We start from the raw sequence: 64193 nt of genomic DNA, 5'->3' as shown, positions 1-64193 counted from the left end.
CGACCCAAATGTAGTCTCATACGTCCTCGACCTCCTCCAGAGGCTCGGGAAAACCAAAGATATTGTAGAGAGCCACATGAAGGCGGCGAAGACCTTGTCAAAGGAATACTACGACAAGTCAGCAAAAAAAAAAACGCACCTTCGAAGAAGGTAGCCAAGTGATGTTGCTGCGACCGTAAAAAAAACAAGCTCTGGGTTCATTGGGAGGGGCCCGCAAAGGTTGTAACTAAGCTTTCCGATACCATCTACGAAGTTAAATTAGGGAGACGGCCCAACAAAATTTACCACAACAACTTGATGAAATACTACATTCAGCGTCACGCGATTATAAGCATGACGATAAATGCTGACGATGAGGAAGGGGCCGAAATCCTCACGACGGCTGATATGAAGGTATGCGGTTTAGAGCTAATGCTGGAACAGCTGACGTTGGAAGCGCGTCTAAGTGCCGCCCAAAAGGAGAATTTAAAGGGAATTGTTTCAGAGTTTAGGGAGGTTTTTTTTAACCGTCTCGGAAGAACAACGGTCCTAGAGCACGACATCGAGTTAACCTCTGAGCAACCGATCCGCAGTAAACCATACCGTTGTTCGCCCGTGCAGAAAAAAATCATGGCTGAGGAGATTCAACGCATGCGTGACTTGGAGGTTATAGTACCGACTTGGAGGTTATAGTACCAAGTGAGAGCGACTGAACGTCGCCCTTGATACTAGTCCAGGCTCCAGGAAAAGATCCCAGGTCATGTGTCGATTATCGGCGTCTGAACGCGATAACCCGAGATCAGACATATCTGATACCGAACCTGGAAGAAAGGGTAGAGACGGTGTCGAAGTCAAATTATGTATCTACCCTGGACCTCGTGCGAGGCTATTGGGAAGTACCCCTTACGGAACGGGCTAACCGCTATGCCGCCTTCGTTTCCCCGCTTGGAACATTCCGCCCACTCATGTTGAGCTTCGGCCTCAAAAACGCGCCGTATTCTTTCTCTAGCCTGACGGACAGAGTGCTTCATGGTTTAGGCGAGTTCGCATTGCCGTACCTCGATGATGTTGCCATATTTTCGGACACTTGGGAATCGCATCTGGAGCACTTGCGAGTCGTGTTGAGCCGGTTGAAAGAGACAGGTCTTACTGTGAAACCAGCTAAATGTCACCTAGGTTACGGTGAAGTGACTTATTTGGGCCATGTGGTGGGGCGCGGCCGGCGTAGACCTTCCGACATCAAGGTAGCCGCTATTTTGAACTATCCCCAGCCAACCACGAAGACGGATATAAGGGCCTTTTTAGGTTTAGCTGGATATTACCAACACTATGTGAGAGACTACTCTGACCTTGCTAGCCCGCTAGCCGACGCGCTTCGGAAGTCGGAGCCCGTTAATGTGACGTGGGACTCGAAGAATGAAAATTCGTTTCAAATGCTGAAGAGAGCATTGAGCCATGAGCCGGTTCTGACGGCCCCAGACTTTTCGAAAGGTTTCATCATTCAATGCGACGCGAGTGATCGCGGCATGGGAGCGGTTCTATGCCAAGAAGATGCTATATGGTCATGAAAGTGGTCATGAACGACCAATCTTGTATTTAAGTCGCAAACTAAGTTGTAGAGAAGAGGCATACAGTACCTCTGAGAAAGAGTGCGCCTACGTTGTGTGGGCCGTTCAGAAGCTGGCTTGTTATGTCTCCGGTTCTAAGTTTGTTGTGGAAATGGACCATTGCCCTCTAACTTGGTTAAGTAGCATGTCCTCTAAAAGCGGCCGTTTGCTGAGATGGAGCATGACCCTCCAGCAGCACAGCCTCGTTGTCCGTTATAAGAAGGGAAGGTTGAACGCGAACGCAGATGCTCTAAGTCGTGCATTCTAGGTCTCGCTTCTTTCAGTGGCCTACTCGTTACTTACCTTCTCTTGCTTCGCGACAACCTGTCATGTTCGCAGGGAGATCGGGGGAAAAATGAATGACCTCATTTGCTTCCTCAGTAGTATGCTTTCGGTCCAAGTGATTTAAGGAGGACCATTCTATTTGTTATTATTATTGCTGATTATTAATTGTTCCTGATATTTTGGTGTGTTGTTAATTCGAAAACTGGTTGTTTGAGCCTTGTGTACCAGATCGTACACCTGCCTGTTGTTGCAGCGGGAGCAAAAAGGGGTATAGCAATTTAGTTAAGCTGATTTAGATTATGGCCTTGTCTGGTGATTGACGGGAGACAGAGGGCACTTGTTCGTATTGGGTGTTACCTTTTGCCGGGCGGTTTTGCAAGTATGCAGAACGACCAACCGGGACCAGTGGCGAGAAGCAAGGGCTTAGCAACGACCCGAGTGGAGCTGGTCGAGGTGCCTTGGCGACAACGCGGTGAGCAGAGCTCCTGTCCTGGCGAGTGGGACCTGGGCACGTGAAGTTACCTGGCGTCTGGACACTGGACGTGAACTTGGACGACCCTGACGAACGTGCGCGCCTGGCATCCGAGCCACGTGGAGGCAGCTCGTCTTCCCGGCGCCTTATCTGATGGCGGGGATGCTGTTGTGCCCATACAACCAGCCCGGATTCCGAATCTACAAGATGCAGAATTTATCCTGCGAACGCCCTTTGGACAAACCCGGGGCTGCGCCGAAAGGCACAGCGCCCTTACTCTCCCTTGACAAGTCAAGATGCTGAGCTGCCAGGCAGCGGCGTACTGAGGAGAAGCATCGGTGAGCGACATGTCTAAACGTGCAACAAAGTGCTAGACAGCCCGACGCCGTATTTCCTTCCCCCTGGAAGTCGTACCGCGCGCGGCAAATTTGAAGCGGGTGGCCAGCGCTGTCGCTGGTTGGACCTCTCGAACCACCGTCGAGTGCTGGCTTTGTATTGGGCCGTTTGAGTGACAATCGTGTCTCGGGGCTTTATAAGCCCCGACGCCGCCGCCGGGAGAACCGGATCCACCGAACCACCGTGAGCCGAGTGCCGCTCTCGAGTGGAGTGAGATGTGTCACGCGTTGGAGTCTCGCCGGACGTCGCCGTGCGGGAACAGTCGCGTTTGCTGTTAGCTCTCGGCCCCTGTGCCGATCCGATCTTGTCCTGTATAATGACCTGTATATAGTGTATAAAGTCCCTTTCTGTTATTCTCACCGACGCCTGAGTCGGAGTCTTCGCTACCAACGCTCTGTCACGAAACGGGTGACGAGCGCTACGGGACCACCTCAATGTCGTAATACTGGGCAGAAACTTGGAGGTAAAGAGAAGCTTGAGAACAAGTTAAGCACTGTGCAAAGAGCAATGCAACGAGAAACGTTTGGCTTAACATTAAGAGAGAGGAAGAGAGTGGTGCGAATAAGAGAACACACGTGGATGATCGATATTGTTGATATTAACGAGAAAAAGAAATCGCTGAGCAGGCCATGTAATGTCTAGGATAGATAACCGGTGGACCATTAGAGTTAAAGAATCGGTGCCAATGGAAGGGAAGTGCAGTGGAGTACTGCAGAAACTTAGAAGTCGCAAACATCTAGCGCAAGACAGGGATAATAGGTGATTATTGGAAGAGGCCTTCGTCTTTGAGTGGGCAAAATTTTAGTGATCATGTGTATATGTAATTGCAGTTTTGCCTCTTACGCCCTCGTACGTTATGTGATCCGTTAAATTGACGCAAAAGGCACATTTCCAGAGCTACACGTAACTCAAGCTGGAAGGCCCTTCAGAGCGATGCGATCTATTTCTTTCCTGATGACAGAGCAACGAGACCAAGCTTTTACACAGCTCAGCTATCGAACAGCAGTGTAATACATCGGGTCTCCGAACTTAGATTTTAGACATAAAATCTACGTTTTCTAATCTTGTACAAGCTTTCTTTAATTAGTTTTCTGCAAACATTTGAAAAATATAAGTGCCTCAGACTTTCTTAGGATATAGATGGCCTCTGTATAGTCCAAATAATGCCGTAAGGCCAACCCTTATACTATGCCTACTATCGCAGAAGAGTTGCAAAAAATTCGAAGTTAAGCACCAGACGAACACGATCTCGGGTTTGTACTACAAAATCTCAAGAATCTTGTTCTAGGGTAGACGGGAAAGTAAGGCTGGTCTTACGGCATGCCATGAATCATACAGAAGGCGTTGACACCTTGTTTAATGAAATCTGATAAACTCACATTTGGAAATGTTTGCAGAAACTTAATTAAAGGAAGCTGGAACAAAATTACAATCAAAGGACACAAAATGGACCTTATATTCGTTTTAAGCATTTACTATCACATATATGTACAAGTTTTCCACAGTCCATACCAAGGAATAAAAAACTAACAAAAAATGGTGGAATGTCTATGTCACTCCTTAAAGGGGAAGTGTAATACTTATGTTTTCCTGCGGATAGGAGGCATATATAATCTATATAACCACTATCGACTGCGCAGCTGGACACTGATGTCAAAACGTGCAAGACTGCAGCTGGAAGTCCGCTGCGCTGAAAAACCGAAGACAAGGGAAAAAGAAAGTAGGGAGGGAAGGCTTGATCGTTACGAAAATGTGAGGCATACGGTTCGACGGCTGCTGCTAAGCGGCCGCCCATACTCCAGGGTTGCTGGAGGAAAACCCTCCGCCGCTGCTCACTGATCGAGGGTTTAACAGGAACGAGCAGTCAGTACAGCTAAGATGCGCGTCGGCTGCTGGTAGATCGCTGCCCGCAAGCATGGGGGTGCACAATTTATTGAAATTTTGATCGGCAGGAAAAAAAAAACATTTTTTCCGTGTTCTTCTTAGAGTCAATTTCTCAGATTTCGGAAAAAATTGAGACTTCAATAAAAGATGGTTTACATTTATCATTCCAACAAGGAAGCTTATTACCCTTATACACGCGATAATTGCGCAAAGAGCGCGAAGACATTGGAATGGACGCTTTGTTATGCTCTATGAATCATTGCAAATCTGGTAACTGAGAAAAAGGCCTTTCACTGTTTAAATAACTCTCTCTGGACGCACTTGCATTAGAATCGGTCACGGTGGCGTCCACATTCAACTTTGATTGTACGTAGGTGAATTTTCGAACACGTTTACTTGTGAGTGAGAAACTTAATTGTTATGAACATTTCAACACAAAGACCAGTTTCGATCACAAGTGGCAAATGACGAAGGTACCTGAACCAGTCTACAAGCTACAGCTGCCAGCGGCTGATTAGTGCATGGACTTGCCACCAGTTTTACGGTTCCACGTTCTGCGCGAAGTCACAGACGCCGGTCCTCGACCAGAGAGCTTTTTGTATTACGCTACGTTCGAAAGCTTGAGCTTGAAGCCATGTCTTCTACAACCGATGACGCTCGTTCCACTTGGAACAGTCCCTCCTCGTCATACGTCCGTCATCAGTTCCGTAAGCCACAATCTCGGTGTCCTTGATCCCTCTCACCCCAGCCTGGTCCACCACCGTCCCCGATGCAACCCCGATGCCCGTTTCCAGAACACCAAATGACGCAGCTTCCGATTGTGACCCTGCATTGATGACCTTTTGGTCACTTTTGTTCACCAAACAGAAGTTGATGGCCGTTGCATTCGATGGTGTCAGTGTGCCGCCACTCATTGGGCCTCTACGATTATCCGTCTCTGACAGTCCCGGACTGTCCTAGAGGCTGCACATGCAACGCTCGTTCTCTGAAAGCACTGCCACGGGCAACCCGGGACTGTCAGGGACGGATGATCGAAGAGACCGATTGACACTGACGCACATGTCCATGATGTGGGCCCAATTGCGCCGACACCTGAGTAAAGTCCTCACATCCGCTGAATTCCTCACCCTACGCGTCGCCGATGGAGGAATGCCTACCGTGGTTGCTATGTGCACTGCTCGCACCGGCATCGCGGGGCATCGTAGGGCCTCAGGCCTCGTCAAGCTGCTCAATGAGCAGCTTTTTGTCTGGGGTCCATTTTTCCTTTCCTTGAGGAAAATAAAACTGATTCTGATTCTGATTCTGATCTTACTACTGTTTTTCTTCCTATGTTGGAACAATGCCCTGGCAACGTTATACCTAGCTTAGAAGCTCAGACTCTTTATCGCCCCGTTCAGCCTTCTCTGACTGCGCGTCTAGTGCTATTCAGCTTCAGCACCCCACGGCTGCTATAGTTAACCATTGTCATTTATAGGGCGTGTTTGTAAACTCAATTGGAAAGCGTATTTAGCGCCAGCGATCAACGGCAGGACGGATACGACACCACAATGCGCTAATTTCAACATCTTCATTTTCAGGAAACACCCCCCTATTCAACCCATGCACAGTGGTACCACCTCATCAAAATCTTAACCATCCAAAAAAGCCGTCTCCTTATCTAACAAGCCGACCGAAGGGGCACTAACACACGTATCACTATTCCGACAGATAGCCTGAGCCTCAATAATCTCTCGTACATCTCTTTATCTTTGTGCTTCGCAAAAACCCGGCAGGATCCACACACCGGCGCACAGCCGCATTTCTGACCATGAGTTGACATATGACCGTATTGCCTATTTTTCACGTTTAGGCTATGTTCTCGTAACCGGTCATTAAGACACCTTCCTGCCTGCCCGATGTATTTTTTCCCACAGGTTTTCCCACAGCCGTATCGTCTGCTATAGGCTGTTCCGTGAAAAAATGTTACATGTAAATAATGATTGAAAAAAGTAACTCAATTACAGCGAACGTTACCGACTAAACAAAGTAGCCGTTAAATTACATAATTACCAAAATACGCAAATGAATATAAATGATTATGTGTAATTCGTTACGTGCAAGTCTTGTCACTGCCCAGCACACGCAGCGAGCGAAACTCACTGCTACCCTCTGCCAGCAGGGCTTCCCTGCCTTTACTATTGCTGCCATGATCTTCCCCACCCGCAGCCAAAGCCATGTCTTCAAGGCGGTCCTCGACTTCCTGGAGGATACCTCGCTGTCCAGCAGATTGTAGGGGTGTGCTGCCCACTACAAGTCCCACCTTTATGACGACACCTTCTCTCTCTAACCCTTGCCTCTTTCTTCTATCCTTCCCACTTCCCTGTCCCCACAGACACTGAGTCATGCTGCCATTAGGGCTGCAGAAGTATGAGTGTTTTCTTCGCCTCAACCGCAACGTTTCTCGGCGGCGCTCCCCCTCCCCCCGGGCCCTTTGGCTTCTGTATGGGAGCATGCTGGGAAGGAATGTCGTTTGCAGACGGACACTATTCAAAGAAAATGGAGGGAATGTCTTTGTTGGCTGTGCAGATCACTTCTTGGCTACATGGCGACGCGACATTTGCATTCCTCATATCTCTAACAATCAATAAATATTTTTGCGACCGTTGTGTGCGAACGTTCCCTAGACGCCGCATTACAAGTTCGAGTGTTTTAGAGAGCAGCTCTTAGGCACCCGTTCCTGCGTTGAGCGTTCGCGTTGCAATACCTCGTAACCGAATTAACGAAGAGCGCAGTGGTAGATGAAGAAAAGGGTGCGAGAGGAGGAAAGTGGAGGAGGAGGCTAGAATGAGAGCATGAGGCGGGAACCGAGGAGGGGTGGAGGCATGGAGGGGAGACGACCTGTGCATGTGCTGAGTTGCCGGCGGCCACGGCATATTCAGCCACGTGGGCGATGTCATCTGAGCTTCCGAAGGGGGGAGGAGGCAGGCTGGCGTGAGGTGGAGAGGACTACGCTTGTCCGCGGCGTCAGCTACTGAGGTCAGTCCATGGTACCAGCGTGCGTGACCGGGATCACTGCACCTGCAAGCGACTATGGCGAGCGGTTAGCAGTAAGGCTCGATGTGACGCTCTCTTGGGTGTTGTCGCCACTGACACTGGTGGAACGATTTCCCCACGACGAACGGCCGCTCTCGTCATTGGTGGAACGAAAACGTGCGAAGAAAAGCGTTGCGGCGCGCGATACGGACTGCGTGGCGGCGATAGCTGCGATATGGTGCCAGAGTAGCGCACGCCATCTGTATGAAAACAAAGCAACGCATGGGCTGTATGGCGGGTACTGTGAATCACACCCACGCGGCACTCACGCGCTGCCTCTACCGATTAGCCAGGCGGTCACGCCACACTTCGCTCCATTTGCAATGTGCCGCACGAAACCGATTGTCCACGCCATGGCTACGCTACTCACAGCGTTCTCTTCCTAATAAAAACCGTGTATCTATTTAATCATGATGCAAAATATTGACGCGCGAAATGAAAACACGTATAGAGCTTCGCCAGAATTTCGCAATAGGGAGTATCGTAACCGTCGGTGAATTTTTTTCATCAGGTTCTCATGAGGCCCTACCAAAATTTGTTGGGGCCTGATGAGAGGCCCATTAAGAGGGCGCTGGGGTTAGGTTAAGCCAGTCTCCCACAAAATTTACTCGTGTGCTTATTCTCGCACATAGTTGGTATTTGTATCGATGAAAAAAAAAATCTGAGACAATGTGCCCCTGCAGTCGCACAGTAAGTATTCTTTTCGTTGCAAGAAATTTATTAAATTTGGCTTGGCCGACGACGATGCAACGAGCACACACGTCTCGGTGTGTGCTTTATTTGAACGCGTGCTTTCTGACGGTGACGGCACACGCCTGGCTCAGTCGCATCGGTAGCGGTGGCAGCGTCACCCAACGGTCGGTCACTGGGTTGTAGCGGTAGGCATTTTTCGTGGCTGCTCCGGCATCGTCCGCTAACTGACCGCCGAGGATGTAGATGTCATCGCCTGCATACCAATAACGTTGCTAAGTTGCATGTTATACTGTTCTATTATAATAATAATATTTGGGGTTTTACGTGCCAAAACCACTTTCTGATCATGAGACACGCCGTAGTGGAGGACTCCGGAAATTTCGACCACCTGGGGTTCTTTAACGTGCACCTAAATCTAAGCACACGGGTGCTTTCGCATTTCGCCCCCATCGAAATGCGGCCGCCGTGGCCGGGATTCGATCCCGCGACCTCGTGCTCAGCAGCCCAACACCATAGCCACTGAGCAACCACGGCGGGTTGTTCTATTATAGGCGTCCTTTTCTCTCCTTACGACGCTACGGCGAGTGCTACGCGGCCACCACATGGAGATAGCTACCCAGTAACTAGCACGTTTGTTGCGTAAAAAGGAAAATGATAAATCATGCTGATCATTTTGAATTGGATGAAACATGCTTCGATTCCCCGACAAGCTCTGCTCGAAGTCAGACGCTAAGTACAGATGGCATCTGAACTGCTATAAAGTATGACATAACTGAGCATAGGCTAAGATACGCCAAACAGTGTGAGTGTGTGCTATATGTTAAGCATGAAAGGAGATATGAGAACAGAAGCGTGATATGGCGGGACAAGATAAGGGAAGGTCCCAATTACATTTATCAGCTATCGCACACATTGAAATAAGTGGGTAGCCGGAACGGTCGTTGCGCCGCTTGCTCAGGCTTAAGCAATTAAGTTGCTTCTGCGCAGCAGTCCGCGAGCTTATTCAGCAAGCTCCGCTGGCTCGCTCTGTAAAGCGCACCAGTAGGCTCATGCCCTGGACACTTGGTGCTCACAATACATAATATAAGTTTGCTCCTGTGAAACGCATGACCACATGTGACCACGCACATATTGCGTGGCTTACGTGTACATGGGACTTCACCGTTAAACTTAATTAAGTTATGGGGTTTTACGTGCCAAAACAACCATCTGATTACGAGGCACGCAGTAGTGAGGGACTCCGGAAAGGTATAACGCCTGGGGTTCCTTAACGTGCACCTATATACACGGGTGTTTTCGCATTTCGAGGCAAAGGGCGTCGCAGGGTTCTGTCCCCCCCCCCCCCGCCCCCCTCGTGTATAGGAGTGGAAACCAGGTGAGCCGCCCAGTGAACTTGCTCAGATGGGACCGCCCGGAGTGATGAAGGAATCGAGGCCAGGTTGAGTGGAGGGATCGCGGGCGCAAGAGCGGCGACATAGGCAGGTTGGAGTGGGTCAGCAGTCACGACGTCTTTGCGACCGTTAATGTATAGAGTGAACGTCTTAGGCGTACGATAGAGTACCCGGAATGGTCCATCGTAGGTCGGGGTGAGGGGTGGACGCACGTGGTTACGACGAACGAAGACATGGCTGCAGGAGTCCATATCCTGGCTGTCAAATACACACCAGTGGCGTCGGTCAGCAGTAATTACAGGAGCAAGGTTACGAAACGTGCTGAGCAGCTCCCGAATCTAGGTGGAAGCATCATGAGTGCACGGTGGCAATGACGGCGCGAAGGATTCTCCGGGATGGTGCCGGGGAACGCCGTAGACAAGTTCAGTCGAAGAGCAACCTAGGTCAGCCTTCAGTGCTGATTGGATGTCCAGAAGGACGAAGGGAAGGTGGACGAGCCAACTTTCCCTTGGTTGATAAGTGGTGAGGGCAGCCTTCACTTGTCAATGAAATCATTCCACCATGTCATTCGCGGAAGGATGGTAGGCGGTCGTATGGATGTGTCGAACGCCCTGGATGTTGGCAAGCGCGGTGAATAGGGCCGACTGAAACTGGTGGCCTCTGTCGATGGTGACGACAGAAGGACACCACCCAGCCGCTCATGAGAGCCGTAGAAACTGTCTCTGTCGTAGTGTCTCGAATGAGAAACGCCTCTGGCCATAGGGTGTAGCGATCCACACATGTGAGCAGGTAGGGGAAACCACTTGGTGTTGGGAGAGAGCCGACAATGTCGAGGTGGACGTGGGAAAACCTCGCGTCTGGAGGCTGAAATGGAGAAATAGACGTGACGATATGGCGGTGAAATTTAACATGGTGGCATTTAAGGCAGCTTCACGCCCAGCGACGGACGTCTGCATTGATGCTAGGCGAAAAGAAGCGAGTTGTGACTAGCTTCTGGGTCGCACGAATTCCAGGGTGGCTCATGTTGTGCAGTTGATAAAAAATTGCGCGACGAAAAGCCAAAGCCACGAAGGGTCGAGCAACACAAGCGGATGTCTTGCACGTTATGCAGTCTTGCTGTGAAGGACAGGAATGTGGATGAGGAACGAAGGCGGTGCAGCTCAGTGTTGTTGCGCTGGGCGGCTGCTAGCTCCTCCATCTGTACTGGCGGTTGGGACGCCAGGGCATCGATGAGGAAGATTGCATCAGCGGCAGCATTTTCCAGTCTATACTCGTGATGTAGACCCGCTATGAACTCGGAGATAAGGCACAGTTGGCGGATCTCCCGTGAAATGTAGTTGCCGTGATTCCGAGTCAGGGGCTTATGGTCTGTGACGAGGTGAAAGTCCTGGCCCTCCAGGAAGTGGCGAAAATGCTTAATGGCGAGGTACACCGCGAGGAATTTCCGACCGAATGTACTGTATTTAACTTCAGGTGGCTTCAGTTTTTGCGAGAAAAAACCAAGAAGCGGCCAACCAGATACGTGTTGCTCGAGAACTGAGCCGACTGCCAAGCTCGATGCATCGCTGATGAGACTAATTGGGGCATCAGGAACGGGATGCATCAGCATGGTGACGTCTGCCAGCACTTTCTTGGCAGTAGCGAAGGCAGATGCAGCTTTCTCGGTCCACTCAAGTGGCGCAGCCGGATCTTTTTTGATAGCCAGTAGGTCGGTCAAAAGCTTCAGGAAATTGGCGCACTTCGGAAGAAAGCGGCGATGAAAGTTCAGTAAGCCTAGGAATTCTCCGAGTCTTCTTAGTGAAGTCGAGGAGGAAAGTCCTGAATTACCTTCACTTTGCTTGCGACAGGCCGGATACCTTGTGAGGTGCCAAGCTAGGTGGCCTAAGAACTGAAGGCCACGATAGTCGGAGCTAATGCGATGAAGACCCAGCTTCGGCAGCGTTGGGTTTTGAACTGTTTTATTTTTTTATGTCGCACTGCGAAAGTGCGCGGCCAGCAACTAACTTCCTCCTTCTTGACGGGCGCTGCACGCGGCGCGAGTTGTGGCCTGCGGCCCGGGCCCGAGGCAACGGGCGCTACAACTCCGAAGGCCCCGTGTGTACTGAAACGCGGAAGCGATTTGCCGTAACTTCGGATACCACAGTAAGAGCACAAGTCGGCTTACGCTAAACAGTCTTTAAAGGAATATTTACGTTATAATATATCATTGCTGTGTGCTTAGCTGATTTTATTAGTGTTTGCACAACCTGGCATCATACATGTTTTCCAAATGTCTAAGTATGCAGCATTTCACTTACGGTAGCAAGTTTTACATTGCTTGTTCGTCAACGTGCACTTAAAGCAACGATTGATGAGCAAGAGCCCGTACGTTACCGGCACCGCGCGGTAGAGAGACACGTATTATTGAAAAATCTTAAATCCATGATTCCCTCCCGACGTACGCCCCACTCAGTGCTCTGAAAAGTAGTGTCACCGTACCTTCATCGCCATCTGTTCTGCTACTTGGATCTACGTCGGAGTCCATATAGCACTCACCGAGCGACGCGAGTCCCACGCTGTGTGCTCGCACTGGCATAATGCTCAGGCGTGACCACGAGTCGTTGGCGGGCGAGTACTCGAGCACATCGCCGATGGGTGCCATGGGTTGCTGATGCGGCGACGCCTCTGCCGGCGCGCGCACTAAGCCACCCACAGCCAGGAGGCGGCCGCGGTGAGCCACCAGTGAGCAGTTGCACATGGGCAGGGGGAGGGACGCCTTGTGGTGCCACCTAAGACGAACATGGCGCGCAATGAAACCGCGCGACATGTTCGCTCATGTTTTCGCACACGTTGAAACCTTAGTGTTTTCGTCTACGTCAACTCAGCACTCGGATGTCGCATAGAGGGAAGCCACACGATATGTTATTGTAGAAGAGCAAGGTGATTGAACGTACAAAAAGACGTAATAAGCGAGGTTTGGTTTCGTTCCCTGCATGAAGGCAATGAAGAGCTGTTGATGGCATAAAATAAACGTAGGTCGCTTCACGATTGATACAACAGTATTCTATGTAGAGCTCACGTCTCCGCCTTGGAAGCGCAACTAGGCGAAAGCTGTGGTCAACGTCTTCAAGACATAAATGAACACGTATAGGGAAACTGTGAAATGACAGAAAAGAATCTCACTACAAAGTCAAAGCTTCAGTAGACGGAAAGATGGGACCGCTTTAATAAGCCTAAACAACAGGGCCCATATTCCCTAAAAGTTGTCTAGGATTGTTCGCAACAGCGAATTTCAGTCAATCCTGAAGATGGCCATATTATTAGCGAAGGCAGTGAGCCAATGGCAAAGCGCGCTTTTGAATGAAATCTGTGAATTCGGCACCAGAACTGCGACAGTAAAAACACGTTCGATAGCGACCGTTTCCACGAAAGCACGTAACTATATAGCCCTTATCACAATTCTCGTTCGGGTTTAGCGTCCGCAGCCCTTTGGAGGAACCGGGCGCGCGTTTGTCACCGGTATTCGAGCACGGTAAAAAAAAATAATGAGTCTGGAGGCTTTCAAGTTGCGGATGTGCAAGCCTCCTTTCTCGGTCCTGCGATTCAATCCAAAGCTGGCACAAAACGTCCCGGAGAGCTCTACAGCGGGCGTGCGCCAACAAAAATATATAAAATACTTGAAGTAAAAATGCGTCACAAGTCATATAAATGAGCCGACGTGCCATTACTGCTTGCGCAGAGCACGTACGTGTCGTCCATCGGGTTGAAGCACATGGTGTCGGGCACGATGCAAACTTTTCTCTTGTGGCCGGGAACCATCATGAGGCCGCCGACGACGTACATCTGTCCGCGGAACTCGACCGCATTGGCTGCCATGCGGGCGCAGCATAGAGGAGTCACCTCCGACCATCGGTCCAGGTCCGGGTCGTACACTTCCACTGAATCCATGAACCTGGGAGAGGTACGTGGTCACGTGGCGTGTGCGCAGTAGAGAAATCATGCTCACGTGCACTGGCAAGAGCTTCAAAACTAGAAATGAGGAGTATTTTCCCGTAGTGGAGACCGCGAAGAAGACAGCAGCGAAACTATGAATGAGGAAACAGTTTTTATAAGGCGAACCTGTGCCCACAAAAACAGGCTACACTCAAAGCACAACCATAACAGCGAACAAAGTCGGCGATTGTCGAAACGTGATCAACAGGTCAAGAGCAGGAGTCATCGAAAGTTCCAGCGAAAATTCCAGAAAGTTCCAGAATTGTGGACCATGTGCACAATTCGCGCTTACAGTCAGAACACAATGTTCGTTGACAAGGTACAGCGTCTAGAACAACAGATAACATTAATGAAACTTCTTATATACACGCGGACGCGTCCTGCGTTGAGTGACAACGTTTAACATTTGTTATCTGGTGAAAAGCAGTCACCCGAGAAAGCTAAAATGTACACGTATCAATTTACCCCTCTTCGCTGTCGTCCCAATGCTGCAAAGAAACACGCATGCCAAAACAAAGCCACGCACATTAAAGAAAGAGCCGCAAAGAAACTAAGTCCCGAAAGTCGTCAGCGGGCGTAGAAAGGCTTAAGACGCACCACGTGCACGACTTAGGTCGTGCGCGGTGCCGCTGTGATTGCGAAATGCTGTCTGGCGTGACCTCATTGTCCAGTGCGCTAATACGTCGGATGATTTCATAAGGTCCGTAATAGTATCGTAACAGTTTCTCCCTAAGTACTCGTGGGCGTGTCGGAGTCCAGACCCAAACACGGTCACCGGGCTGGTATTCCACGTCGCGTCGTCGAAGGTTGTACTGCCGGCTATCGATCCTCTGCTGGCTCTAGATGCGCAGACGGGCGAGCTGTCGGGCCTCTTCGGCGTGCTGCAGACAGGCAGCGACGTCGAGATTCCCTTCGTCCGTGATGTGTGGCAGTGGCTTCGAAATTCGTCGTCAGGTTGTCGGGCCCTTGGGGTCCTCTCTGCAGCGTGCACGGGGGAAGCCTTTGAAATGCGCACCACAACGGCACCCGTCGCATGGAGCATGCGCACCGATCGCGTTATCGTAAGAATTCGCGCGGGCACTACCGGGAAGGCGGCTGCCCGATAAGAAGGCAGCGGAGACGGCACTCGGGGCTTTTCGGGGGCGCGGGCCTGGGGAGGCGCTGGTGGGGCGTGGCCCGTCTAGGTTTCTCTCTGAGCGTGCCGCAGAGCGGGGGGAAAAGCGTTTTTGCATTGTGTCCGCGGAAAGAGTACTCTTGTTGTTCGCTTTTGGGACTGTCTCTGCGCACCTAGTTCGTTGCTTGCTTGCTTTCTGCGCTTTATGCATTCTGTTATCGACCGAAAGATTGTGTTGATTGATGGTTTGTAACGGCCGTTCTTTCGTCGCTCTCTTTGGCTTGTATATTTTGTTGCCTCGCTGTTCTGCTGCTTGCTTCTTTTCCTTGTTCTTTTCTGCTATTGGCCGCGAGGCTGCGGCAATTGTTTGAGTGTTTCATTATATCGTAAATTAAAGCGGTCTATGTTCTTTGCGCCACTGGTCCTTTGTCGTGCTGGTCGCGGCTCGCGGTCCCCCTGAGCGAAGGCGAGGCGCCTTCAGGTTCCTTCCGTCAACAAGCTTGAACAGCGCGATTTCCGCTGTTTTCTGCGCTGTCCTGTTATAAGCGAAGGTTACGTACGGCAGGGCGTCATCCCATGCCTTGTGCTCGACGTCGACGTCCATTGCTGGCATGTCGGCAAAGGTGGTAGGCAGTTGTGCTCCTGTGGCTTGTTTGGCTGTATTTCAGCAGGGCTTCGGTGAGCTCTGCTGTAAAGGCCGTTCCTCTGTCGGTGATGAGAATTTCTGGGGCGCCATGTCGCCGCAGGATGTTCTCGACGAAGAATTTCGCCACTTCGGCTGCGCTACCTTCCGGCAGAGCGTTCGTTTCAGCGAAGCGGATGAAATAGCCCGTCGCCACGAGGATCCCCTTATTTCCGGACGTTGACGTCGGAAGGGATCCGAACAAATACATCCCGATCTGCTGAAACGATTATCAAGGAGGCTCGATCGGCTGTAGAAATCACACCGGCCTTGTCGGGGGTTTCTTACGCCGTTGGCAATCACGGCATGTCTTGACGTAACGGACGACGTCGGCGGTGAGGCGCGGCCAATAATACTTCTCTTGTATTACTGCGAGTGAACGGTAAAACCCGAAGTGTCCGGCTGTCTGATCGTCGTGCAGGGCGTGCATGACTTCCGGCCGGAGTGCCGCAGGCACAACGAGGAGGAGTTAGCGCGGGCTGGGGAAAAGTTCTTTCCCAGGACGTCGTTTCGCAAGAAGAACAACGGCAGTCTGCGTCTACACACCCTCGGGACAAAGTCAGTCTTGCCTTCCAAGTTGTCAGCAAGGCTTCTTAGCTCCGGGTCCGCTGGCTGCTGCTCGGCAAAGTCGTCTGGGCATATTGTTTCTAGGAAGGCGCCGTCATCCAGGGGCGCGCTACATGCAGTCGGCATCAGAATTCTTCCGTCCGGACTTCTAGATAATGATGATGTAGAATTCCTGGAGTCTGAAGCCCCATCGGGCCACCAGAAGGTCTTTAAGTTTGCCAGGCAACACAAGGCGTGGTAGTCGCTTACCGCTTTGAATTGCATGCCGTATAGGTAAGGGCGGAATTCCACCATAGTCCGAATGACGGCAAGAAACCCCTTTTTCGAGGGTGACCGGCTAGCGTAAGCTATTACGCTTTGAACTCCATCCTTCCTTTGAGCAAGCATGAACCAAGGCCTACGCTACTTGCATCAGTGTGGATTTCCGTCTTGGCGTATTCGTCGAACTGTGAAAGCACCGGTGGTGACTGCAGCGATTGTCTCAACGCCGGAAATGCGTTTTTCTGGAGTGCTTCACATTGAAAGTCTACGTCAATTTTCGTGAGACGGGTTAATGGCGCCAAAGTTCTTGACACGCCTCGTACAAAACGCCTGCGATAGGCAGAATAAATCTCCGCACTGCCTATTTGTCGAGGGACCGCGGGAACTTAGCGATGTCAGCTGTCTTCTGTCGGTCGAGACGGACTCCAGACTTGCTGATGACATGGTCTAGAAGCAGAAGTTCTTCGTAAGCGAAACGGCACTTTTCCGGCTTCAGGGTGAGTCCGGATGACTTGATCGCCTCTAATACTGCCTCAAGCCGCCTAAGGTGATCGTCTAAATTGCCGGTGCACGTCATTCAAGTAGACAAGTCGGTGAATTAAACCCTGCTAGCACCGTGTCTACCAGGCGCAGGGCCACTGCAGCCGCCGAGCACAGCCCGAATAGCATTACCTTAAACTCACAGAGGCCGTCTCGCGTGATGAAGGTGGTATTCTCGCGATCCCTTTCGTCGACTTCTGTTTGCCAGCAGCCATTCTTGAGATCCATCGACGGGAAGTATTTAGCGTTGCAGAGCCGATCCAGTGCGTGGCTTGTCCGTGGGAGGGGATAAACCATCCCTGAAGTTTGTCACCATTACTTTCGCTTTTCCCCCATGCAGTAGAGCGATCCCTCTTGCGACGCAAATTTCACGGTCGATCAATAGACATTGTTCGCACTAGATGACGCCTTCTACGTATGCGTGTGTATCTGTGCCGATGAAAGTGGCAATGCTGGATCGAAGCGGCATGCTGACTTGATCTTCGAGCACACTAGGACGTCGAGATTTACACTTTCACCCGCTGTGGTTGCTCAGTGGCTATGGTGTTGGGCTGCTGAGCACGAGGTCGCGGGATCGAATCCCGGCCACGGCGGCCGCATTTCGATGGGGGCGAAATGCGAAAACACCCGTGTGCTTAGATTTAGGTGCACGTTAAAGAACCCCAGGTGGTCAAAATTTCCGGAGTCCTCCACTACGGCGTGCCTCATAATCAGAAAGTGGTTTTGGCACGTAAAACCCCAAATATTATTATTTACACTTCGGTATCGCTTGATCTTCAGGCAGCGTTATCGATTTCGACTTCAGGTAGATGATTGCGCCGTGCTCGTTCAGGAAGTCCATACCGAGAATGTTGAGCACTGTTGGAGTATAACAAAGGTGGCCGGGTAGGTGCGGTCATGAACGGTAATTCTTGCCGTGCAGATACATGTCGTCGTTATCAGGTTTCCTCCAGCGGTCCCAATTTGAGGGCCTTCCCATGCAGTCTTACTTTTTAATGTGGGCTGCGATGGGTCCACTCATGATCGAGTAATAGGCTCCTGTTTCCACTAAAGCAGCGACTTTGTGGCCGTCGAAGAGCACGCCGAGGACGGTGATTCTTTGTCTTGCGTTGCAGTTTGCCCTTGGGGTTGGGTCACGCCTGCATCGTGCTGACCTGTGGCTGGAACATCGCGTCGTCACGTCTTCTTTTGTCGGCGTATTCCTTGCTTCCAGCCTTCACCTGGATGGCGGCGCCTCATTGATTTGTCGTCGAGATTGTCTCCCCCCCCCCCCTTCCATCCCCTTTCTGATTGCGGTCTCACAAGGCAGGAGTAGCCGCTCCTGCTGTGCATGCATTTCGGCTGCTTCTGGACGTCATCTCCGAGGTACAGCATGAGTCTGGTCCCATTGTCGGCCTGATCTGCATGCGGCGAGGCCGAGACACCGGAGAACGTATTTTGCTCCTGCACTGCGTACTCTCCTCTCTTCATATTGTTTCGGCACGTAGGCCTTCCGGCTGTTTCAGCAGCGCAACCTCTGTTCCCCGGCCGGCCCCACAGCTCCGCTTTTAAGCGCATCCTTAGGTTCCTGGAGGGCACGGGGCTGGCGCCTAGCTTGTAAATGCGCCACTTACCCTCTGCCGGCACCCATGGGCTCTGTGACCACCCCGACTTCCTCTCTCTTCTTTCCTCTACGTGTCCCCTTCCCCAAGGCGCTGAGCCATGCGACCTAAATGATTGCGAGAAATAGCACATCTTACTTTATCTCTCTCTCTCTATTGAAGATGTTGCGAGAGGTGCCACTTTGCCGCATACATGAGTTGACAGTAAAACTGAGGAGTCATACTGCCCTCGACCTCTACGATGGCGTTAATTTGGAACAAAGAGCGCCAAAGCTTCGGCTGTGCCCACAGAATCGAAGTACTTTTTTTCATCACTAGAATCCCGCACTCCGTGTAAAACCATACCCGCTGTCGACAACAAAAAACAAATTTCCGATTGCGTAAGTCTTTTGTGGAAGTCGAGAACATTAACCTCGATCTTCAGTGCTACTCTATAAACCTCTCGCAAAATCATTAACATACAACAAAAATTATACAGACCGAGTTTTCACGTCGTACACATATTCTTCGGTGAATAATAGAAGAAGCGCGATTTCTGTACACAGAGCGAGACAAAATGACATTCAGCACCTCTGGCGGGACAACTTCATCTCGGGGTCACCTTTTGCCTGTGTTATTGCTTTAGCGGACGGCCTCTGTGTGTAAGCAACTTCTCTGATGTAAGCAAAGTCAGCGACCGGCCATCGCCGCGGAATTCGTCTGGTTAATCCGCTAATTTCAATGATGAGTGGCGGACGTGAAACATCGGCCAGTCCTAAAGCAATATTATGTTATAGATGCTTTGTGAACGCTTCTGTTCTGCTTCGAGAAAGAAAAGACTGCGATATCAATTAGGTACCAGGCGATTTTTAAGGACAAATGACGGATATTCTCGCTATAGTTTTACGAAACGAAGCTGTCACCTGGCTTAGATAATCATCTCCCGATGATTTCTGTCCATTTTTACAGCGAAGCTGTTAGTGTGATTAGAGGCGTTTGAAAACGTTATATACCAGTTTTCGCTGTTTTCTGAAATAACTAGATCGTTTACCGAGTTTATGTTTACACAGAACCGGGGCATCCTATAAGGGTGCTGTGCGGGCAAATGTTGAAAGCGTGTGGGTCGATGAAGGGATAAAAGAAAGTTACTCAATCAGGATTTTCTGCCTGTTTGGAGGCGTTATACAAAACGCTTCAATCAAGCGTGGCATCAGTTCTGTATGTTAAAGAGAATGGGGGCAATATTATGGGTCACGTGTGGTGACAGTTTGAAGAGTGTACGCCCTTTGTGGAAAATTACCTATGTTTTCGCTCCGAAATTTTGTAAGCGTATAGGATGAACCACCCAAGAAGTTTGCCCAATGTCCTGAACGAACTCAACGTGCCACAAAGTTGAAGTTTTGAAAGAATATGGATCATCTTATGCGTGAGTGCGCAAAGTGTCAAACGTGTCAGGTAATTTCTTAACTAAGCAAGTGTTCGAAAGCGTCGCACGGTCGTTATCGGCTATTTCCCAGTGACCCTTAAAGACATTACATCAACCTTGCTTGTGGTGGATGTGGAGTGGGGCAACCTATATGTAATGTTAAGAGCCTAATTAAGAGCGTTGCGAAAAATAGCGGGTGCTTCTTTCTTCGCTGTTTTCTGGCTTTACAAGATGTTTTTCAGCAGACATCGCCGGTATCCTGAGTGTATTAAAGCGGGCACCTTGTTAATGCATCGTGATAATTAGGGAACGTTATAAGCAGTGTATAGGGTAAATTCGAAGCGTGTGAATTACGGTCTTATCAGTACATAACATATACAAACGCTGTGGAGCGTTAGGAGTGTGCTTTACGAAAGGCGCGGTATTTAGCCCAGCGCCTTCGTAAAACTATAAATGCTACCAAGGTAAAGTTTAGTGAAAATGAGGGAAACACACTAACCGACGTGCTCGCGAAGTAAAGTGTCCGTGGATGAATTAGAGCTATCTTAAGAACTTCCATTAAAAGAAGTGCTCGAAAGCGTTACTTTCGGACAAGGTGTGAAATGGACGAATCATATTCTGGCAACGCTTTAAAGGATGGCGTTTAATTTGAGGGAATTGAATTACTTAATGCAACTGTTCGAATGAATGCTCTAAAGAACACAGCATCTCTGGAAATGGCCTGTGAATGCACAGGGATCAATAAAGGCAACCTTGTCATGAAGGTTGATTGCAAAAAAAAAAGATCAGTGGTAAGTGCTCAATTATCTGCAAGTCATTATGTAACAATGCAGACAATTCAGGTCACCACACGGAGCCTTCTACAGCTGTGCTAGCCTCACTGCTGTATGCCACCGCAATTAAATGGTGTTATAGCTCCTTTGTAATAGTGGCCATCGGAGGGACATTACAACCATAAAAAATGATTTCCGAGAGCTTGAAAATGGATGAAGTTTCGAGAGAGAGAAACGTAGACAGGTCAATCAGAAAGACGTCTGATTGACTGCTCTACGCATGGGATGGGGAAAGCAATCGAGAAACGAGAGGGGTTTCCTAAGGCATATGGGCATAAGGATCTGCGGAATGTCAATCACACACGCACGCTTAATGTTGCAAAAAGGAAAAAAAAAGTACTAATAAAAGGCCGGTGGCACAGTAGTACTAATGTGTGGGAGTGATAATCGCTGTGCGACAAGCTGAGGTGATCGATAACTTCAGCGCAACCGCTGAAAGCGCACAGAGCATTGTCAGTCTTTCAGATGAGATAGTCGCAGACTTTCGGAATTGGAAGTCCGAGCCACAGCCCTCGAACATAAGACATTGCAAACCAGTGCGCCACATGAACACCAGTGAGAGCGGGCTGCGTAAAGGAGCACTGTCTCGCGAGAGAGGTTGTTAGCGTGCGCTAAGAGGGCGAAGGTCACAACATTAGGCTAACCCAAGCGTGCCACCAGATGTGCAAGGCAGAATAGAGGGAGAATGTTTCTATAGGTCAGTGCATGCTTTCTACGAATTGTACAGGTCGGAAATACGCGAGCCTATATATTATGAAGCGTTGTAAGTGGTGATGCACTATAGCGGTCGCTGCTTTGCGCACGAACGTGAGCTACGAAATACACTACGGTGCTTATTTTCTTTAGTGCGACGCCGCAGTATCCTTTTGCGAACACAGATGCGTATACCCCTCGTCCACGGACTGTCCACCGACGGCGTACACCCTCCCGAGAACCACAGCGACGCCGTGGTGGCAGCGTGCGCGTCGCAAGCTGCCCATGGTCTCCCAGCAGCTCCGGGCCAGGCTGAACCGGTAGCATGCTGCGGTGGCCAGCTGGCTGGCGTCGTTGCGCACTTCGAAGCCGCCTGCACGGATGCGGAAAATAAATGGGGTCAAGGCTGTACGGAGCGGCAGTCCCTGGACTCCTCCGAGTAATGCAAGACGTACGATGCAAAGTTTCGAGGTGTTGAGAAACAAATATCGGTACGGATCTCTAAAGAAGCGTGGTTTTCGGACCATAGCGAAACAAAGGAGGAAGAGATATGCAGTCAGTTTACCTTTCGTACGCGCTATAAGTGTGATTTCCCATCGTGGACTCGATAGCGAACTGGCATTACTGATATTACGTATAGTTAAAATGGACAGGAATAAGAATGGTTACGCTGGTCATGTAATGCATATAGCACGTAAGCAGTGCCCCGTTGGAGTATTACCGTGAGTGATCAATAATTGCGAGCGTAGTGGAGAACAGCGCAAGTTAAGGTTATGTGATTACATTAAAAATGTTGAAGGCGTATAATTGTCAATTAGTCTGACACTAGGCTATAATTCGTAGATTGAAATGTGTGGCGTAAAGCAATTAATTAAAACTCTAATTATCGTAATTACATTACTTCTTGAATTGAACATTTTGATTTCTCGTACAAGTAATGGCCGCCTCATCGAGTAATTTAGATCAAGGGTTAGAATTGTGCTATCTGCCACAGGCAAACTTTAAAAAGATTGGTGCAGCAAAAAAAAAAAAACACTGTTTCGACATGCGCATAAAAAGAAGAAAATCAAGACCAGTTGAAACGTACTCATAGTGCGACAACAGCGCGTTAACTGTAGACAGAAAACAAACCTCTCATTTCCATCTCTCTTGTGTACTCTCGTGCCGCTGCTGGTGGACTAGGTAGAAAAAAAATTGCCTAAGTACTTTCTTGTTCTCTTCTTTAATGTCGCCCTCTAAGACGCCGAACAGCTGAGGACGTTTACAGGCAATGACATAATGCGCGTGAGCGCAATGAAAAACGCAACCTCTAGTCATGTTTCCTCTTTCACCATCACCGACACTGCAAAGTCCTCAGCATTCCGGATATCGCTCTCCCCCCAGCATGTTAGGACGAGGAGAGGTCATGTTCAGCACGCCATCGCAAGTGTGCTTGGCTGCAACTGATACGCGTAGCCACGGAATAAGCGCGGATGGGCACTTATGCTACATTCAACTGGCAGATTTCTAGCCCTCTGGAGCGCTCTTGTGGCGCGGTTTAAATTCGGCTGGTTGAAGTCGAATACTCAGCACACATATTAGCCTCGCCGATTCAAAGCGCCTTGATTCAGCTTTGAACGCGCTCAAGCGCTATCCCCTGCGAAATGTCAGAGCAATCCGCAATTCGACAGATTATCGAAGATGTGGCTACTCCGATTGCCCTGGGCATACTGAGCGTTCGGCTGGGCCAGCCTTTCTCCTGCTCCAATGTCGAGAGGGCTCCTCATAGCTGCAAGAAGAGTTGTAGTGCGGTAGCAACAAGTTGCATGTACCGTTAGATGCCCAACGCCTTGCCAACATATGATCATGAATGAAGATTTCAGTGGCGGCCACATCGCCGCATGCAAAGCTCGATCCCCGTGCATACCCTCATGATGTTGTATGTGCTAGCTGTCTTCATTTCGACTCACCGACAACATAAATGTAATCCTCATGTATGACGGCCCGGTGACCGTAGCGGGGCTTTGGCATCCTGCCTACACACTTCCACTTGCTCTCACGGGGCCCAAATGAGTAAATGGCGGCACCTGAGTGAAAATGGGAAAGAAAAAGAAAGCAGGCACGCCAGAATCACACAGAGCACGAGAAGAATCACGTCATAACCGGTAGCCCTTTATGTACAAAGGTTTATTTATTTTTCCTTTTTCGAATTTATTAGGTTTGCTTGCCCACGCCTTTTCGGCAAACCGATTACGCACCGAGCCCACCTAAACGAAGTGATGAACATACATGTCAGCACATGACGGCAAAACGTGATCAAGCGACTCACGGCAGATGTCTTCTGCGTGGAACAAAAGTAAGCTTGATATCTTGTGGTTTGCGTTTTAGCTTACGTGACTCATCACCATGTTGGCAGGCCGTTAGGAAGAAAACGTCGCTGCTAAATTAGTCAATTACCTAACATCACTATCACGTCGAATCTGGCGACTTACTCCAAGATAAAAATGGTACTTATGTACCATGTGGGACATTGAAATGCCATTTTTATCGTTATGGAAATTTTGTGCATCTGCTTCGCAGATTACAAATATAGCTAGCGTCTGCGACCACGAAATGATTAAAGTGGAGTTTATAGAAGATTCTACCCATTGTTTTCATCCACTTTCATTTCCATTAATTTATCGTTTCCTTATTTCATTAATTTCCCCTATGTTGTCCTCGGTGTCAGTGTTTGTTGTCTTCTTATATGACTAATAAAAATCGGGCCCCTCGGTTAACCCCCCTTCTCGTCTATCCAGAGAGGTATAATATAGTTCAGTCATGTTGGCCCATGTACATGGAGCATGTACGCATCTGACAGTGGACTCTTGTTCGCTCAGAAAGGCTCATGTCTGGCCTAGGATGTACAGTTGTCACTACTTAAGCATATTCCGTTTTTCGCATAGAATGGCACGAACCGGAACCACGACTCAACGCTCTACGTACTCTCAAGATTAGCGCCTTTGGAGTCGGCTGCCAGACCTCCTAGCAGAGCAACCACCAGCTGCTGGTCGCCGATGGCGGCGTATTCAAGTGCCTTGGAGGTCAGGTCGGACGTGTGCGGCGTCTCGGAACGCGCCCGGTGAGGCACCTTAGACAGGCGCCGGCGACGTTTCTGGCGGTCGGTGCGGGACGTAGTCTTGCCGACGACAAGCGACAGGTCCGAGCCGCCGCCACCCGAAGAGAGCCTATTAGCGCTACGCGCCTTGCGTCGGACGGAGTGGCCGCCCCCGGAGCTGGACTTCTTGCCCGCCACACCTAGGTCCGACCTGCCCCTGTCCTTGTCGGGCTTGCGCTTGGGAACAGTCGACGAGCTCAAGCTCTTGCCGGATGATTTGGCATGGCTGCTCGACCCCGAAGGCGATTTGTGGGACGAGCGCTCGTGCGATTTCGACTTGTCATGTTTCGAGACGCTTGTCTGCCCGCCCCCTCCAGGCCCTTCCGCTGAAGACTTCCTCGACCTTGACGCGTTCACAGGGGCGTCACGCTTATGGCTTCCCCCTCCTCCTCCTCCACCAACCGATTCGGACTTGGACTCTCCGGGCTTTTTATCCTTGCTGTGCTTCTTCTTCTTGATCTTTTCCTTGCTGCCACCCTTCTTGCCTTCCTTGCTGGTCGACTTGTCCTTGCTCAGCTTCTCCTTGCTCCGCTTGTCCTTGCTGTGCTTTTCTTTGCTTCCGTGCTTGTCCTTATTGTGGTGCTTCTCCTTGCTTTGTTGCTTTTCCTTACTTTGCTTATCCTTGCTGTGTTTCTCCTTGCTGCTCTTTTCCTTGCTATGCTTCTCCTTCGAGGCCCGCTCCTTGCTCGACTTCTCCTTACTGCCTTTGTCCGCCTTCTCCTTGCTTCCTTTGCCCACCTTCTCCTTACTAGACTTAGTCTTGCTGGCCTTCTCTTTGCTTCTGGACCTCGAGCTGCCTTCCTTAGAGGAGCCTTTCTTGGCCTTCTTAGACTTGTGCTTGCCGGCCTCCGTCGTCTTGGCTTCGCTGCGGCTGATCGCCTCCTTTGCAGTAGATTCCTTGCTCTTGCCTACCCCTTTCTCTTTGGTGCTCTTGCTGCTCTTGCTGCTTTTGCTGCTTAGCCAGGGACAGAAACCCTTCTTTTTCTTCTTCTCTTTACTACTCTTGCCTTTGCTTTTCTTGTCTTTGCTTTTGCTCTTCTTGTCTTTGGACTTCTTCTCCTTACCCTCTCTCTTTTTTTCTTTGCTGTCAGCCGTCGAAGGCGGAAAGGTCGTGGCCGATGTCGGGTCACTCACGGTCGGAGGCATGGTGGTCGACGGTGTCGCAGCGACGTTGGACGTCGCCGTCTTTGAGGCGAAGTCCGCTTCGTGCTTGCCTACATGCTTGCCACTGTGTTTGCCCGGGTGCTTCTCTTTACCTTTCTTGTCGCCCTTGGCGTCTGGTCTTTCGAGCGAATCGGTCTTCTTCTTATCGGGGGACCCGTATCCCTTGCCATCCTTGGTCTTCGGCAGTTGCTTGGGGACAAGTGAAGGCTCAGAGACGGGGGCTGCCTTGCGGAGCTCCTTGGAAGGGGAGTCCTTCTTTCCTTCCGTCGCCTTGGCCTCGCCCTTTGGTTGTTTCTCGGGCTTCTTCTCAGCGGCCTCGGCCTTTTCCTTTGACTGTTCCTGCTTGCGGGGCGCGGCCTCACCTATTTTGGACTCCGACTTGGATTGAGGCTTTCCCTCGGACTCGGCCGTCAGCACTGCCGCCTGTTGTTCGAGGGTGAGAACTAGCGGCGCTGTCACAGGTACTGGTTGTTGCTGCTGCTGCTGCTGCTGCTGCGGTGGCGGCTGTGAAGGCGGCTCATGTGGTGGCGGCGCCGAGTGCACAGCCGTCGCACTTAGCTGTTGCGCAATGGGAGCTTCCGCGGGAGGCACAGGACGCGGGGCGCCAGCGTCGTAGCTCGGCATTGGCGGGACCGGAGGCTTGGGTAGCGCGGCTGCTGCCGCGGTGCTTTGGCTTGGCGGTGCGGGCAACCGCTCGGCGCCTTCGCCTGCTTCCACCTGCGCGACCGCGTTTGCATGCTCAGAGTTGAAGCAAATTATGTCGATAAAAGGTATCTTTTCGCGTTATTTTTTCGGCAATTTGTAGTGCTTATTAGGCGATGTAGTTCAAGGATTTCGAGGCCTACGATGAACGATTGACTTCAAGAAGCTAGGGCCACGGCAGCCGCTACAGCTCAAGGCACTACATAAACTGTTTTGACTGAATCTTGCTGATTTACGCACTACACCATATTTGACATAATTTGAATTTTATTGTACTTTTTCCAAGTTACGTCAGGATGTGCATCCTCCCGTGCATTCAATTGCTTTATTGCCTTGTCATGTGTGAGTGTCGATGCCTTTATTCGTTTTTATGTGAGACCCGTCATTAGCCTTACCGAATAAATCAAGCAGCATTTTTTTCTTTTGTATGATTGCATGTTGAAATGTGTGATCAAACATAATCATGAAACTTCAACTTCACTACATCGGGCTCTCTAACGTGGGACGAAATTGATATAGGTGGGTGTTTCAACATCCCCCTCGCAACATTATTCAGCTTCAGTGGCCGGATAACGCGTACAATGAGCGGCGAACATCAGTTATATCAGATATTATGTGTGTGACTACCTAAATATATGATACAACGATAAGCGGACTTTGGTTCATTACTACGGAACAAATATTGTGCTTATGGAACTGAAACTGGTCACTCGTCATGACATATCCGCTTAAAACACCCCTATTCAACGCATATTGCAATATAGATCGCGAGCAGTTTCTTTGAGTTCATGAAATTACGTTGAAACCTACTCTTACGCACGTGTTTATGCGTATGCATATGCGCACTTTAAAATAAGACAGCAGTCATCTTTCTCCCTCTCAGAACTAATGGCTTCAAGCGACTGAGCCACCATATAGGGTAAAGGTGAAGGGCCTAGAGTTTTAATTGGCAGCTCAACGATAATCTTACCTGACAAGACCATCTCGAAGAATTAGACGTATTCATAGATTGGTCGGGGCCTTTGAATATAGCTTTAGTAATTTACCAGCTAAATTGTAGTATTCGCTAAAATGTCATCCGTGAGCAGCAGCAGATGTTTTCGTGACAAAGCCGGTTGGCTTCGTCGGTCATATCTTAGCGCACGTGGTTGTGCTATTTTCGTCAATGCAAAAATTGTTTCCTTTGTTGAAGCAATCTTATTTATTTATGTGCGTAGAGGTGCATTTCAAGAGCACACATTTGCCTTGTCAGAGTAAGTACCAAGCACCAGTTATGGACCCTACATTTACCTTTAACCAGCTCGCCAACAATATTTTTTTGATCTATTGTATCTCGCTTAGTTTTTAGAGAAACCATTTAATATTTCTCTTGGTGTGCAGCTAAGCCATACAAAAAAAAAGAAATAAAGCAATGAAACCATTTCGAGGAAAAGATTTTGGGGTTCATTGTGTTAAGGTGTCTTGTAGCACTGTTTAGAGAAGATGAAGCTATTTGAGTCGGCGATGTAGCAGTAGAAGCGAATGACAAGCGCATGTACTCGTCGTCTGTCGCTGTCTCTGTCCCGGGTAGGAAGCCGATTTATGGCTTTTATGATGTAATAACACGAGAAACAATGCGAAGCAAAAAATTGCTAGGAAAGAGTAGAAAAGTGCTCTTTTCTGTTCCGTTCTTGCATCCCACTATTTCGTTTCCTGTTACACCACACTTATGAAGGAAGTAAAAAGAGAAATAAGCTGTGAGGTTTTGCATGCCCAAACCATCCTCTAATTATGAGGTACGCCGCCTTGCGGGACTACCACTTAATTTGGCCTGACCGGTGTTATTTAACGTGCACCTATACCTAAGTGCACGCGCGTTTTTCTTTTTGGCCGCAATGTAATGCGTCCGCCGCGGACGCAATCGAACCCGCGACCTTGAGCGTAGCAGCGCAGCGCCATAGCAACTAAACTAACGCTGCGGGTAGACGACGTGCCAACTAGCGTGGCTAGCAAGTTGTAAGGTGGTCCAAGGTGCTCGCCGAGGGAACAATGTTCATGTGCGGCGAACGCAAGGAGAAATACGGTACATATGTAAATCTAATGCTTCTGTACCAGTTGTGCCACAGTGACACGTGCTCATACTGGGGGATCGGCCAGGAATCGACCCATACGAACGCCATCTAGATAGCATAAGGCCTTTTCACTCCATGACATCATGTTACCTGACCCGACTGCCATAGAATTTAGTGGGAATGCTCCTGAGTAGGCAACAGGGATTTTGACGCCACCGCTTTCATCACGCCTGATCTGTCAATGGAAATTTCGGGCCAGGTAGCGTGACGTCACGGATAGGAGTAAACAGGCCTTGCTCTATCTAGGTGGTGTTGCCCATAGCCAGCTGCACGCACTCGGGGGTATCGCTTAGATCTTTGCCGCCGCATCCTCGCCTGCGCCGCTGTACTCCTCTCTTTCCTTCTCGCTGTTGCCACGCCTGCACTTCCCGCACGCTGATTGGCTGCAGCGTGCACGAGAGACCTATCAGCTCACCCTCATGTCAAGAAGACGATATGAAACTCATTCGAGCTATCTTTGTTTATCTTTTTTTCCGGCCGCCATTTACGGGCCATGCGTTGATCACGGCGCACGTGCGTCTTGCAAGTTAGGTGAGCTTCCTTTGCCGGATGAATGCATGGCTGCTCCGTTTCTCAAGGGAGCAGCAGACGGGAAAAGGACTAGCGTTGTTTGCAATCCCCGGAAGAAAACGGGAGGTCGTGCGGTCTGTTTTTAACGCGATAGCGTTAAGGAGCTCGTGTCGCAGAAAAGCCGGTGTCGTCGGCGTCGGTGTCGGGTGTCGGCGTCGGCGTCCGCGGCGTTGGCCGTGAGCGATAAATCATGGCAGGCACTTCATAAATAAAAAGCAACTTCCAAGATGGGCTGGGTGGGAATCGAACCAGGGTCTCCGGAGTGTGAGACGGAGACGCTACCACTCAGCCACGAGTTAGATGCTTGAAAGCGGTACAAAAGCGCGTCTAGTGAATGCGGTGTTGCCTTAGAAACTAGCCGTAGAAAGTTATACTGCGGTGTATATCGGTAATTATGAGCATGTAACTTACAGAAGTCGCATTTACACGAATAGCGAAGTACGTTTCCGCTACATTTCTTCTGCGCTTACCACACACGCAGAGCCATCTTGCGGCAAACAATAGACCCCCTCCTCTCAATGTACGGCGCTGCCCCGACAGGTGGCGCGCCGCGCGCGCATTGGGGCTGTGCGCGGACCGGTGCCAGGCGCCTCGCGTACACGACTCCCTCTCCCCTGACGACGCTTCGCCGTGCTCCCACACGGGTTGCAGAATCAAGCGCCGTTCCTTTCTTTAGATTACTATCTATCTATCTCTCTGCCCGTGCCGATCACGACGTTTGGCTGGCGTAGATCGTTTCCCCCTCCGAGACACCGAGTTCTTTGCTTCGTTCCGTTTGTTCAGGCGCGCGTTTCGTTGCCGCGCCGAACGCTGCGTTGCTCGACGCTCACCGCGTGATAGGTGGGCGCAGAGTCCGATGCGGGGCGCCTCGTATGTGATCACTGTCTGAGCGCATTGTCTTACACCCTTTGGCGGGTCGACGGCAACGCTGTCGCGTTCCACTCTTGAAGGCGAAGCTTAAGCGTCCTCCAATTTTTTCTCCAGCGGGTAATTTGGGTTCTTGCCTGAATTCGAGCGAAAAAAGAAATGATTTTCGCAAAAATTTGTTGGCGGGCTCTATTAACCGGCGCAGTGAGCTTTCATGCATGGTGTTAGTTTATCGACCACAGTACATTGCGCACATAATTAGTGCAAGTTAAATTTCGTGTTCAGTACGATCTAACTGGCGTGCCGTTTGGAGCTGCATTTATCTACAAATTATGCTCACCAATAAGAAAAATAAACCACCGGATCGCAACAACTACTGCGAGGGTAATGTCCGAGGCCATTTTTTTCCTTTTCCGAATCACGTACCAGTCGCGGACGCTTAATTCCGCCTACATATATCTAAACAATTATTTTTCATTCAATAATTAGTACTCGCAAGCCTAGAAGCTCATCAGCTCCGTAGAGTTAAGTGTCGGTAATTTTGGAACACCGGCTGCGAATTTCTTGAAGAAAAAAATTGCGCATAAGAAATGATTTCCAGTCAAAGCAAAAAAATTTAGGTTCTCATACATGAATTGGAGAATGTGGCCTGATTTTTTAAAAACATGCTGAGGCGCCCACCCTTTAGTTTCTGACATCTCGAATGAAAACAATATATCACTTTACCGCTGCTAAAAGTTATGTCGGCATCCGCTGTGCAGTATATATAAGCAGCCAGCAACACGAAAGAAAATCGCGTAACTTGCGGGCTTTGTTCGCGGCTTCTATAGAATACGAACTATGCGCGTAGCATGTGGCCCCTTAGTTCTGGTAAAACGTACATGCTGCATGCTGATGGTTTATTATGGAGGGACGCTAGCGAAGTACAAGTGCGTGCACTGTTTCGTTTACAGACTCTTCACGCAAGCCCAGAATGCGTCTCGCGTAGTGGCATTGGCTCAAGTGCTTTCGGTGCCCTCGATAGTGGTGGATTTACTGTAAAACAACCACCATATACATGGGAGCTTACGTTACCAAGCTTTTTTTTTTTAAATATCACGCCTATGAAATGAACGCATGAATTGCCTGTGCTGCGTAAATTTTTCGCGTACCCTACTCCGCCGCGATATGGATGGCCAAAGCCGCGCGGCCATTCATGCCACTGAATGATAACCATTGTTTAGAGTGTTTCCGCTAGTTTATCTCGGAGTCGATTTACGAAAATATTCGTCAGGATGACCCATCAAAAGTTTACCATAGTCATATCGCTGTCATTAGGCGATGAATTCAAGAATAACGCTTCAAACGACTGAAACAACAAGCGGGCGCATTCGTTCTTCCGCGGCGACCGGCGGTCGCTGGCCCGAAAAGCGTGCCGTGCGCAAGTCGCCGTCCCGTGGGAGAGTGAAATCTCAGGAGAATCGAGGAGCGCGAGGAGGAGAGTGTCGCTATTTTGAATAGAGGGGCTGCAAGTTCAAGGATAGCTGCCCGCCACGGTGATGTTCAGTAAAGGGAGCATTGCGGGCTCGCCGTAGCCTTCGCAGTGCAAGAGATTGAAGAAGCGGGAGCACTGCGAAGGGGATCAAAGGCGATTGTTGATTGCCAATGCCTCCGCTTCTGCTGAACGCATTGAAGCGCTTTTTGCTGCGCAGTAGTTCTGAAATATTCTCTGATGCATTTCTGGAGTTCGATAAAAAGTCTTCTAGGGTCTCTTAATTATGCGCACGCGATTGGCTGTGCCTCGTAAAACCGTTCCGAGGTTACTGCGCGATACAAAGGTGCAACTGTTAGCTCTTCGTTCTCGTCAAGTAAGTTTTTGCGGGGCTGTAAAACATATAAAAGGCGTATCCAAAACTACGTTCGAAATGCCGCTACACTAAAGAAGATAAAAGATCTTCTAACGTTAAATACAAACGGTTCTGCGAACATCAGCCCGCGGCCCAAATTCACATAGCTGTTCGCTCGCAGAAGATGAATGCCATTAGCCCAGCAGCCTCTGTTAAAAATAATAACACTTTAAATGGCTTTTCTTTCTGTGCCTTGCGCTGCGCGCTGAAAGCGCAAGTTGACGATACATCATCAAGCTCAAGCGCGTTATTATGGCCTCCTACATATTAAAGAAATACGCAGTACCGTTTTAAATACCTTGCGGTATATAACTGCGGCGATCACAGGCGCACGACGTTCACTGAATAGCAAGCAACAGAAATTTCTATCAAACAAGGTGCATCCAACTTAAGTGTCACAGTGAATCCTACAGGAAAGCGCTGCGCTAATGGGATTACTACAACATTTCGACGGATAAAGCGTAAAACTGCTAAACATGTACTGATTTCTGCGCGCTAGAAGCCCGTTGAACAGCTGAAAGACGTATAAGAACCAGGGTTCTTCTGACAAAGGACGTATTTGCTTGAGAGACTGCGTGGACACGGAAGCTTTATCACGTGATTGCCGCGGAGGAGAAAACGCCGGCCAGCGCGGTCGTGCTGACAGCGGCGTGTGTTACCAGTGCCGGTACGCGACACGTGTTTCCCCTTCGGTGTGCATGGGCCTCTCGGGTATACATTGGAGGTTCTCCCCATACCGATACTGTCCAATATTACCAGGCAAAATACATGGGCTTGCGTGTTTGACAAGCGCGCAGCTCTTCTCAATAAATGTATGACGTTCTTCAAATGGATGAAATTCTCGAAGCTCGTAGTAGGCTTTGGAGAGGGTTATGTCGATCTCATTCTTGTATTGATTTTTTTGTGCCTTTACCTGAGCGGCACCTGCGGATGAATTCACAAAGCTTTTCTTTCTAAATGCTCTTTGTTACTGGCTGGCCGCATTTAGCAATAGTATGCCCACCATCACAATTGCCTGCCATTCGCTAGCACGGATAATTATAGAATAAGAAGTTTTTGTGAATGCTGGCCCTGATTTTTTTAAATAGTTATTGGTGCCCAAGATCCACTATTACTGCAATATGCAGATTTTCTAACGGCGATCTCCAGTTACGAAACTTTTATGTGCAGGCTTGTGCGGCTATGCTATGAATATATTTTGTTTTTATTGCGTAGTTTGCTACCATAACCATCGTTTTAGATAAATGCTCGTAGTGGTGTCAAAGACGCCCTAACGGTACTAATTACAGTTTCGCATGACCTAGTCGAAAACATCAGTTGTAGTGTCTTGTGCATCTTATGAGCCCCCGACGCCTTTAAATAAGCCCCCGACGCCTTTAAATGTCGTCTGTAGGTCGCAGAGAAACAACAGGTCCTACCTCTGTCTATCTCATTGTGGTATATCTTAAATGAAAGCATAATTCTACTCGTATTTTGCCAACATGCTTACTTGTAATCTTGTTGCTTAAATGTATACTTTTTATGCACTCTTCTGCCTTATCGTATCTGCAGTCACCTTTCGGTACATTTCGCTCTGCAGCGAAGCATTTTAGTGCACGAGCCGGATAATTATAATCATATTACATTTCGCCGAAGTAGACTCGAAAACGGTAGCCTTACACCTACAACTTTGCTTTATCATCCCTCGGCCTGTGCGCTTTGTGTACAGTGCCGTCCACTGCTGTGTAGAGCGCGCGAGCGGCCGGCTTTGCTCTGCGCAACGACAGCTGGCGGTTGTCGCTGGGTCCGAAACAGCGTGCCAAGGACCATGCGGGGCCTAATAAAAAGGCAAACTTGTGCGTGTTGCATTTACACCAAAGGAGATGCTAGTAAGCGCCTTTGTTATCTCGAACAGTCCGCGAGAGCGCTTCATTTGTTACGACAGGACTGACGCGCGTTATCAGCCCATACGCTTCATTCTATGACATTTGCCGTGCTGCAAGCGCCCTCAGAACGAGTGCAGATTAGAGTAAACAAATGCGCTTTTCAACGTCGCCACTCGTCAAAAGAAGTTCTGCACGTCTGTTAGGTCGTGCATGCTCCTGGGCACATTATCTCGACCCAGCAACTGCCGCCAGGCGTCGCCCTGCAGAGCAAAGCCGGCGGCTTTCGCGCTCTACACAGCAGTGGACGGCATTGTACGTGGCCAGTTGTCATATGCTCCACACGCGTCATTTTCATTTATTGTTTTCGCACTCACAGATATTCATCAGCCGTTCTCGGAGTATCTAAGCAGTGCTTACCTTGTGCGCTTGAGCGTATTCTCTCCCTTTGTCAGGCTTCTTCTGTCCCCTGGAAAAGGCGCGCGACACAGTCTATAACCTGTATAGAAAGAAGATCGACGTCTACCCGGAAGTGTCCGTTGAAGTGTTACCCTACTACTGCCATACTACTACTTACCACTTACCATACTTACCATGTTACTGGCATCCTTTAAATCTGATAGTGCGTTATCAACCAGCAAAGCGAACTAGGACACTGATTCAGAAGGAAAGGCACATACATACCGGCAAGTATGTATGTGCTTTAAGAGTGGACACGGGGACAGTATCTTTTACAGAGCACTGAACTGCTTTCCGTTTGCTATGCAGGCCCTGCTTGCCTTCTTCATGCCCTGGTTGTCGGCCCCGTCATGCGACCTGATATGCCAGCTTCCGTCGCCCGTAACCCTGGACCGTCGCTACGCCTGCGCGATGGACGAGGTGCCTTCATCGAATCTTGCTTTCGCACCGTTCGTCGACTCTTTCTGCCCAGTACAACTCGACCTTAAAACACCCCTCGGATCGACAGCAACATCATCTTCGGCCCAGTACTTAAGAAGCCGGCCCTGCGACAGCTGCTTCAGTGGACACGGGGACAGTATCTTTGACAGAGCACTGAACTGCTTTCTGTTTGCTATGCTGGTGCGCACAAACCTTTCCTTGTATGCTAGGAAGAACAATAACGTCTGCTTATTGCTGTTCCCGTGTTCACAAGTGTTGTGCGAAATTTGTTGTTAATGTTTCTCTATGACCCTTGTAGTGCGCTGCGCGCGGGTGATATTGAGAGCAACCCTGGGCCCATAACCACCCGCTCGGAAGCCTTTTTAGACATTGAATCTTTACCTTCGGATCCCGCTGAACAGATGAAAGTTGTTTTTCACTTGCTAAAGGACGTACACACCCGTTCGCTGCATAGTTCTAAAACACAAACGGAATTGGCAGCTGACGTTAAAGCTATGAAAACTGGACGGAAATCCATTGAAACCAAAATCACAGCGATTAAAAACCGGCTAGGTGAGCTAGAGGAGAGCTGTAAAAGGTTAAAAGAACTCAGCCAAGATATTGCCACCATTCACAGTCAAACAGACGAAATTTCTGCACTGGTCACCACTTTGCAATTACGGCAGGATGATCTTGACGACCCACCACGGCGTTACAATTTAATTTTCTATGGCATCCCAGATTCCGATGAAACCTGGCAGGCGACTGAGGAAAAATTTGCTTCTATCCTTAGTGATTACCTAACTGACCCCCTTTTCCCTCACAAAATCGAACGCGTGCGCCGCTTAGGAAGATTCGCACCTCACAAATGCCGCCCTATCATTGCAACATTTTTGAACTTCAAAACGAAAGACCTAATACTCGCCAAACGAAATAGCCTGAAGGAAAGTAAGGTCACCATTAGTGAAGATTACTCGGTCGCAACACGTCTGGCAGGAAAATAGTTGCTCGAATTTCCGAAAACCCAACCTGGATCCCCAACCCATAAGTTGCGCCACAACAAGTTACTTATGAACAAGAAATCTTAAATGTATGACCCTATCACTGCCACTGTCATTTCCACTGATACGAGACGCGCGCATATCAGCTCGCCCTCTGCCACTATCTCTGCCAGCACTTCCTAGGGACGAGTGAGGGGTAGTGACCTGACATCCTCGGCTTCAGTATCGCTTCTTTTTACTAATATCAGAAGCGTCCTTAACAAGTACAACACACTCACATCAGCAATCGATACATGTTCTGGTAAAGTAATCGCGCTAACGGAAACATGGCTCACTGGGCATGTCTGCGACGCTGATATCTTCGTCAATGCTCACCGCTTCCCATTCTATCGCTGCGATCGTAGCACGCAGGGAGGCGGCGGCGTGCTTCTCACAATTTCCAGTGATATACCACCATCGTGTATACATGTGCAGAACTAGAATTAGTATGGTCAGCAATAACACTTACTAATCAGAAAGTTTTAATAGGGGTATGCTACTGTCCACCTTCGTCGTCACCAAACATTAGTAACGAACTTTATGATGCTGTTAACATCATTGCAACACAACACGATTTCCTTCATTACCGCTGTTCCTACTTGGTGATTTTAATTTACCAAACATCACATGGAATACCGACCACCCTTTAATATCCCCACTCTCACCTCAAGCTCGTGACTTTTTAGATGTGTGTTCATTATTCTCACTCGTGCAGATCTGCGCTCAGGCAACTAGAATAACAGCTACCACGGCGAATACACTAGGTTTAGTGTTCACTAATCAACCCGATATAGTATCGCCTGTAACGTACTGCCAAGAATTAGCGACCACTTCCTTCTACAGTTTGATATTAAACTAGGCCGTCCGAAAACTAAGAAGAAAAAATAATACGAGACTACTACAGAGCAAATTATCAGGCCATAAATAATGCACTATCCTCTCTTATCGGCGTTTTCCTTGATGGCGTTGAACACCGTAGTGTAGAAACTAATTGGAACATGTTCACAGCTATAGTCAGCAATCTAACTGAACAGTACATTCCTCAACGCACCATTACAACTGACACAAGCTCTCCCTGGTACAATAATTACATTAAGCGTTTATCAAATAAAAAGAACCGTCGCTACCACATTGCAAAGCTTTCACCCACAATTGAGCGCTGGGCATCGCATACTGCGGCGTCAAACGCATGCGTGCAAGCGCTCAAAGAAGCCAAAAAGCACTTCGAATCGCATATTCTCCCTTCAATGCTTACCACTAATGTAAAAAAAAATTGGCGTGCAATTATTCCTTCGACTGACAACAGCCTTGTCTTAACCGACTCTTCCGGTGTTCCAATTCCTTCCGACATTTATGCCACCATACTGAACCATACATTTCCAGAAAATTTCACAGCCACATCTAGCACACATATGTCGAGTGCACAGCACCTTAACTATGTTACCATGCCCTCCATAATTGTTGCTCCATCCAGTGTCGGTAAGCTTATTGATGGACTATGCATTCATTCTGCTCCCGAAAACGATTGTATTAACTCGAAATTCTTAAAAAACACTTCAGATTATTCTTCTATCATACTATCCAAACTTTTCCAGCAATCCCTTGACCATTGTACGCTACCTAATGAGTGGAAAATAGGCAAAGTGATTCCAGTGTATAAATCTGGCAGCAAAGCATCCCCTAATAATTGTCCTCCCATCTCTCTCACCAGTACATGCTGTAAAATGCTCGAACATATTATTTTTACCAACTTGGTTAATTTCCTTGAATTGAACTCATTTTTTACGTCAGCACAACACGCTTTTCGGAAATCTTACTCCTGTGAAACCCAAATAATATCATTTACACATGCACTACACCATATTCTTGAGAAATCATCACTAGGTGATTGTATATTCTTAGATTTTTCAACAGCATTCGAGAAGGTGTGTCACAAACTATTACTTCATAAACTAAAACAACTTAACATATACGGTAACCTTTTGAAATGGATGGAGTGTTTTCTTCTCAACCGCTCGCAATTTGTTTGTGCTAAAGGCATTAACTCCGGTTTTACAGAGGTCCGTTCAGGTGTTCCACAGGATTCCGTCGTTGGACGCCTACTGTTCCTAATTTACATTAATGATCTTCCCTCGCTTATCAACTCCCATATCCATCTGTTCGCTGATGATTGCGTTGTTTTGAGAGAAGTTGCCAATGCTAACGATATTGAATTACTTCAGTCGGACCTTACCACTATAGGGAACTGGTGCAATGAATGGTTAATGGAGCTCAATATTAACAAATGCAAAGTCATGCATGTTTCTAGGAAAACATCTACAATACCGTCGTACTACATTAACAACCTGTCGTTGGAATCAGTTTCTTCAAATAAATATCTTGGTGTTTACATCACTTCTAACCTAAGCTGGTCTCTTCATACTGGGAACGTAATTAAAAACGCTAATCGCATGCTTGGCTATCTACGTCGCGACCTTTTCAACGCACCTACTAATTTGAAACTTTTGTTATATAAAACTTTAATACGACCCAAACTCGAATACCCGACTCCGGTATGGGACCCTGCTCATGCCCTACTCATGAAAACCTTTTCACTGACCTAGAGATGGTTCAAAATAACATTTTATTCTTGCTAACTACAACCGCACAACGAGTATAAGTAACATGAAATCTAATCTTTGCCTCCCATCGCTGGCATCTCGCAGAAAGTGTCTCGTATTGCCCTCTTCCACAAGTTGTACCATCATTATACTCTACGAGATCACCTCATCCCCCATCCAATTTATGTATCTCGGCGTATTGATCATTAATACAAAGTCGGCATTTTGTCATGCGACACTAAAAGGTTTTCACAATCATTCCTGCCACGAACCTCACGTGACTGGAACCATCTTCCCACCGAAGTTGTAGGCCTTATTAAGTATGAACAGTCCCGTGAATCTTTTGCTAATGTTTTATATACAGGTGCCATTTAAACACTTACGTAACCAACTGCACTTGTCTTCTTCATTCCTTTGTATTTACCACTCCCCCTCTGTAATGCCCTTGGCCCTGAGGGGTATAATAAATGAAATGAAGTGGCTGACGCCGCACGACCAAAGTGGTCGCATATATTCGCTTTCGCAGAAAAACAATTGGTTCAGGTGAACCGCTCGCTGCCAGGAGCTCCATGCATAGAGCCGCAAAAGCTTCAGGAACAATCAGCGACGCGCAAGACAAGCTGTCGGAATAAGGCTGGCGTTTAATTTACGTGGTAATATATTAGAGGCGCGACCGGAGGCACATGCCGTTCCTAGAGTGGTGACAAAGTACCGGCTAGAACAGGCCAGTACTTCTATCGCTCTCTATCACTGTCACTTTATTTTCTTCTATATTCCAACTACAGTTCAAGCTGCCACTGTATATTTCAGAACACTCGTAGCGAACTTGTCATCAGCGTAGGTGACAGCAGCCCTAGAATAACACGCGCGAAAAGCAGGAAGAGGCCAGAATGCGCGCGACAGAAGTTGACACGGGGAGGCCCGATTGTGCGGTATTAGTGTTTGCCAGCTTGAGGTGAACGAGGCGCAAGCAGGTACTAATCATGTGTTTTGCGCTGAGTGTAGTCACGAAAATCACAACTCATTCGGTGCGAAAAGGAGTTGCGAATTAACAAGGGAGTGGCACACGTGCTGAAAGGTTTGCTGCTGGAGAGGTGGCGACTCGTAGGTCGCACTCAGCGGCGCAAATATCGGTCGCCTCGAGTCGCTCCTTTGCCACGGCTGACCGCAGGAGCCCTGTCAAGCGCCGGTGTCAGTGCACTCTAAGGGAGACGGACGGTGGGCACCGGGGCAAATGTTTAGCATAACGTGCTACACTGACTGATATTTCGTGGGATCGGATGCATAGCGAAACGATAGTAGTGCCACGAGGGTCGATGTAGTGAGCAACGCCAGAATAATTTTGACCATTTGCGGTTCATTAACGTCTACCTAAATCGAAGTATTGTATTTCACCCACACAGAAATGCGCCGCCGTTCTCAGCAGCCATATTTACCATTGAGTCACTGCGGCGGCTACGCCACAGTGATAATTGAATGGCTGAGAAAAATGCGGGTTTAGTTGCCTTTTTGGCAGCGTGCGCTTGCGATACCGCATGCATGGTACCGCGATGCAACACACTCTTCACAGTGTACAGAAAAGTTCGTCTCGCCCGAAGGAGCGTTTTGTAGACTGGCTATTTGGTATGCTACACAGACTATGTGGAGGATGCCATTGTTTGCAAGTCGTGCACGACAGCTGCCGATATACTGTCACGTCTTCAACGCGAAATGGCGTGATTAGAGAGAGGCAAGGAGAAAATAGAGGTTCAGACGTGATCGGAACATTGGCGCCGCCTTTCTTCGCCAGTGTGTCATGTTCCGTCAGTCGAGGTTAGGGCATATATTACATTTAACCATATGCAACTTCATGTAGTTCATTCAGTGGCTATATGTAATTTTGGATGACTGCAATGACGGACAACGTGGGGAAAAGCCAATAATAGATGGAGTAAAGCTTTCTTTGGAGTTCGTTGCATAAAGAGGCCATATAAATGCTTTGAAGGGGACAAAAGGGAAAAAAAAGTCTGTAATAAGGCACACAACATCACTGTCGCTTATGATGCCATAACTTCCTTTCTCAGCCTTAAATGTTTCTCGTAAAAATAAGATGAAGTTATTCTGAAAACAACGGACTCAACAATGTGAGAGTGCTTCGAAAATTGTTACCACCACCCAACTTTCATTTCGTTAGCACCCCATCCCCTGAGCTGGCAAAATCACAGAATTACGCTGCGGGGAATAAATGTACGACACGACACTTACGCCTGAGGTATGCGCTGGCTGACGTCGAAGTACTTCTGAACTTCGGGGCACACCTTGACTGCTCTGAAAGCCTCGACCTGGGCGGCTGACATGTCCTGGAAGCGGATGGCCTCAACTAGACTGCTGGCGTACTTGCTGCGCGCCTTGCAGTCGTAGTGAATCCAGTTCATGAGAGACTTGTATAGCGCCAGCTCACTGCAAGGAGTCAGGGCAACGAAGTACATGGCGAGGTGATTCAAGAGCACCTGACATCCGTTGCACTGTCTATTCAGCACAAGCCCCGGCAGACTAGCGTCGGTGTTCACAAAGAGTGGATACGTTCATGGCACTTTTGGTCGCTGCGTCCCCTTTCACCCGAATTGCGACTACCGTAGGGTTAGTATGACTAACTTATACTATGAACTGTAAACGATGCGGAAGCCTCCCGAGATCGCAGCCCGAGAAAGCCTGCTATGGGGTCGACGTTCGGCCACTCGCCAGAATAAACGCAGGCTCAAAGCAAAAGTAGGTCAACACTGCTTATGTTGTAATAAACAAGGTGGACACATACGGCCTGCACAGGCATGTGTGTTGACGCGGCTGAGCCTCGTGATTCTGTCGGATCTTTTTTGCGCATCCAGGACTAAAAGCGCCCCCGAGCGCTCTGACATGGAGCGACGTGTCGTAAGTGAATCAGGCGAATGTTCCGAAAACTCGATTTCGTCAGGCTAATGTCATTCTGCGAGAGTGATCCCGAGCCCCTGGAAGAGAGCAGTCGAATACGTCATTGTTTTCGGCAGTTCAGACCACGGAGAGCGTTCATGTGCCTCTTCGTGTGAATAAACAGTTCTTCGAAGCAGCCATGGGCCAGAAGCGATGGCCAGCGAGAACACATTCAGGTAACTTCCCTTTACTAGTCTGTGAAATGTCAGAGACGCTTTTTTGTGAAATTTTCAGACTGCCTAAGAACCAATATAAGTGCACAACCTGCGCCATATGTGACTGTAAACGCAGAAATTAATTTTCAGCAATGTTTGTTCGCGATTGATTAGTTTAAAATGAACGTGGGAAAATGTACCAACCTATGAAACTGGTTTTTTGCCGTATAGTTTGTCTCACGGAAAACTTCCTTGTGTATCAAGTTTTGGTGCTCGCTTTCGTAGTATTCATCCCTGTAAGCTACAAATTTTTGATGAATGCTCAGTCTTAGCTGTAAATATATGCCCTTGTTTATACTTCGGTAGACTCATATGTATAAATACGGAGGATGGCTGCAAGATTTATTTGTAATAGGTACAGGAGAACTGACAGTGTTATAGAAATGATTAGTTTTCTCGGCCGCGAGTCGCTGCTGTCTAGGCGGGCGGAATCAAAGTTGAAGCTCTTGTATCTCATGTATCATGAAATTTTGGGGTTTTACGTGCCAAAAATGTCATGTATCATAATTTTTACCAATTGATTTGTCTCTCTACGTAACTCCCGTGTCTCGCGCCAGCACTCGTTGCAGTAATGGCAAACAGCTCGAACAGTATCGTACAAATATTGATACATTCAACTCTTGATTTTTCCTCTGCACTATAGCAGCCTGGAATCTGTTACGGAGGGACGTTGTTGACAGCTCCAATGTTGAAGTGTCCCTCGCAAAATTGAGAGCTATGTCTGAATGATGCATGGAGGTCTGGTCCTGCACAAAGAAAAATTACAACGAAGTGAACTTTTTTCCCCTCATGTGCCGAAGATGCGGTGTGCGAGGCATAAATGTACGACACGACACTTACGCCTGAGGTGTGCGCTGGCTGACGTCGAAGTACTTATATATATATATATATATATATATATATCTGCATTCTTTATTCCCGCCTCATACAAGATTGCGTTGGGAAATCAGAAGAAGGTGTAAAACATGCCTGCATTTGCCTTGCCACCTCAACAGCAGCAGCAGCAGCCCAGTGACAGCAACATGATTGTTGAAAGCGTGATGTTGGCAGAGTAGGCCTTCTGCTGAGGTGACGACGCAGTGCCCACACATGGTTTGTCTTTCGTGCCCGATTAGCCACAGAGTGCAGCTTCAACATGCATCAGCAGTGCTTACACGCCACCTAGTGCTTCACTTGAAAAGGCACCAAGAAAACTGTTGCACTAAGCGATCCAGAAAGCTAACGACGCCGAAGGGTGAATCTCGCTTCGGTCCGGCGAGAGACACGCTAGCCCATAGCAGAACACTTTCGCGCGTTCGTTCGCAGCGCACGCTGCGAACCCTGTCACTTGCATTCTTGAAGCAGAGCGCGTCGCAGCTTAACTGGATGGCCAAGACAGTACGAAACCGGATAAAAGAGACCGTGAGTTCACGATGGAAAGATGCAACATTTTCTGCAAAGACGCGCATCACGTTCGTGTTCTACCGAATCCTATTGCTACATGCATATCGCGTGTTTCTTTTGGACGATGCGCGCGGGCGCGCCCCCTATGAAGACGAACTGCTCCTGGGTATCGAGCTGTCCGCCGAACTGGCTAGCGCTGCAGTTGTTTTTGTAAAAATACATTGTAAATAGACTTCAGCGTTTCAGTCCTCTTTCGCATAAAGTTTTGATGGATGTTGTCGCTTTCCGTCCTGGCCACGCGGCTCCGCAGCGTCCGCACCGTCCAGCTTTCCATCATGAATCCCGGTGACGACACCTCGTCTGCATCCACATCTGCGACTTCATCAGCAACGTACGCCACGGTTACCAATCCAGACAATCCTGTTATATGCTCCGACGAAAATAATGTTGTCTTTTAGGCTCAGCATGTATGAGCGTGTTAGCCAGAACAGCATACTTGGGCGGAACACCGCGTGGCCGATTCCAAACAAACGTGTACGAGCTGTGTAGCTGGGATGCCTTCAAGAGGAAGCTCCACGGCCTCTTCGGAAACGCTGCCGGTCACCAGCTGGCTGAAAGAGCTTGCTGAGTGCAGTCTTCAACTGAATCGTACGTCTCGTACATACAAGACGTGCTTGCTTTTTGTCGGAAAGCCAAGGAGAAAATGGCTGAGTTTGACAAAGCAGGCCGTGTCATCAAATGCATCGCAGATGACGCGTTCAATTTGTTGATCTACAACAATGTTTCCACCATCGACGTCATTGTCAAGGAATCGGCCCTCTTCGAGCTGGCCAAAAGCCGCTGCGTCATTCCACAGTTCTCTTGCCTCCTTAAGAAGGCTGCGACGTCAAACTGCGTTCGCCTTACTACTCTAGACCCTATTCAATGAGAACGAGATGCAGATCGTTCGCTGCGAGCTCGAGGTTACAAGTCCAGCCCCCTTCCGTCCACGCCCACATAACCAATCAGCATCAGCGATCTACCTCGATCACTGAGGCAGTTGTGCGGAAGGATCTGCCAACCTCGGTTTTCCTGCTGCCTGCTCTGTCTCACGACCTTATGTCAGACCGGTGGCGACAGCTGTGCCTCGCAAAGACCTGTATTGTCCTTCCTGATTCCGCAACCATACTGAGTGGGGAATTCTGGACGACAAGCCAATCTGCTTTCGTTGCCGCCAAATTGACCATATAGCTCGCCACTGCCGCACCTTGTGGACGTCCCCGTATTGGAGGTGATTTCCCCCCTCTCCTCGTCGATATGCAGATCCTCGCTGCTACTCGCCTCGCTGTAGGTCTCCTACGTCTGACATTCCTTTAGTTGACAGTCGTCCCACTCGCTCGCCGTCACCTCAGCGCCGTCGGTGCCCTTCGCCCCAACCACTTCGCTATTTGTGGCCGACCAATTATGGACTCTCTTGAACGGAAAACTAGACCATTCAAGCTCCTGGGGGTAGTGCTGCATTATTGTCGTCGTGCCGAAATCCTCCATTGACTCTCCCATCCAACCTGAACCCACTTGATGTTCATGTCGACGGTATACCTTTGACCACGTTTATTGATACTGGAGCTCAGGTGTTCATAATCGGTGGTAACCTCCATCGTCTACTGAGGCAAGTTGTCATGCCTGCTATTACACGAGTCGTACGCGTCGCCGATGGCAACACCGCTGCTGTCACTGGAATGTGGACTGCCGATATAAGCATCGCTGGCCACCACGTTCCAGTTCTTTTTACAGCGCTGACCAGTTATCCCCATGGCGTCATCCTCCATCCACATCATTCACTTGCAGTAGACGCCTGCTCTGATTTTTCAGCATGTCCACAGGATACAAGTTGCCTCGACGCCAAATTTAGTCTGATGATTGCTGCGGACCTATTGGTTGAACAAGCAGCAGCTATATGCCGCCTTTTGGCTTCCTATTACGACATCTTCGGCCTCAACAATCGTCAATTGGGTCACGCTTCACTTGTTGAAGCTAGTTCCATTCATCACCCGCCATACAAAATGTTTGCTTAAGAGCGTAAGGTTATTCACGATGAACTGAACAAGATGCTTCCCAAAGGCATCGTTGAACTCTTGTCTAGCTCTTGGGCGTCGCCAGTTGTGCTCGTTAAAAGGGAAGGTGGCACGTGGTGTTTGTGCGTAGATTATCGTCATCTAAACCCCATTACCAAAGAGGACGTCTGCTCCTTGCCTCGCATTGACGAGAGTATCTTTTGCCTCTACGGTGCCAACTACTTCTCATCAATAGACCTTCAGTTTGGCTATTGGCAGATCTCTGCGGATGAAAGGGCCCGAGAGAAGACTGCGTTAGTCACCCCTGACGGCCTATATGAATTCAAAGTTATGCCGTTCCGTCGATGCAACGCCCTAGCAACGTTCGAACGTATGATGGACTCTTTTCTTCAACAGCTCAAATGGTCAGCATGCATTTGCTACCTAGACGACGTTCTCCTATATTTACCTACATTTGGGACCCCCCCCCCCCTCGAGAGCTTATCAGGTATTCTTCAAGTCTTCCGCAAGGCTGAGCTCCAACTAAATTCATCTTAGCGTCACTTTGGTCGCCGGTAGATTACAGTGTTGAGCCACCACGTCGACGCCTCTGGTATTCAATCAGACCCGAAGAAAAATTCATGCTGTCACGTCTTTTCCTGTACCTCTGTCTGTCAAAGACCTTCGAAGTTATGTAGGACTGTGCTCCTACTCCAATGATTGGGGAAAGATTTCGCAGCGATTTCCCGACCGCTTACTTACTGATCTTCTAAAGAAGAATGAGCTGTTTGCGTGGGGTCCCAATCAAGTTGCCGCTGTTGCCCACCTCACTACTATTCTCACCATTCCATATTTACTGGCACACTTTGGCCCGTCCTCTTTTGTAGAATTCCGTACCGATGTCAGTGGTTACGGGATCAGAGCAGTCTTAGCCCAACGCCAACGGGGACAAGATCGTGCTACCGCCTCCTTAAAGCAGCGGAGCGCAACTATACTATTACAGAGCGTGGATGCCTAGTTATCGTCTGAGCAGTTTCCAAGGTCAACTCGTATTTGCATGGCACGCACTTCTCTGTAATCACGGACCACCACGCGCTCTGCAGACTTTCTTCACTCAAGGGTCCTACCAGCCGGCTTGGTCGCTGGGCTTTGCGGCTACAAGTATATTCCTATATATTAGTGTGCAAATCAGGCCGCCTACATCAAGACGCCGACTGTTTGTCACGCTATCCACTGGATGAACCACCCGCCGTCCCTAACAAAGATGACGACGCTTGCGTTTTCTCCTTTTATGAACTGCTCCAAGCGCCGACGAGCAACGTCATGATGCCACCTTGTGCGCCATGATTCATTGGTTCGCCTTCAGATTAGTCCCGTGAAATGTTTGCTCTCCGGGTTGGTGTATTATACCGCCACAACGTTCGCCCCAACGGTCCTGACCTACTCCTCGTCATTCCTAAGCATCTCTGCTCAGCTGTTTTCCTTGAACTTCATGGCTTACCAGCTGTAGGTCACCTCGGCGTATCCCGCACCTACGACCGGATTTGCCGATGCTTCTTTTGGCCAGGCCTTGCCCGCTCCGTCCGGGAATATGTTGAGGCGTGTGACAAATTTCAGCGCCGAAAAACACCATGAGCGCTCCCTTCCCCGCTGTACCTACTAGCAATTGGAAATACGCTTCCGGGTGCCTTTTGCCGCTCGACGTCCCGGCCGAGCTGTTCTTTCGCGTTGGCTTGGGCATACTTAGCCTTTTGCCTCTATCAACATTTCGCAAGAAGTGGGTCGCTGTGGGGACATATTACGCAATGCGCTACGCAATCACCAGAGCGCTTCCAGCAAGCTGTGCTACAGATGTCGCCGATTTTCTTTTGCCTTACGTCATTTTACAATGTGGAGCTCCACGTGAACTACTCGGTGACCATGGGCTACCATTCCTTTCAGAAGTCATCACCGACATAGTGCAGTCCTGCTCAACCAGGCAGAAGCTGGTTACAGCTGGCCATCCATAAACTAATGGTTTCACGGAGCGCCTAAATCGCACCCTGCAAAGTATGTCTCGTCCGACCATACTGATTTGGACCTCGCTGTACTCTATCACATTTGCATATAATTCTTCGCGCCGCGACACCACCGGTTATTCCCCGTTCTACGTCTTGTTTGGTCGAGAAACAACATTGCCACTGGAAATATGCCTTCCATCTGTCGGAGCACATGACAGCGAATATGCATATGACGCCATCACCAGGGCAGCCCAAGCACGCGAAATTGCCCGTGCTCGCCTGCTCTCCTCCCAAGAGAACCAACGGTGTTTGTACTATTGGCGACACAGAGACATGCACTTTTCTCCTGGATCTCTGGCACCAGTCACGTTGGGCTGTACGATAAAAGCCTGTCTCGGTACGCAGGCCCATACCGAGTGTTGCGTGCCGTGACTTCAGTTGTGTATGAAATTGCCCCAGTCAGAGCCAGTGCCGCATCTGCCCCACATTCCTCTGATGATGTGCATGTTGCACGCCTCAAGCCTCATTACTATCCCGGTGACGCCGATAACTAGGCGCACTAGGACGGTGCTTCTGCCACCTGGGGTAATGCTATACGTGCATATTGCTTGTGTTTTTTTTTCGGGCAATGCTCGCGGGAGCCCCGACAAAGAAGACGAACTTCTCCTGGGTCTCGAGCTGTCGGCTGTACAGGCTAGCGCTGCAATTGTTTTTGTAAGTATACATCGTAAATAGTCTTCAGTGTTCCATCCTTCGTTCGCGTAACACTATGAAAGAGGGATCAGCCATATTTAAAAAGAAGCTATCCGAGCCACGAGCAGGCGCTTCCTAAAATTTTTAGCGTCAGTGGATTTGTACGGAAATTTCAGTGGGACGGCGCCATCCTTTCTTTTTGTTTTCGTTACTTCGCTGATGTTTTCGCTTACGAAACTCCTAGCCTGTTCGTGATTCAAGGCGCTCAATCTACCAAGGCAGCTGAATATACCGTTCGTCATTACACCTATTAAACTTGATGAAATCGAAAATTTTCTATAGCTGCTGTCCAAATGCGCGCCCTAGCTGCGATTACTTCCGAGTCAGAAACACGAGTGTCGAAGGCTATGATTTTGAGAATAGGCGGTGCCCAAATCCCTGCTTCATAGGGTGGCGACCTCTGGATTTTAATAACGGATGTTAAGAGGGTATGCCTGTGCTGGTTGAATGCGGCGGAAGCAGTTTTGGCAGGCGGAAACACGTCATAGACGTTGCGTTCTCGACACCACTTGTTGTATACAAATGCGGAGCCAGAAATGCATCTTGGCCATCAACTTTAGACACTGCTTATCGAAAGGGAAAAATGCAAGCGCCGCTCTATACTACGCACTCGTCGGCCTTGATGACGTCGGCACGTAGAATCTCCTTGACTTGCGTGGCGTCCAGCTCATAGAAGCTTTCCGTCTTCGAGATTTCGTCGAAGTTGTGCGTGATGTAGCGGAACAGCTGCTTCTCTTCGCTCGGCATGTTCAGCCGCTTGGCGGCGATCCAGGCCGGAAGGCTCCGTTCCATGGGTTCCTTCTCGAACACTTTCTGCACAGCACAACAACCCACCAGCAGAGGGTGCTGAAGTTCGGTCCTTAACGTTTCCCTGTATGAGCTAGAAAAATAGTACACGGTGTAAAATTGGACGATAAGTATAAAGCACGTGCAAATAAAGTGGCCTTCACTCAGCATGATACCCATTCTCTGTTCTTGCATTCACTTGGCGCAGTTGTATTTGTAGTTCTACTTGAGAAAACACATCTGTTCTACTATGTTTTAAGGCAAATCCGCAGTGAGCCCTTTCGTGGTTGATCAAGAATGCTCAAACTGAAAAAAACTTGACCAATCACGGAGGACTATTGGCTGGATTCGGAATAACAGGAGTGGAATAGTTTTACGTTATCGCTACCCCATTCAATTACGACCTAGCTCTTACGTGCTTCATGCTGCCGTATACTTTCACAGTTGCACGACAACTCTGCCGCGTTCATGTGCATATGTTTTGCAAGAAAACACCGTCTCTTATGTGCGCAAATATCCTTAATTGCCTTCAAGCAGCTCAACAGCGGCTCACAATAGTCAGTTGCTTTTGAAGTTTGGGCATGGGCTGATACCATCGGATGCGGGCCTCAATGGTTTTGGTTTGGTGGCTTGCTGCCAACAATCGCCGGAAAACTGTACATGTTGTAAAGGCAGACATGCCGTCTCTCTTGCTTCATTTATTTATTACACCTTAAGGTTATGCGTGACTTTACACAATGGCGGCACAAACAGTTCATGAAGAATGGTATGTTTCTACGGCAGTTTTGAATTGGAACTGGTCAGTCACCAAGGCAATGTAGGTGAGTAGATCGTCCCAGACTTGGGCTATGCTTACTGAAACTGGGTGCTGAATGATCTGTGCGTGTTTTTAAATTAAATATATAAACCATTTCAGTGGCTGTGAAAGGAGAGGGGATGAGCTGGCTGGATAAAATAGCCGACTGCTGGGAGCGTGTGAAAGATAAAGGCAAAATCGTCCTGGCAACCATGAGACGCTGCGGTAGGAAGACTTACTTGCGCTTTAAGTGAACATAAGCTTACATTATTTATTATTTTTGTTTACGAATACTGCCAGCTCTGTGCAGGGTTTCTACCAGGAATGTATAACAATACATGTGTACTACAATGAAAAAACCAATAATCATCTCAATTGGAAGTTGCAAGTCTTATTCGGACAGATAAGTTCATGCATCATAAAAACAAAAACAACATTATACAAAGAAAAAAAGATACCCCCGAAGCAGATGGTTAACGAGCGAAGCCGCGGTGTTAATAACTGTTATACTTCCCTAGGTATGGGAACACTGAATGATTACTTGAGCTAAGTGCCCTAGACGAACTCATGGAGACCCACAAAACCGACCTAGCGGGAACAATTCTCCCTCACCGCAACTGGCAAGGTCATTCTGAGTTAAGTCGGACAGAATCCCATTATGGAATTCAGCAGGACGAACCACACTACTCGGTGCGCTCAAACGCCGCAGTTGGTTATCAAACCTTTACCCAGGCACATGCTTTCCGGCAAGCCCGACAACAGGCAGTCTGCCAGAGTCAAGGCCCTTCAAGAAAGGTACCAAAACAACCAGAGTCAAGGCCCTTCAAGAAAGGTACCAAAACAACCAGCACACCGTGTATGTCAATGTAAGCAAAGCAAGATCAGCAAAGTTACGTAGTGAGTGTCATGACCGGAGAGAGAAGTAGCCTTAACGCCGCGATCATGAAAACACCGTCCACCGTGGAAGTGGAAGAGACTTGCATTGCTTTGGCCATCGCGGATCCCTCCGTGCAAACCGTCATAAGCGACTCCGAAAGCGCAATCGTCAACTTTTCGAGAAGCAGCATAGGCGTCTGCGGGGCGCGTGTTCTACGGGACTTCAGAAATAAAAAGGTTCTTGAACTAGTATGGGTCCCTGCCCATTTGGGGAATCGACGAGAATGAGGAGGTGCAGTGGTTAACGCGACGTCTGATCAACCGGGAAGTGTACCCCTAAGACTCGGATCCCATGGATGAGGCATCGGCGACATACCTCGAAATAAACTACGACAAGCACAAAAGGCCAATATATACGCCTCCAAACGCAAGCTTCAAGCGAGCACAAGCCTGGATTCTTCGTCGAAAGCAAACCAATTTGTTCGCAAGCCCACATTGACTGGCCATAATAACCAATGGACAATGGAACCCAATATGTCAAAACTGCACAAATCAAACATTGACTACCCAAAATCACATTCTTTGGGGGCGCGAGTGTAGTCGCTCCTGTCAACTCCCACACAACAGATGTGGGAGGAGCTGCTGAGAACACCAGATCAAAGAGGACAGCAAGCCCTCGTTGCCTGGGCCGAAAGAGTCGCTCCTCGTGCGGGGCCATTCTAGGACTCGGGCCTGCCAGGTCTTACCTCAGCAGAATTTTAATAAAGTTGTTACCACCACCACCTTACGCGCCTGACTTTATCAGCAAGCAGGGATGCAAAAACGAGCGGGTTTTAGCGTAGTTTTCACTTATTTAAAGCTCAAGGGCAGAGCAATAAATCGCTCAGTTTCTTGTCACTACTGTGTTGCGTCACTTTAAAGAGCTTCGACAAAAAGCAATGAAAGCAGAAGCACCAAAGAAGGCAAAATTTGTCCAAATGGCATGTCATCGAAAGTAATAGCAGTCATTGTATTGAGCAACAACTCGATGTAAGGTTCGCAGTTTTATCGTGCGTAAAAACCGCAGTAATCATTCACTTACTTATTAAACAAGCAAGCATGGTGTCAGGCGTGCACAGGCAAACATGAAAATGTCTCATTGGATGACCGTGAACCCTCACTGTCATAACAGTCGCTTGATGAGGAGACCTGGCAGCGGGAAACGAACGTTTCGTGCTTACTCTCGCTTAAGCGTGTACACGAATGTTTAAACTACCCGATTTCGAAATCTAGGCGCGCGGAACGGCAGCGCACACAATGTCACCAAACTTTCTCGGCCAGCCCAGTCGTTAAATACTCCGCAGGTTGCCTCTAAGGTAGGACACGCAAGTCCCTTTTGTGTTCAACCTCGCGGACATTCGTGCGCAGCCATGGTCGATCTGGAGGAGGAGATGCGCACTGCCCTGAGCCTCTCCCCTCCCCGTCCCCACAACGCACTTGACTATGATACCACTCGCTCACGTTCTTGCCCTGCCACCTCGCCTTGAGCATCTTTCATAAATGATATCCAACATTGAGCGCAGGAGAGTAGCGCGCATCCAGCCACTATGTTTCTCGGCTCACCCTGGCACATCTTCACTCTCGCGCAAGATACGATGCGCGTGGCGTGATATTATTGCGCTTGTACTTAGTACGAAGCATCACGGCAACAGTGGCAGTGACAATTTGCCTGAATTGTCCATATAATTACTATCGTAATAAAAAAGTCGCCGCTTCGTCCGAAAGGAAAATTATCGATTGCGCTAGCAAATTAGTGGGATAGCTATACTAAGTAAGGATAGCAGTTTTTTCAAGCGTATAACTGTGTAAACATAGGCATACTAACTAGATTAGCAAGCATTGTCTCGCGCGCGCACATGAACACATCTCACTATATGGACATGGAAACTCGCTGCCAAAATGCTGGAGTAAGGCAACGTTCACAATTGGGAAGCGGCAAGCGGGCGGAAAGGCCAAGACGGGCGGAAAACCTTTTCCGCGCATGTCCAAGGTGTTCACAAGAGTTTGCAGTGGAAACCACAGCGGCTTTCGCCCACATCGATCCAGCCTGCGTATGTTTGTCTGAGTGGTTGCGCTTTTCATAGCACCATTTCAAGCGGTATCTTTATTCATTGGCCCATCAGTTATTAAAGGCTATCATTTCGTGGAGAAGCCCGAATGGCGAGACTAGAAATGAAATAGACCTCATACTCTGCGCTAACCCTGACATTATACAAGATGTGGACGTGTTCGGCAAGGTGCGCTGCAGTGACCATAGGATGGTAAGATCTCGAATTAGCCTAGACTTGGGGAGGGAACGGAAGAAACTGGTACCCTAGAAACCGATCAATGAGTTCGCGCTAAGAGGGAAAATACAGGAATTACGAATCAAGCTACAGAACAGGCATTCGGATTTACCTCAGGAAGAGGAGTTAGTGTTGAAGCAACGAACGACAGTCTTATGGGCATCAGTACGGAGTGTGCAATAGAATTCGGTGGTAACTACGTTAGAGTCGGTACTGGTAAGCTATCGCAGGAGACGAAAGATCTGATTAAGAAACGCCAATGTATGAAAGCCTCTAACCCTACAGCTAGAATAGAACTGGCAGAACTTTCCAAGTTAATCAACAAGCGTAAGATAGCTGACATAAGGAAGTATAATATGGATAGAATTGAGAATGCTCTCAGGAACGGAGGAAGCCTAAAAGCAGTGAAGAAGAAACTAGTAATAGGCAAGAATCAGATGTATGCGTTAAGAGACAAAGCCAGCAATATCATTACTAACATGGATAAGATAGTTCAAGTGGCTGAGTAGCTCTATGGAGATTTATTCAGTACCAGTGGCACACACGAAGATAATGGAAGACGGAATTGTCTAGAGGAATTTGACATCCCAGAAGTAACGCCGGAAGAAGTAAAGAAAGCCTCGGGAGATATGCAAAGGAGAAGGCAGCTGGGGAGGATCAGGTAACAGCAGATTTGTTGAGGGATGGTGGAAAGATTGTTCTAGAAAAACTATCCATCTTGTATACGCAATGCCTCAAGAACTCTAGCGTACCGGAATCTTGGAAGAGCGCCAACATAATCTTAATCCATAAGGAAGGGGGCGCCAAAGACTCGAAAAATAATAGACCGATCAGCTTACTGCCCGTTGCCTACAAAGTATTTACAAAGGTAATCGCCAATAGAATGAGGAACACCTTAGACTTCTTTCAACCAAAAGACCAGGCAGGATTTCGTAAAGCCTACTCAACAATACAACATATTCACACTATTAAGGCGATAGAGAAAGGTGCGGAATATAACCAACCCTTATATATAGCTTTCATTGATTACAAGAAAGCGTTTGATTCAATCAAAACGTCAGCAGTGATGCAGGCATTACGGAATCAGGGTATAGATGAGCCGTATGAAAAATACTGAAAGATATCTATAGGGGCTCCACAGCCACCATAGTCCTCCATAAAAAAGCAACAAAATCCCAATAAAGAAGGGCGTCAGGCAGGGAGATACGATCTCCCCAATGCTATTCACAGCATATTTACAGGAGGTATTCAAAGACTTGAATAGGGAAGAATTGGGGATAAGAGTTAATGGAGAATACCTTACGAACTTGCGATCCACTGATGATATTGCCTTGCTTATTAACTCAAGGGACCAATTGCAATGCATGCTCACTGACCTGGACAGGCAATGCAGAAGGGTGGGTCTAAAAATTAATCGGCAGAAAACTGAAGTAATGTTTAAGCCTCGGAAGAGAACAGCAGTTCATGATAGGTTGCGAGACACTGGAAGTGGTAAGGGAATACATCTACTTAGGGCAGGTAGTGACCACGGATCCGAATCATGAGACTGAAATAATCAGGATAAGAATGGGCTGGGGTGCGTTTGGCAGGCATTCTCAGATCATGAACAGTAGGTTAATTGCCATTATCCCTCAAGTGCTTAACAGCTGTGTCTTACCATTACTCACCTACGGGGCAGAAACCTGGAGGCTTACGAAAAGGGTTGTGCCTAAATTGAGGACGACGCAACGAGCTATGGAAAGAAGAATGATGGGTGTAAGTGAAGGGGTGGGGAATAAGAAGAGATCAGATTGGGTGAGAGAACAACGCGAGTTAATTACATCTTAGTTGTAATCAAGAAATAAAATGGGCATGGGCAGGGCATGTAATCAGGAGGGAAGATAACCGGTGGTCATTAAGGGTTACGGACTGGATTCCAAGAGAATGGAAGCGTAGCAGGAGGCGGCAGAAAGTCAGGTGGACGGACGAGATTAAGAAGTTTGCAGGGACAACATGGCTACAATTAGCACATGACCGAGGTAGTTGGAGAAGTATGGGAGAGGCCTTTGCCCTGCAGTGGGCAAAGTCAGGCTGATGATGATGATCACCATTATTTCGTGCAACTGCGCGTGTCGTCTTTAATTTTGGTCTACCATGAAAGAGGAAGAAGACATAGCTGGGATACGTTTAGCTAGTTTTTCTTACATGTGGACAATCAACAACCGAATATGTTAAATTTAACGACTGCATGTTTAAATGGTAGTGGAGCTTCCAGCGAAGCAGAACGGCTTTCCGCATCGCCGGGACGAAAAAATCCATCCGAGAGCGATTGGGTTCGCCACCTAGGCGGGCGGATTTTGTCAACTTCTTGCCTTCCGCCTGCTCCGAGACCAAGTGTGAATGTGTAGCCTAAGCGCGGCAGCAGCAGCGCGCGAATTGACCTTGGTGCTGCCGCTCGCATCAACGCGAACTAAGCCGCGAAAACTAAGTGCGCTGTGGATTGTGCGCGCGCAAGCGCCGGGTCCGCTGGGAAAAAAGCTCGCCCCCCCTCCCTCCCTACCCTTCCCCCGGAGCCTTGTGTGTGACGGAAGACGGCGCGCTTCCTCGCCGCTTTCCTCCCTTTTGTGTGCGAGATTGAGCCGTAATCGCCGGATCGCCCTCGGACACTTTCACTCACTCATACAACATACGGCGCGCGGCGACGATTTTAACGCGATAACGTTAAGCGCCCCGTGTAGCAGAAAATCCAGCGCCGGCGTTCCCCGTCCGGCGCCTAGCGTCAGACGTCGTTTCAGCAAAAATAATTTCGAACCACGCACACCCAGGTCCTCCATGTGGAGCAAGGAAGTTACTGAACTAATTGAATTTCTCAAGCTGCTGCAGCTAATCTACGTAGAAAAATCGTAAAGTACGAATACAGAAAACCTACACATATGATAGGGTCGGATTGTAATTTGAATATACGAGAAAACATAACGAGAAAAAAACCACAAACCGTTGTTACAGCGTCTCTGTCAATCATAGAGCGGACATGCCCTCGCATATTTGCGTGCGCAAATCTCAAAGGCCATAAAGCGGTGCGCTCGGTTCTTTGCAACACCTCCAGATGGCGCTGGGCGCCGCCACATTGCGGCCTACGCAAGAGGCCGTGTTTCTACCGGAAGGCTCGCCTTCGTGCACAGCGTTCACCGCCAGCGTTTCCCGGTAAACACTACGGTTACATAAGCTGCAGTTGCTGGGATCGTTGAATGCTAGCGCGTTCCACTCCTAAATGTGAAACTTAAGCATCCTCCAAATGTTTATCGCCCTTGGATTTCATAAAGAACCTCACGGCGACGCCAACGGCAGAAATGCGCTTAGAGTGCCCCTATATTTGCTGTCGCAATAAAACCACGAAAAACAATAACAGGCACGCCAGGAAATCGCTAGTGATTGCATTTTCAAATCTAATTGGTGCATACAAGAACACCATTCACCTTCATCAGCCTACCTTTATGTCCATGGCAGGACCAACGCTTTTCCCATCGATGCCTACAAAGCCCTATCTAACGCTAGCGGATTCCAACTGTTGCGCTCACTTATTACAGGAGTAATTCTGAAGATATGAGCCTACTCATGTGGTTTTGCAAGGATTCACTTAGGCTTGTTAGGACTGCTTGACTCGGATCCAAAGTAGCGCTAACGCGCGCTAGTTTCGAACGCTGCATGTCTTTTTGACCTTGACCTTGACCGAGCAGTAGGAGGCCGTGCTGACTAGTTTGCACCCTTGCAACCAGCAGCAACTGGTGCGGCGGGTCCTGGAGACAGCAAGAGCCACAGGAGCCCTGGACTAAGTGCGCCTCCCGCACAAGCAGAAAGATACCTGCTTGTCCTTTCTTTTATTTAAATAAATGCTTCTCCTCCTCCTCCACCTGTTGACGTTGTGATGTGCTGCAATTCCGAACGCTGGTTGCATCGTATATAAAATACATCCATAATAGGAATTCCCATTCTATCGCCCTGACAAATTGTTTTGGGGCATTTACCAAACAAAACAGCTTGTATTATTCGCCAATGAAAATTAAGTTAGGTTGTTGGATTTTACGCGCCAGAACCACGATATGATTATGAGGCACGCCATAGTAAGGGACTATGGATTAATTTTGAGAACCTGGCTTTCTTCGATGTGCACTCAATACACAATACACGGGCGTTCATGCATTTCGCCCCTCTCGAAACGCGGTCGCCGCGGCCAGGATTTGATCCCGCGACCTCGTGTTTGTAAGTTTTTTGGGGTGATCACGCTGCTGTTGCCCTCATTTAGATTTATGTGTAATTGTGGTCTGTCATAGTTTTCCACGCCGTCGTAATTCTACCTTCGCTATGCAGTCGTCTTGTCGATCTCGTCAGAATAGACGAGCTTACGTCATACACAAACACGTAATTGCTTGCCTCACTCGGAGGACGGTTCAGTTCCATGTGTTCATATTTTGTATAAGGCGGGATAGCCAGCCAACCACAACATGCTTCCCATAACCCAAATTTTCACTGTACAGGGTTTGAATCTATGGCTGGAAGTGTTAAAAAGAGTTTGCGCTCACCGCTGCACTGTTCTTGCTCAAATTTTGCAGAACGGTCGCATTTTGGCGTCGACTTCGTTTAGTATAACACCTGGCACGATTAGTCACCTGTTTTTAAGACAAAATCGAGAAACTGTTTTCGTCTATGGGAAAAACGGCGTCTGAAAAGCTGGCCCAGGCACAGACTTCTGTCGCTACCTGCCGTCATCTGCAGAAAGCAGCGATTCAGGGAGGGCTGCCGCATGTTGTCCGCTACTGGAACAGGCGACTGCCTTCCATGAAACGCTGCTTTCTGCAGACGACAGTTGGCGACACAACTTTATGCTTGCGCCGTCGCAGCAGCAGCTCGCATCCCCATAAGAGCAGGCAAATTTCCGCATTTGTCTTAGAAAGCAGGCAATTAACTGCGCCAAATGTTATAATAAACGATGTCGGCGCCAAAATGCGACCGTTCTGCAAAATTTGAGCACGAACAGTGCAGCGGTGAGAGCAAAATCTTTCTTTGAACACGTGCAGCCAAATATTCAGGACCCTGTACTTGTGGTCGCCATATATTGAGGTGAAATGGTCAGAACGGGTCGTTTTCTGAAACCGCACACGGCGAAAACTTGTTACACTATTATTCGCTTATATCTTCGCAACCATACCGCGCATATGCCTTACATTGGTATCATTGTGTAGGAAAAAAGCCGTTACTCGATCATTCATATTTCGCATGCACAGATGGCGCTGTTTTGCGCCAGGCATGGCGTTCTCACTCTGCTTTCAGAGAGGCACAGATTTGCAGTACTTTTGCCAATCCGCGACATGGGCATGGGCAGGACATGTAATGAGGAGGGAAGATAACCGATGGTCATTAAGGGTTACGGACTGGATCCCAAGGGAAGAGAAGCGTAGCAGGGGGCGGCAGAAAGTTAGGCGGGCGGATGAGATTAAGAAGTTTGCAGAGACGGCATGGCCACAATTAGTACATGACCGGGGTTGTTGGAGAAGTATGGGAGAGGCGCTTGCCGTGCAGTGGGCGTAACCAGGCTGATGATGATGATGCCAATCCGAGCTAAAGTGGTCGCGTTTGAGAAAGCTCTCACAGCCGTAGTAGTTATAATCCATTGAACTCAAACCTGCGCTCATCAGGGGTTACAAGGCTTACAGGTGTACAAAATGTTGCAGACATATTTCATGCTTGCTCGGTCGTGGCCCCAAGCGTTCCGAACGTAGCGTACAGAAACGGCGAGAGAAGAGTCTGGCAGCGAGACAGATACTCATCGAGACATTTGACCACGGAGGGACATCCGTCCCCACAGGGAGCGCAAGCCCATGCAGGAGCCCTAACCATCTACGAGTGCGGTGGGCTCTAGCGGCCAAGGACAGCGTCGCGCTCACCAACGAGGTGCCATTTCTTTATCTTAGTGCACAAACATCCTTTGCAAAACAAACAGGTATACTAGCGATATGGAGTTAGAACGATTGTAAAATGAGACTGGGATACTCCCACTAGCTTTTATACAAGCTAGACGTGTAAGCTTTCTAAAAGGCTAACAAATCTAGCTTTTGTATTTGGTTACTTCATTTCTGCACCCTATATTGCCCATACACCACCTGCAGCACGCACAAGACGTTCAACGCTGCCCACTGCGGCAGCGTCCCTGCATTGGCTTATTTGTATTTTTTTGTTATTGTTTATTAGAGGACTTCCTGGCACGCCAAAATTCAGAAAGCGTAATCACAGTACAGAGATATGGCGTTTTCACAACAACGCACAAGGAGTTCAACTACCTTCGTCGCGCATTCCTTCGCACGCGTGCGCAATGTTACATATTTTTCCGCAAGTAGAAGGAGCGAGAAGCTACTAGGTGCTTTGGTCGTACATTATCCCGTTCTGATAGGATCCGGTGATCAAAGAAAGGCTGAACCACGAGCTTAAGCCGAGAAATGTCTCGCTTTTGAGAACACGCATCCAGTGATTTTGAGGTCGGCATTACTACTTGCTAAGTGGATCTTTCCCAAAAAACAGTCATAGTAACATCGCTCTTCGAAGGCGCCCGGAACACGGCAAGGTGGCTCACCCGCTGTAGCATTCTGCTGCTGACAATGAGGATGCGGGTTCAATTCGCCATCTTTACTGCCGCATTGCGATAGGGACGATGTGCGAGAATGCCCATGTAGCGTACTTTGGGTGAAGAAGCGCTCCAGGTGGCTGATATTAAATTAAACTGGAAAACATACAACGCCGTCCCTCACAGCCTGTGTAGGTTTGAGATGTTAAACCTCTGAATTTTTAAAATCTTAGTACAGCGTTCCCTTGCAATTTGCTCTCAGTCGTGACCAACGTCATGGGAAATTGAAGCACCGACGGCAACCTGGTGGATGTCACGTGTGTGCGAAAGAGAAAAGACGTTCTCACGTTCCAGCAGATGGTCTCGAGCGGCGTGATCTGCAGGCTGTTGGCGGCGTGGTAGACGTCGATGACGTTCTGCACATTGATCTCAGCGTGACCTGTTCGCATGTACTCCATGATCACTCGGAAAGTCTTGTCATCGATGCCCTTGATGTGAATCTGTAGGCCAAGTTTGAAGATGTTTCTTACGGCAGCATAAATGAGTGGTTAGGCCAATGTACAGTCTGAATCGCACTACTCTAGAGTAGCCGAGCGGCTAGCGGCGGACTGTACCATTCCCGGTACCGCCACGGGGTATCTTTTTGCTGAGGTGCAGTTATGTTTGTCCTACAACGCATGCGACCTGACCCAGCACGCGGCCTGACCATGCCTGGTCTCATTGTGACGTCGGCCTCTGCTTCTTTTTTCCTTTGCGTTTGAAAAGGATGGCGACAAAGCCAGCTGATTGACCACTCCAGAGAAGTGCGAATCAGATAATACAGGAAATTTTGGAATGCCGAAGCATCGCCGCAGCGTACAACACGCATACCATCTAAATGTGCATGCATATCACATGCGCACTTTCCGCAAATGTGAGGCAAAAATACTTAAGCTGTAAAAAGACAGGAAAGTTCCCATTGCGACATTTCAGGAATTTCTGACTTACTGTTCAACGATGAGGTTGAAAGATTCTTGTGTTGCAAAACTCACTCACTCTAAAATATTTTCGCATGCTTGGGCTATTTCTCGAGACAAATTGTTACCAAATTCGCTAGGTTGGATTATCGCAAACATAAACAATGCGGAGCAATGACGAGAACAGTAGTGAAGGCAAATAAAAGTTGGCACACAGAATCGGTCCTTTTCCTGTGCCGATTGCGCCTTCATTAAAGCCCATTTTGTGCTACCTCAGCATCATGTCACGAATTTCGGCACCGTCTGCTCAGAACTAGATCGTTATATAGTAAACGGATAAAAAGAATGCATTTACATTAACAAGCACCAATTTTTGCACTACCTGTCTGCTTGTGAATGTTTTGACTATTTGACTATTCATTCTGCCACGAACGTCGGCATGCATGACTTTGCAGCGAACGATTGGCTATAGTTCTGTGGTATATCACAAAGCAAGGAGTGGTACTGTAGCACACCAACGCAGCATAGCACGCTTGATTACCAACGGCCAATTAGATTTCTCTCCAGTGGGAGCAGCAACCAAGAGATGAGGGCGACACATTCCCATATATTTAAATTTCAACCGCAGCCCGCCTTCCTTGGTTGGGAATGAGACAACATGCCAGGAGTTATTTAGTACTAGGCATACCATAGTACATCATGCAGGCCAAACCCTTTTGCATTCCATCAAGTGACCAATGTCTATAGCTGACCCTACGAAAGTAGGGCTGTGCTTTATACTTTTAATTTTTTTGATTAACTGCAGTTGAGTGTCAACAAATTGTTTGGATGTTTTTCTGCACTATTGTTCACTTCTGGCACTATTTAATCAGAGAAACTCACCCTGGGAATGGTGTCCCCCCTCTGGACGCACACGATGTCTCTGATTATGGGACTGTGATCGCAGAGCACCGCTGTCGGCAGTAGGTAGTCGTTCTCCTTCATCCGTATAACGCTGACACAGTTCAGTGAGCCGTCGGCCATCTGCATATAACCACGAGCAAATGTGGCCTTTTAAGAGGGTGGGCCACTCAAGATGTGACCTATGGGCTTATTTTATGTGCCTAGATTGCAGGATGTAGCAACTGCGACAGAAGTCCTAGCGCTCGTATTCCTTTAACAGAAAAATCACGGCAAAAGCTCGGTCCTTCAAATCGTTGTCACCGGCTTCATCAGAAGGTATGAGAGACAGAGAAAATTGACAAGAGGCGGAAAAGAAAAAAGAACGCTGATAAAGTTTTGCCGACGAAAAGCGAGAATGAAAAATCACGGATATACAGAAAGAAAATTTCTGCGGCACCTACTAGAAGGATATTTAAATGGATGTAGGAACGAAATATCGCATCATAACGTATTTAATATTTTTTTTTCAGCTACGTACTATCCTCCTACATTGGTGCAGACCAGTTATCATACGGTGAAAAGGAAAACAACGAGGAGGAAGGAGGCCACGCAATAATTTCTTTCAGCCAAACAGGAATTCTGCGTTCGCTTACTCTTAGTCCTACATTCACCAAGAGTAAATAGTATAATGTGAAGAATGCTCCTCAGTTACTCCAAACCCACCTTGGGTGTGGATAAAAGAGAGGGAGAAAATGATAAATAAAAGGTAATGAGGTTAACCAGGACTGAGCCCGGTTGGCTACCCTACACTGGGGAAAAGGAAAAGGGGACGGAAAGATTAAAAGAAGAGGAAGTCCACTGGAGATATCAGTCTGTCGCTCAGTCCGGATCACAGACGCTGACTCAATGCGGTCGCTTTCAAATATCGCAGCAGCGCTTTTGTGGTCTTTTGTAGCTGCGATATGCGAGGCCATGGTCCCAAGATCTTGTTCAAGGTGAACGGCCTTCCATCTAGCTGATTGAGAGCTGTGCAGAGGTCTTGCCTTTCATTTTCAAAAGATGGGCAGTAGCACAGTAGGTGTTCTATGGTTTCCTCGACACCGCAGGCATTGCACTCGACACTATCAGCCATTCCAATCAGAAATGCATAAGCATTGGTGAATGCGACGCCCAAACGTAAGCGGCACAGCACTGTTTCCTCATTTCGCGGAAGACCTGGTAACAGCCGCAGTTGCATAGAGGGATCAAAGGAATGCAAGCGATGTTGAGTGAATTCAGGTGTGTGCCACTTCTCCAATGTCAAAGAGTGCGCTAGCTTGCCTAAGTGTTGGGCTGCGTCGGTCCGCGATAAAGGTATTGAAGCAAGGGTTGCTCTTTCGTGTGCTTTCCTAGCAGCTTCGTCAGCGAGGTCGTTGCCGGAGATACCGCAATGACCAGGCAGCCACTGAAACACAACGTCGTGTCCTTTCGCGATCATGTGATGGTGCATTTCTCGTATCTCCGACACGAGTTGTTCACATGACCCGCGACGAAGAGATGCCAGAAGACATTGTAAGGCCGCCTTCGAATGGCTGAATATAGCCCACCGATTTGCTGGTTGGTTATTAATATAATCAACGGCACCTCGGAGGGCAACAGCTCCGAACCGGTCGATGTTGTCAAGTGAGAAATCTTGTATTGGATGCTTAGTGAACGTGATGGTATAACCACTGCGCTGGTGGAGCTGGTCTGAGTTGAAGAGCCATCCGTATATATGTGGACTCGATCAAAGTAGAGAGTGTGCAAACAATCCAGAGCTGCTTGCTTCAAGGCCAAGGTAGGCAGGTCGGTCTTCTTTCTTATCCCTGGAACCATAAAACGCACTTGAGGTTGTTTTAAACACCACAAAGCTCAGGTTGAACGTGCCGAGGGTGTGAAACCCGATGGTAAGGAGGCACGATGAAGGCTGACCTTGTTGGAGAAGGACGCTTGTGGTCGTTGACATTAAGCGTGCCTGTGACTGAATCGCGATAAACCTGGATAAACCTGCCTAAACATCTATACAGCGCATTCAAAATACCACTTTTGCCTTAGGATACTACTTGCACCAGGCCTCTCGCTGCAACGTGTGTTCGACACTTTATAATACATATATATATATATACGGATTACCTGACTTCCAACGCTATAGGCGAGCGGGAAGACAGCGCGGGTGAAGCGACCAGCCATCTCGGCTCATCCAGCTTTGCGTCCAAGATAGGGCACGTGGCCCGCGAATGCGCTCACGAGCGCGGACAGTTTTGCACAGCCAACAGTCTCGGTAGAGGAAGCGGTATCAGAGGAGCGTGAAGCGGGAGGACTCACGACGTTCATGGACTCCTTGGCGAATCCACCGCTGCCGGTGAGCGCCATGCCGGCGCTGTTCTCGGCCATGGCGGTGACGGGGGCTCGCTGTGGCCGACGGGCCCGCCGACCGCGCTGCCGCGACTCAGAGCCCGGGGACACCCGACCGCCGCCGGCCCATCGGTGGTGAGACGCCGCCGCAAGGGGCCCCCGTTTGACGCTTCTGCTTCCTCTTCTTTCTTGTCGCTTGTTTGTGGCTCTTACCCACTGTGCGGAATTGGGGGTCAAGGAATGAGTGGATTGTTCCAACTAATAGTGAACAACTTTCCGAACATCTATGAGTTTAGCGCTGCATAACGTGGAGTGGTCTGTTAAAATCAAACCAATAAATTCATGTCGAGCGAATAACAATTAATTTAAGAGTACACAAAACGGAAAAGATAGAATTTAGCAGGGCATTCAGCTAGATTCGGTAAGAATTTTTTGGACAGCGGGACATAAGCGTGCCTGTGACTGAATCGCGAAGCGGAGACCCCAAACGAAAGAATTACAGGTTCTGTCGAGTCCAGGCCAAGTCATTAAAAATTAAATTATGGGGTTTTACGTGCCAAAACCACTTTCTGATTATGCGGTCACGCCCTAGTGGAGGACTCTGGAAATTTCGACCACCTGGGGTTCTTTAACGTGCACCTAAAGCTAAGCGCACGGGTGTTTTCGCATTTCGCCCCCAGTGAAATGCTGCCGCCGTGGCCGGGATTCGATCCCGCGACCTCGTGCTCAGCAGCCCAACACCATAGCCACTGAGCAACCACGGCGGGTTAGACCAAGTCATCAAAAAAGTACTTCCAATACTCTTTTTTCTTGCCGCAGAAAATTGGCGACGAGACAGAAGGAAGTGATGGATTGTCTCTCCCTCATTACAAAACGAGCAGATAGGGGAGGCAGCCAAACCCGACATGTGTAAGTAGAAATCCAGGCAGAGGATGCGGCAACGTAATTTCGTGAGAGAAACCTCAATCATCTTTCTCTTACAGGGTTCACTACGCCAGGGAAATTCCAGTT

At 48.7% G+C, this 64193-nt stretch overlaps 1 protein-coding gene across 1 annotated transcript; it reads right to left on the bottom strand.

Annotated features, from left to right (window-relative positions):
• Positions 1-8417: 8417 nt before the first annotated feature.
• LOC142576489 (uncharacterized) lies at positions 8418-63316 on the bottom strand. The gene is made up of 12 exons (XM_075686633.1): positions 63153-63316; positions 60810-60950; positions 59319-59471; positions 48205-48407; positions 40509-40703; positions 34166-34214; positions 24412-26464; positions 23397-23513; positions 21643-21820; positions 13507-13710; positions 12315-12547; positions 8418-8641 (listed from the first exon to the last, which is right to left on the bottom strand). The coding sequence occupies exons 1-12, from the start codon at positions 63219-63221 to the stop codon at positions 8472-8474; spliced, it is 3765 nt and encodes a 1254-aa protein (XP_075542748.1). The 5' UTR covers positions 63222-63316; the 3' UTR covers positions 8418-8471.
• Positions 63317-64193: the final 877 nt, after the last annotated feature.

Source organism: Dermacentor variabilis, chromosome 3 (assembly GCF_050947875.1).
Source record: "Dermacentor variabilis isolate Ectoservices chromosome 3, ASM5094787v1, whole genome shotgun sequence".
Taxonomy (NCBI): Eukaryota; Metazoa; Arthropoda; class Arachnida; order Ixodida; family Ixodidae; genus Dermacentor; species Dermacentor variabilis.
Note: the sequence above shows the minus strand (reverse complement) of the source record. Positions and strands in the feature narration are given on the sequence as shown.

What these genes read in the sequence shown, in the direction of transcription:
- LOC142576489 (XM_075686633.1), bottom strand. Translation starts at nt 63,221, where the DNA reads ATGGCCGAGAACAGCGCCGGCATGGCGCTCACCGGCAGCGGTGGATTC. An exon ending in AATACGCTCAAGCGCACAAG is followed by an intron (nt 26,465 to 34,165) that starts GTAAGCACTGCT and finishes GCGGTCGCGCAG; the next exon opens with GTGGAAGCAGGCGAAGGCGC. An exon ending in GGATTACATTTATGTTGTCG is followed by an intron (nt 21,821 to 23,396) that starts GTGAGTCGAAAT and finishes GCATCCGTGCAG; the next exon opens with GCGGCTTCGAAGTGCGCAAC.